Source organism: Lissotriton vulgaris, chromosome 5 (assembly GCF_964263255.1).
Source record: "Lissotriton vulgaris chromosome 5, aLisVul1.2, whole genome shotgun sequence".
Classification (NCBI taxonomy): domain Eukaryota; kingdom Metazoa; phylum Chordata; class Amphibia; order Caudata; family Salamandridae; genus Lissotriton; species Lissotriton vulgaris.
In genome coordinates, this window is record NC_141693.1 from 426031404 (window position 1) to 426103492 (window position 72089).

General features: G+C 45.9%; 1 protein-coding gene across 1 annotated transcript; it reads left to right on the forward strand.

Moving 5' to 3' along the window:
* The first annotated feature begins 17722 nt into the window (after window positions 1-17722).
* On the forward strand, window positions 17723-34575 carry LOC147711011 (dual specificity protein phosphatase 13B-like). The gene is made up of 3 exons (XM_086920098.1): window positions 17723-18144; window positions 29877-30097; window positions 34358-34575. Exons 1-3 carry the CDS (start codon window positions 17723-17725, stop codon window positions 34573-34575), a joined length of 861 nt encoding a protein of 286 aa, XP_086776224.1.
* Window positions 34576-72089: the final 37514 nt, after the last annotated feature.

Sequence of the window (72089 nt, forward strand, 5' to 3'; positions counted from 1 at the left end):
CTGGCACTCCAGCTGTCTTCGGCCAGGCTTGCCTGAATCCAGTGGCCAAATGAGCAAGGGACTCATGTCTGAGCATTCCCTGCCAACTTATTGTGAACAAAGTGGTACAAAATGGGGTGGTGATGGACAGAGCATCTGAACCAATTAAACACTCACACCCAGTCAACAGATCTGGGTTTAATCCATGACCGTTCTTTAGCCCACTCTGCCACCCCAGTTCAGACATGGCCATATGCAAATCAGTCTGACCCTGTGCCTCATGGGAACAGTCCGGCCCGAACTGCCAAGCCATGCCTTCCCTGGACCGGAATCAAGCTTCCTAGGACCGGTTTCTGGCATTCCAGGAGTCTTCAGCCAGGCTTGCTTGAATCCAGTGGCAAAGTGAGCAAGGGAGTCACGTCTGAGCATACCCTGCCAACTTATAGCGAGAAAAGTGGTACAAATGGGGGTGGTGATGGACGGAGCATCTGAACCAATCAAACACTAACACCCAATCAACAGATCTGGGTTTAATCCATCACCGTTCTTTAGCCCACTCTGCCACCCAAGTTCAGACATGGTCAAATGCAAATCAGTCTGACCCTGTGCCGCATGGGAACAGTCCGGTACAAAAGGGGGTGGTGATGGACGGAGCATCTGAACCAATCAAACAGTCACACCCAGTCAACAGATCTGGGTTTAATCCATCACCGTTCTTTAGACCACTCTGCCACCCCAGTTCAGACATGGCCATATGCAAATCAGTCTGACCCTGTGCCTCATGAGAACAGTCCAGCCCGAACTGCCAAGCCATGCCTTCCCTGGAGCGGAATCAAGCTTCCTAGGGCCGGTTTCTGGCATTCCTGCAGTCTTCAGCCAGGCTTGCTTGAATCCAGTGGCAAAATGTGCAAGGGACTCACGTCTGAGCATACCCTGCCAACTTATGGTGAACAAAGCGGTACAAAAGGGGGTGGTGATGGACGGAGCATCTGAACCAATCAAACACTCAATCCAGTCAACAGATCTGGGTTTAATCCATCACCGTTCTTCAGTCCATTCTGCCACCCCAGTTTAGACATGGTCATATGCAAATCAGTCTGACCCTGTGCCTCATAGGAACGGATGTATGTCACTACAATGCATACTTTTACAACGCATGCCATTACAACAAAACTTTTACAACGCAACATCCATTACAACGCCTTCTAACGCATGCCATTACAACACATTTTACAAAACTAACATTACAACGCATTCCATTACAACGCATACTACCTTTACAACGCATACCATTACAACACATACCATTACATAACATATATGGTAAGTATTGGAGGGTGTAGTGGTAACATTTACTATTCTAACTCCAGGGCGTGCAGCAGTAGGGTAAGTTTTGGATAGTGTAGGGGTAAAAATTACTATTCTAACTCCAGGGGGTGCAGCAGTAGGGTAAGTGTTGGATAGTGTAGGAGTATAAATTACTATTCAAACTCCAGGGGGTGCAGCAGTAGGGTAAGTGTTGGATAGTGTAAGGGTACTCTGAGTTGTAATGATATGCGTTGTAATGGTTAGCGTTGTAATGGTATGCATTGTAATTGTATGCGTTGTAGTGGTATGCTTTGTAGGGTCATGCTTTGTAATGGTTGCGCTGTAATGACATGCGTTGTAATAGATGTTGAGTTGTAAAAGTTTCGTTGTAATGGTAATGCGTTGCAAAAGTTACGTTGCAAAGTTTGTTTCCCCATGGGAACAGTCCAGCCCAAACTGCCAAGCCATTCCTTCCCTGGACCGGAATCAAGCTTCCTAGGACCGGTTTCTGGCATTCCAGCCGTCTTCAGCCAGGCTTGCTTGAATCCAGTGGCAAAGTGAGGAAGGGACTTATGGCTGAGCATACCCTGCCAACTTATGGCAAACAAAGCGGTAGAAAAGGGGGTGGTGATGGACGGAGCATCTGAACCAATCAAACACTCACACCCAGTCAACAGATCTGGGTTTAATCCATCAGCGTTCTTTAGCCCACTCTGCCACCCCAGTTCAGACATGGCCATATGCAAGTCAGTCTGACCCTGTGCCTCATGGGAACGGTCCAGCCCGAACTGCCAAGCCATGCCTTCCCTTGACTGGAATCAAGCTTCCTAGGACCGGTATCTGGCACTCCAGCTATCTTCGGCCAGGCTTGCCTGAATCCAGTGGCCAAGTGAGCAAGGGACTCATGTCTGAGCATTCCCTGCCAACTTATGGTGAACAAAGTGGTACAAAAGGGGGTGGTGATGGACAGAGCATCTAAACCAATCAAACATTCACACCCAGTCAACAGATCTGGGTTTAATCCATGACCGTTCTTTAGCCCACTCTGCCACCCCAGGTCAGACATGGCCATATGCAAATCAGTCTGACCCTGTGCCTCATGGGAACAGTCCGGCCCGAACTGCCAAGCCATGCCTTCCCTGGACCGGAATCAAGCTTCCTAGGACCGGTTTCTGGCATTCCAGGAGTCTTCATCCAGGCTTGCTTGAATCCAGTGGCAAAGTGAGTAAGGGAGTCACGTCTGAGCATACCCTGCCAGCTTATGGCAAGAAAAGCGGTACAAAAGGGGGTGGTGATGGACGGAGCATCTGAACCAATCAAACACTAACACCCAATCAACAGATCTGGGTTTAATCCATCAGCGTTCTTTAGCCCACTCTGCCACCCAAGTTCAGACATGGCCAAATGCAAATCAGTCTGACCCTGTGCCTCATGGGAACAGTCCGGTACAAAAGGGGGTGGTGATGGACGGAGCATCTGAACCAATCAAACACTCACACCCAGTCAACAGATCTGGGTTTAATCCATCACCGTTCTTTAGACCACTCTGCCACCCCAGTTCAGACATGGCCATATGCAAATCAGTCTGACCCTGTGCCTCATGAGAACAGTTCAGCCCGAACTGCCAAGCCATGCCTTCCCTGGACCGGAATCAAGCTTCCTAGGGCCGGTTTCTGGCATTCCTGCAGTCTTCAGCCAGGCTTGCTTGAATCCAGTGGCAAAATGTGCAAGGGACTCACGTCTGAGCATACCCTGCCAACTTATGGTGAACAAAGCGGTACAAAAGGGGGTGGTGATGGACGGAGCATCTGAACCAATCAAACACTCAACCCAGTCAACAGATCTGGGTTTAATCCATCACCGTTCTTCAGTCCATTCTGCCACCCCAGTTCAGACATGGTCATATGCAAATCAGTCTGACCCTGTGCCTCATGGGAACGGATGTATGTCACTACGATGCATACTTTTACAACGCATGCCATTACAACAAAACTTTTACAACGCAACATCAATTACAACGCCTTCTATTACAACGCAGGCCATTACAACACATTTTACAAAACTAACATTACAACGCATTCCATTACAACGCATACTACCTTTACAACGCATACCATTACAACACATACCATTACATAACATATATGGTAAGTATTGGAGGGTGTAGGGGTAACATTTACTATTCTAACTCCAGGGGTGCAGCAGTAGGGTAAGTTTTGGATAGTGTAGGGGTAAAAATTACTATTCTAACTCCAGGGGGTGCAGCAGCAGTAGGGTAAGTGTTGGATAGTTTAGGGGTATAAATTACTATTCTAACTCCAGGCGGTGCAACAGTAGGGTAAGTGTTGGATAGTGTAGGGGTAAAAATTACTATTCTAACTCCAGGGGGTGCAACGGTAGGGTAAGTGTTGGATAGTGTATAGGTGAAAATTACTATTCTAACTCCAGGGGGTGCAACAGTAGGGTAAGTGTTGGATAGTGTAGGAGTAAAAATTACTATTCAAACTCCAGGGGGTGCAGCAGTAGGGTAAGTGTTTGATAGTGTAAGGGTACTCTGAGTTGTAATGATATGCGTTGTAATGGTTTGCATTGTAATGGTATGCATTGTAATTGTATGAGTTGTAGTGGTATGCTTTGTAGTGTCATGCTTTGTAATGGTTGCGCTGTAATGACATGCGTTGTAATAGATGTTGAGTTGTAAAAGTTTCGTTGTAATGGTAGTGCGTTGCAAAAGTTACGTTGCAAAGGTTGTTTCCCCATGGGAACAGTCCAGCCCGAACTGCCAAGCCATTCCTTCCCTGGACCGGAATCAAGCTTCCTAGGACCGGTTTCTGGCATTCCAGCCGTCTTCAGCCAGGCTTGCTTGAATCCAGTGGCAAAGTGAGCAAGGGACTCACGTCTGAGCATAACCTACCAACTTATGGCGAACAAAGCGGTACAAAAGGGGGTGGTGATGGACGGAGCATCTGAACCAATCAAACACTCACACCCAGTCAACAGATCTGGGTTTAATCCATCAGCATTCTTTAGCCCACTCTGCCACCCCAGTTCAGACATTGCCATATGCAAATCAGTCTGACCCTGTGCCTCATGGGAACAGTCCAGCCCGAACTGCCAAGCCACGGCTTCCCTGGACCGGAATCAAGCTTCCTAGGACCGGTTTCTGGCATTCCAGCCGTCTTCAGCCAGGCTTGCTTGAATCCAGTGGCAAAGTGAGGACGGGACTTATGGCTGAGCATACCCTGCCAACTTATGGCAAACAAAGCAGTAGAAAAGGGGGTGGTGATGGACGGAGCATCTGAACCAATCAAACACTCACACCCAGTCAACAGATCTGGGTTTAATCCATCAGCGTTCTTTAGCCCACTCTGCCACCCCAGTTCAGACATGGCCATATGCAAATCAGTCTGACCCTGTGCCTCATGGGAAAGGTCCAGCCCGAACTGCCAAGCCATGCCTTCCCTGGACTGGAATCAAGCTTCCTAGGACCGGTATCTGGCACTCCAGCTGTCTTCAGCCAGGCTTGCCTGAATCCAGTGGCCAAGTGAGCAAGGGACTCATGTCTGAGCATTCCCTGCCAACTTATGGTGAACAAAGTGGTACAAAAGGAGGTGGTGATGGACAGAGCATCTGAACCAATCAAACACTCACACCCAGTCAACAGATCTGGGTTTAATCCATGACCGTTCTTTAGCCCACTCTGCCACCCCAGGTCAGACATGGCCATATGCAAATCAGTCTGACCCTGTGCCTCATGGGAACAGTACGGCTCGAACTGCCAAGCCATGCCTTCCCTGGACCGGAATCAAGCTTCCTAGGACCGGTTTCTGGCATTCCAGCCGTCTTCAGCCAGGCTTTCTTGAATCCAGTGGCAAAGTGAGCAAGGGACACACGTCTGAGCATACCCTGCCAACTTATGGCGAACAAAGCGGTACAAAAGGGGGTGCTGATGAACGGAGCATCTGAACCAATCAAACACTCACACCCAGTCAACAGATCTGGGTTTAATACATCACCGTTCTTTAGCCCACTCTGCCACCCCAGTTCAGACATGGCCATATGCAAATCAGTCTGACCCTGTGCCTCATGGGAACAGTCCAGGCCGAGCTGCCAAGCTGTGGTGTTGTCCGTCCTGATGAGCACTTGTGAACCCTGAAGTCGCGGAAGAAAGGCTTGAAGAGCTAGCCTGATCGCTCTCAGCTCCAACAGATTGATATGCAGTTTTTGCTCGCGAGAGACCAATGGCCGCTGACCTGAAGATCCTGCATCACTGCTCCCCATCCCTCCAATGACGCATCCGTCGTTAGTATTTGAGGCCATGGTACGCTTGCGAAGGATAGACCTTGGCACAAATTGTCTTGATGTGACCACCAAATCACTGCCTCTTTCATCTCCCGAGTGACAACCACCTTGTCCTCGAACGATCCGTGCATTTGTTTCCTTTGGAGGTCCAGTTGTTCCTGCAGGGGACGCATCCGCAGTCTGCAGTGCGGAATTAAGGGAATACATGATGACATCACCCCTAGCAGCGACTTGTAGCTGCGTACAGAAAGACACCTTTTTCCCCGAAGGTTTCGTGCCAACTGTTGTAGTTTCTCTATCCTCTCTTGAGTAGGAAATGCCCTCGAGAGCCTTGAATCTAACACTGCTCCTAGGAACCGTGCTCTTCTTGAGGGCATCAGCGTGGATTTTTCTCTGTTCAAAGTGAGCCCCAGATTCTGGAACAGATTGGTGCAAGCCTGCACAGCGTCCTGCACTAACCTTCTGGACGGGGCTTTCAGTAACCAATCGTCCAGATAAGGGAAGACCTGGAAGTGGTTCCTTCGCAGAAATGCTGCCACCGGTGCCAGCACCTTCGTGAAAATCCTTGGGGCAGAGCGAAGACCGAACGGCAAAACTCTGAACTGAAAATGGCTCTTGGCTACTGTGAAGAGTAGGAACCTTCTGTGTGCTGGGTGAATCGGGACATGGAAGTACGCGTCCTCCCGATCGAGCGTGGCCATGAAATTCCCTGGACTGATCATCTTCAATATGTCCTGTAGGGATACCATCCGGAAGGATAGGGAGACGAGATAGGTATTTAGCTCCCTGAGGTCCAAGATGGGGTGCCATTTTTCCAGCGTCTTTCTCACCAGGAAGAACCTCGAATAGAAACCTTGGCCCTGTTGTTTGGAGGGGACCGGCTCTATCGCCCCTTTGCGGAGCATTTGTTGTACCTCGAGCCGTAGGAGACGCAGATGTTTCGATGGAATGGCTGCCGGGGGCCTGGGTGGAGGGACTTCCATAAATTCCAAAGTATGTCCTCGCTTTATGATGTTGATCACCCAACGGTCCGATGTTATTTTGGACCAATTTTGAAGGAATTTTGACACCCTGCCTCCAACTGGTGATTTCTCGGAGGAGGGAACAGTAGGCAGAGCCAGGAGGCCGCTATTGGCGCTTGGACGTGTCCCGTCCACGGGCAGCCTGCTTGCCCTTGTTGTAAGGCCTCGAGTAACCCGAAGATTGGCCCTCTCTTTGCTGGTATGACTGGCGGTTTTGCTGGTATCCTGAGCTGTTCCAAGAATAGCGTTGCTGCTGTTGTTGGTATGAACCTCTATAACCACCTCCTCTGCCTCTCGAACCTCTGAAGGGAGATTTGCGATACTGGAGGTTACCTAGCGATCTGGCTGTTTCTGTGTCCTTTTTGATCTATTGAAGAGTATCATCTATTAATTTCCCAAATAGGGCCTCGCCATCGAAGGGCAGATCAAGGACCTTGTTCTGAATTTCCGGTCTAAACCAAGTCGCCTTCAGCCACCCTTGGCGTCTTAACACTGCCGCTCCTGCCAACGCCCGAAAGGACGTTGTGGCAATGTCCATGGCACAGTCTATAATTTCCATAGAGACCGCCTCACCCTCTTGTAAAGTCTTCTTTGCTTCCACCACTGACTCCGGTGGAAGCTGTTCCAGATATGGAGCTATATCACACCATAATTGGAGATCATATCGTCCTAATATCGCCAAAGCATTGGCGGCACGTATTAGCAGGCTAGCCACCGATGAAAACCGCTTGCCCGTGTTATCAAGTCATCATCCATCCTTGTCAGGAGGGGCCGTTAGGGGAGCAGAGGGGTTCTGCGACTTCCTCTGTGCTGCCTGTGAGATGACAGAGTCAGGTTTTGGATGGCCCGTTAGCGCTGCAGGTCCATCATCTGGTGCTTTATACTTTTTAACCAGGCGCAGTAGCACAGGGACCACCGTCGCTGGGTTTTTCATAGCTTTCAAACCTTCCTCCCACAAATGATCCACAATTGGAATCGACCTTGTTGTCTTGCGGTGTGTTTCTTTGAAATCATATAAGAAACAGTCAGTGGTTTGAGCGGGCATTACCAGTTTAAATCTTCCAGCTGCACGTTCCATCAGCTGGTGAAAACTGCCGATGTCAGCAGAAGGTGAATCTACCAAGTCTTGATGAGGCGAAGCTTGGTCTGGGATGATGTATTCATCATATTCATCCCCATCATGATCCGACTCTTGGTTACCATTGGATGACTCATCATCATCATCATCCCCATCCGGGTCATCGGCTGGCTCTGACGGAGCCTGAGGCACCGGCCGGTGAGGTTGAGGTGGCGTCTGAGGGACTACAGATGAGGGGTTCCTCACTGGTGTCGAAGGAGCAGACCTATGTGGTGCTGGTCTTTCTGCTTTTGACTTATAGTCCTGCAGCATCTTGTGGAGGTCATGCAGGAATGTTGTAGGAACCGAAATCATGTCTTGTGGCTCATAGCCCTTAGAGTGGGCCATTTGATGATATTCTCCTTCCCCTTGGTCATATGCCCCTTCTGAATCTGTCTCTTGACTCTTGATTAGTAGCTGAGACGGGCTATTGGCATAGTCATAAGCATCCTGTCCGTATTCCTCAGATTCTCCCTGGTCCAACAACAAAGTTGGCAGTAAAGGGGTCACCCTTCTCGGGGATGTCATCTCAAGAGTGATTCTTGTTAAAGAAACAGTAACTCGTCTCTCCGTAGCTACTATCGTCGATGGTTCCGTCGACGCCGGAGATATCCTCGTCAACGATATTGGAATTACAGATGTCGTCGTCGACACCACCGTCGACGAGCCCGCCGACGTTGTAGATATTGACGTCGTCGTCGATGCACTCGTCGACGACACCACCGTCGTCGATACCGTCGTCGACGCTGTCGTCGTCACTGCCGTCGACGATGATGGTTTCCTCATCGACGATGTTACAGATGCTGTCGACGACGTCTTCGTCGACGATGTCGTCGGCACACTCCCCGTCGACGATACCTTCTTCAACGACGACGATGAAGCTTTCGTCGACGATTCTCCCGCCGACGAGCCCGTCGACGGGACCAATTGGATTTTGGGTTTCATTTTCTTCATCGACGGAACCACCGTCGACGATGTCTTTGTCGTAGAGGACTTAGAACTCCTCTCTGAAGAATGTGAGGAGGGTTTTTTGAAGGCTGGGTCTGTCTTCTCACCCTTAGGAGGCGAAACCAGTTCTGCCTTATCCTTCCCACTGCGGTGGGGGGAACTTCCTGAACCCCGGCTATCAGACTCTCTGGGGGTCTTTTTAGAAGCCTTTGAGGGGTGCTCTACAGAGGAAGATGGGGAACCTCTACCCTTTTTCACTGACCTTTTTGAGGAAGCAAATAAAGACGATTCCTCCTCATCACTGGAAACTCCATGTTTCCTTTCCTTCTGCCTCTGTAGCCATGTAAGCAGTCTTCCAGCACGATCTCTCAAGGTCTTGGTGGAGAGAGTGCGGCAAATTTTGCAGTCCTCTGGCTTGTGATCCGGATAAAGGCAGTACATGCAATCCTTGTGTTTGTCCTCCACAAACAGCCTTTTCTTTCCGCAGGTGGAACAGGGCTTGAAAAGGGCTTTCTTTTTCTCAACTTCAGACATCCTGATAAAAAGGAGAGATTTCTGAAGTAAACTGAAGAAATCCTGAAGAAAAAACTGTAGAAATCTACTTGAAAGAGTTGAAAATAGAGCAGAGCTCAATGGAGACTCCCTAGCACAACGTGCGGTAGAAAATCTGAGGCTCTGAGGTTCCTTCAGGAAGGTTCCAGGGGTGAGGCTCTTCTGATTGGCTGATGCCTAGAATTTGGTCTCTTTTACAAAAAGAGGCTGATATGCTACAAAAGGGAATGAGGCCAAGGCCTTTCCTTTCTCTTTTGTACCTATTACTATGGTATTTTTGTTACCGAGACTCCCATTCCGACGACGGGGAATGATACAAAAGCATGGGAATCTATGAAAGTTCCAATACTGGGGCAAACTCTCCTTTCGAACTTGCTCATGTGCCTTTCCTAATGGATCTTTGTTTAAGAGTATACTCCTACCTGATGACCTGACAGTTACGTATTCAGCACCGCCTATATTCCTACAAATAAATGTCGTCTTTATGCCTCATGCCAGTTACTCTATATGAACCGACCAATGGACTGAGTGGTCTGACCAAAATAAGATGGCCAAGGAGATGTCACCTGAAAACTTTTGGAATATATTATACATTAATGTGACGGAAAATGGGGGAGAGCATACTGAGAGAACTGCACTTTTTGTGGACTTCCTTGCTTATATTTTCTTGGATCGATTATTGTTCTGTGGACTCCTGACTGATGTATACGCTGTGTACACCTTGTAGGTCTCTTTCTCGTGGGAGACTGCTTTGAACTGGCTTCACTAATATCCCTTTCGGAGCTTTGGCCATTTTATGGCAAACCTGATTTTACCTGATTATTCTTGCTTGTGAGTTAAGCTTCAGTACTGTACTTACTACTAAATCTGATAAAGAATCTAACTGAATGAACCTGCCTCTGTCTCACTATAATGTATTTCCATTTGATTGTGCATTTCAGTTGATTTATTGATGACTGGAACGCATCGTACAAGAGAGATCTCTGGATATCGAATATGGATGTTGTTGTTCTGTACAGCTTTCACTGAGCTACTGATTTGTATGATATTAGCCCGGCTAAATTTCTTTAGGAGATTTGGTCTAACTGTCCTAATATTAAATGTGTATAATGTAGTTTTGAGAGTCAAATATATGAATTTGATTACCAGTTTTTAGAACAGCTGTCCAATTTCTGGTCCTTGTTGGATCGCTGTATTAACCCCTCTTATCCGACCCCTCTCGGCATGAAGCAAGTCCATCGGAGGACCAAGAGAGTGTTTGATAACGAAATTACAGAAGAGTGTCAAAACGCTGCTACATTAATTATGCTAAAAAAAGAGCAAGGCACTAGTTGAATTTTTCTTCATCCAAGCAGAAGTCCAAACAGCATTTGCCACATTTCTGGGGCACAGATTCCCGATGTGGTGCCCCAGCAAGGCACCGGACGTTTACTGGATTTTTCCTTAGGCTAAAAGAAATCCAAAAGCTTATCTGTAATGCTTTTATTCAATCAGACTGCAATGACCATTGGGTTTGACTACCCGAGGAGCTGTTGGCATTCATCTGTGGACAGATTTTATATTGATTCCCAGGCACCTAGCTTGCACTTCTTCAGCAGTGAAGCAATCTGAGTTTAGTAGATTTAATACAATGATTAGTGCCAGGTTACATCCAGCTGCTATGTAGAAGAGCTTTAAGAGTCTGGTTCACATCTGGCAAATGACTGCAAAGAAGTTATAAACCTTTCTGAACATGGCTCTGAAATCAACTTCTCAGTAAATTCTATGGTGTGGAGTGGCTTCTCGTAGGCTTAGTAGTTGCCATACACAATTCATTTGAAGTTTATCTACCCTAATATTTAGGCATCCAGCAAATATGACATCCCATGTGGCATTATTGGATCAATTTTGATTGAGAAAGCTATAAGTGTCTCTGCAAATGTATGTGAGAAAATACCTAATTTCAGCCCACTATTTACACACTGACATGTAGGTGATAAAGCATTTAAGTGAGCTGTACCCACAACTCTATGCTCAGTCACCAGGCCTAGCTGGTTATATTATTTAATTAGAACGACTACGAGTTTATTGAGTTTCCATTTCAAGGTGACTTTTGATTTCAAGAACACCATCATTTGATTCTTTTAAAGATTTATCCTGCAATTATTCAAAGGATTCTGGTCAGTAAGTAATCTCTGAATGCAAATATTATTTCTTTATTTTATAGTTTTATAGAGCGCGAACCAGACCCGTGAGGGTATCAGAGCGCTTTACAGGATTAAGGGTGGTGTACAGTTAAGAAGGGAGGGACCCATTGGATAAAATAGGTAGATACATTATACAAGAAAAAAAAGCACGCAGTCTAAAGTCCCGGTTACATATGAGATAACAAAAATATGGCTAGTTGATAAGAGAACTAGTCATCTGCATAGGTCAGAGTTTTGAATGAAGTGTGGGCCGAATATGACAAGTGACTTGTTACCTGACAAGACAAAGTGTAACATTGCTGAGAGTGAGGGTCGGCCTTACTAGTTACATCCAAATATTGCCCAGAGATCAACAAGTGTGGCTTGGGCCTGAAGGTGGCGGTAAAGTATTGTTTTTGATCAGGAATCCTGCGGGGTGATAGATGTATATGCCAAACACCAGGGATGCAACATCTGGAGGTGTGAGAGTTCCAAGAACTCAATGAATACCTCGCGAATTCCCAACAGAAGATCTATCTCCTTATCCCTTGTTGACATATATTCTGAATAGCAGTCCCACTGGCTTGCCCAAAATGGAATTGCAGTAGAGGTAATGAAATATTGTGTCTATAGTTTGTAAACAAGGCCGTCATCTTATCCAGTCAGGATTTCTGGTATGCATAATGCTTACTCCAAGCATCCATAGTAGGCCCAGTCTCTTCAAACTTCTTTGCCTACCCCATAAAATGTTTCATTTATGGCACTAGAGGGCATATGTACAAGCCCCTATCCCCACCACAACGTCACTTTTATTGACGCTGTGGTGGAGATAGGGGCTGCGCCTTATTTACAAGGCAGCGTTAAGTCACTTAACGTGGGGTAAAGCTGCCTTGTAAATAAGGCCTCCTGTCAAGCTATTGTATTGAAAAGGGTGGGCAATGGGTGTTGCGTTGGGTGTTCCACCACAACACCCATTGTTTTTGACGTTGCTCCCTATGTACAAGGGTGCCATACATAGGGGGCAGTGCCAAAATTAAGACCACGTAAAACCTGGTCTTAAGTTGGCGAAACGAGAAGAAATCAGGGGTGTGACACAGGCCTCCGCATCCCACACAGTGCGGGGGGGGGGGCACAAGCTCCAGGAGGCCCCCTCAGCACTGCACTTCGGCTGGGGAGCTCCTGATAGAGTCTGGAGGTAGCCCCTCCACTTACCTTGCAGGGGGGCCCCCTGAAATATCGTTACGCCACTGGAAGAAATGTATTTTTTCTCCTCGTTTTTGCTTTTTCCATGTGTGCTGCCTTGTGCAGTACACATGGAAAAAGCAAAATGCCATGGAAATGTTTATATACTGGAAGGTCCCCCTTCCCGTACATAAACAATCCTTTAAAAAAATGCAATTTGGTGACTTTCAGGGGTGCTTCATGAAGCAGCACACATGACAGTGACAGAATGGTATTTCATGATTGTTTATGTGCAGGAAGGGACACCTTCCTACAAATAAACAGTCCTCCCCTGCACGCAGACACCCTTGCACTATGTGCAAGGGTGCCTGCGTTGGTGCTAAGTTGCTAAACTTAGCGCCATCGCAGGGGGAAATGCAAGGCTGCACCACATTCTTGTAAATATGGTGCAGCCTTGCATTTCAGAAGTGGCGGAGAGAGGCGTTAAGCCATGACGGCTAACGCCTCTCTCTGCCACTTCCTTGCCATATCCTCCTTGGGCCTTTCTGCAGAGGTGCCTGTACAAAATGAATTAAGAATCAGGCCACAAGACTTGTCAGGCCTATTCGTGAGTTCGATACATTTTAGGCTTCCACAAACTAAAACAATCAGAAAACAAAGCTATGAGGGACACATCCTAGTACTGCATGTTCCATGACCTGGTTATCCTTTTTAGAGGGCTACTTTTTTTACTCAGCCAGACCTCTCAGCGTAAGCAGCCTTTAAGCCACATGTGTCAATAAATAAGTCAAATAATTGGAGTTCTTATCTCATGCCACTAATTTGGAATGTTTGGTCTGAACAGTTGTTCCCATCTACAGATAGAGTTACAGTCAATCACAGACAAACACCCAATTCTACAAATAGAATCTGCAATGGTATGGCTTATTTTCCTCTCACCCTCAACTAGAGGTAGACTGGCCTGCAGAAATATTAAGAGGCCTCCTGACATCCTGGTGCCTTAATATGGCAAGTAGGTCTGAGGCAGTCAGTCACATGTTGAGGGCCCCAGCCTTCCAACAGTTACCCAATATTCCCTGTAGCTCAGTGACCTCTACCCACAAACCAGAGAGCTCTCAAACAGTTTAAGTAGTCCATAGATATCTATCCTCTTGACATGTCTTCCTGATTGTGCCATCATTCAGGTGCCAGGCCAGCAGTGATGTCTGCTGACCTCACAAAGAAGCTGTGACCTCACCGACATCCCAAGGACTGAATCTTCAGGATATTGTGGGAGTGGAGCCAATAGTGGGTAAAGAGAGCAGATTCTTTTCCCCAACCATGGGATTCTGTGGGCCCAGTTAACAGAGTCTGGCAGCTCAACATGCTTCCAGAGGTCCATCACATCAATGAGAACCAGATGTAATGACAAGGCATCGTGAGTAGTGCTTTTCCCCATTTCACGATCAGCCTACTAGATTGATTGTTTGAAGATATATTGTGAGTAGCTGTGGCTCCTCTAGTGATACCGTTGATTTTGTAGTGTTTTAATTACTTTTATGAAAAACAGTGTTTACTGAGTGGGAGCCTGCACATGATATAGGTATTTACACTATGACTGGATGTGGTTGAGATCTGGCATCCAAATATCGTTCCTGCACATGTGGTATTGAAGTGTAATTGTAAATAGGGGTGGCACATTGAGCGTGATTAGCCTCTCTTTTGGTTTTCAAGTGGAATCCCTCTTGCAGGTTGATGGGTACTCATAGTATCATTCAAGAAAGCTGGCATTTAGAATCTTGTTCTCTTTTAGAGAGAACACATTTTGTTGTTATCATAAGAGTTCTGTTTCTTGAGAATTTATGCTTTCCTTCTTCTGATCTAATTCTCAATTAGAGTTTCTTCCGAAGCTTTTGTTTTAGAAGGACGGTTGTGTTAATTTCTTTTGTTGTGTGATCCATTACCGAACAGACATTTAATTTCTTGCTCACATTTTATGTTTTTCTATAAAGCCTAAGACTCTTCCTTTTTTTTAATGTTTTATTGTTATTCATGAGCTCCACTCTAGTATTTCAAGAGCTGTGCATTTTTCAAGAGACTATCATGCAAAATATTCTTAAGGGTTTCTCTGGGTAAGAATTTCTGGGTCAATGGTGTATATGAGCGGGTGATTGTAAAAGATGTGTGGACACACAAGTGGAAAAGGAAAGATTCAGATAGCTGTTTAGACAAATTAGTCTGATAAAGCACATAAGTTTTATATGAGTTGTCAAAACCCCTTTTTATAACGGGTATTAAACAGGAAGTTTAAAAAGATGTTTCAGGCCTACCAAATCTAAAACAATAATTGCCACTTTTGAGAACACTGATTTTGCTGTGACAGTTTCTTTGTCAGCCTTATTAATTTAAGGGTCACAATCCTATGAAGGTGCCCTGTGTTTACAGCTAATTTATCTGTCAAGCTAATGCCTTGCTTGTATGCCTAAACCAAATTAGTTATATTGTGTATGATCAACAACAAAAGCTATTCTAAATTGATTTGATAAGAGCTAGCTTAAATAAACCATCATGTATTCTCTTATTTTACAATATAAACATGCATGTATTGCATTCTGCAGCAGAAAAGGGAGGTCTTTTAAAAAAACTACCTGTTAACTACCACATTATCAACTACTTTTAGATCTCAGCCACAGGCCAATGCACTAGACACATTGTCATCTGTATCATGATTGTATCCTCCATTCTAAAATGTATGAATAATAAGATGTGCTTTGATCAGCATGACAAACGTGCAAAGGATGGTGTTGTCTTCACCATCACCATATAACCTTTGGTTATCAGAATCTCATAGCAGGCGGAATCACTAGTGCATTTCAAATGTCAGATGAAAGACTGGAGAAGCGTAGATCTTGTATCACTCAAGTCCTTCTGGCTCTTGTTGTACTTCTAGCCTGGTAGCGGGATACTTCAGAAGAGCACCAGGGTTACATTTTTTGTTGTGCGTTTCAGGGCAGCCTTTGAGTGGAATGGTAGAAAGAGGCCATTGTGACCATGAGAGGGATTAACAAGTTGAGCTTTGAGAAATGGGTTTCTGGTTGGCAATTTTGAAGAACTTGTTTAAAAGAGAAGCTTTTCAATGTATCCAAATGAAAAGAGCACAAGTTAATGGTATGCCTCCAGGTCATAGTTTGGTGATTATTGTTATTGTAGCCAGTGCTGAGTATTTCTAGACGTATATTTCAGGATATGTGTTTTTCTTCAGTAGAGAGCAACAACAACTGGGGCGAATTGTGTGCTGGTATGTCGGCAGCGTGCTCCCTCCCTCCTTTTGTTATTGACTCCTTGTTGAGTTGTTGAGCCTATGAGCTCAGGGATGCGCCTACGCTCTGGGAGTGATACAGAAACCTGAGAAGACTGTGAGCAGCATTTCCAGCACCTCCTAATTTTAAGTTGGCAATTCTGGGAAAGGTGAAGCTTCAATGTGATGTTGTGAGACATAAGGTAGAGAAGCAGCCTTAGGTAGACGGAGGTAGAGGGAAAGAGGGATAGCTCTGGTTTACGGGGGGGAGACTGGTTGTCTTAGCAGTGGCTCCTTTGAGTCCCAGGATAGACATTATGCACCTCCATGTGGTGCATAAGTGCTGTGGTTTTGCCCATGCCAGCTGACCGGTCAAATCTATGTTTTAAAATGGAATGAAAGCTCTGGTGGAAATTACCAAATACATTTTCTCACCCTCCTATTGACTTATATTGGAGTTTGGAAATTTTGAGAAAGGAGGATGATAGAAAGTCTTAAATATTATTAAAAACAGAGTTCAGCTGTATTAAGATGAGTGGGCTGTTCTGGGCCAAACATGACTCGTTGTTCCTCTTGTTAACTCTGAGCCACTATAGATGTACACTGTGGTGATATTCTGATATATTTCGTGGTTTCACAGTAGGAAATAATTCCACACCTGGTACTGCACATTCAGATCCAAATGCAAATGAGGAAGTGAGGGACATATTGTATTTCTTGAAGATCCGACAAGCCTCGATTCACTGTACCCATATCTCAGATACCTTCTCCTGACTAGTTAGGAGGTCCTTAGTCTTCCTCAAATCTTATTTACATTTGCCCTCCTCTTCAACCCCACCTACACCCACACCACAAAGCTCTTTATCTGTACCTCCCCAGTACTCGATCCTGTACACAGAATCATAGAGCGTGATGTCTGACGAGGTTCGCCAGGCCCACCTATCCCGATGATTCCCTACTTTTCTTGACACTGATAACCTAGATTGGTTTCCAGGCTCCAGGTTTACCCACACAAAGAGAAGGATCTGACAGAACCTTGAAAGAACTGACCATCCTTCTGCTATAAAGAAATGTATGATTCAAGGACACTTCCTCACCCACCACAAGTTCCCAAATAGAGTCTATAAGTGTATGCAATTGTTAAGACAAGTACCACTAAACAGGGATGGGTAAGATTGTTTGTATTCTTCCCATGTGGGTCCCTGTAGCAAAACCTCAATATTTCTCCAAGATGATGGGAAATTCTTTATTAAGAGAAGCCACAAATTAGTTACCATTTCCCTATCTCATGGTTAAGGGTACCAGATCACTCCATATTTTCAGTGAAATGCTATTCTATTCCTCTTTTTGATTGTACCATGTCATTGTGCTCTAGCGGCTTAGACAAACTGGTTCACTGCTAAACTAGGGCTGCAATTTTCACAGAATGTGTTAGGTTGTTAAAGAACAGAGTTTCCCTGATGTATCTAATGTTTTAAGTAGAAAGGAATGATGAGAGATGATGCATTTTAGGTGGGCGAACACAGATGAAAGCTATCACAACCACAGAGGGAGGAAGAAGATATTGTAGTACAGCAAATGTGTACGAAAAAGGTCAAGTGGCCAATAGAGAACCTTAGAGATACAGTGTTCTTAGGGGCACAGAGGAGAAGTAGATGGAGCAAACAGGAACAAAATGCAGGCATTGGAGAGGTAGAATAGTTACAAAGGTAACAATCTGTGCCTTGAACGGAGGACAGTGACGTTAGAGATGGGTCTCAGTAGTAGCTTTGGGCTCGGTCTAGAAAAAGTCATCTTAAAAATCCTGCTATAATTGCTGAGACAAGGTCTGAGTTCACAATAACAATCTGCAATTATTACTCTTCAGGCAATGAGCTTCCCCCACACTAGAAGCCCCAGTGTGGAAGAACGGACGTTCATGAAGGAGAGCAGACGCCAGATAGGCTCCAGGAATGGTTCAGATACGAGCCCACAACAGAGCGCAAGAAAGTACCCGTCACAATCACCGTCCGGCAACTGGAAGCACCACAAACCCCACAGTAGTTTCTACCAAACAGCTCCACGTACCCACCAGAAATCTCTCTCCTACGAGCCTTCTCCTGACTCCCTGAAACATCAGATTCTCAAAAGAAACTCTTTGAACTCCTATGTGACCCGCCCAGCATTCCACATGAGGCGCTCGGACTCTTACGTGACTCCCCCGATCTACGAACTCCTGAGGATCCTCCAGTCAAAAGGAGGCTACCCCAACCAGGAGGACCAGATCTGGCAAAACCTCTACCTGGGAGATGAGTAAGATAAGCGCCATGCTTTGGCAGACAATCTCTGAAGTGATTGGTGTTGGTGGATCAGTGGGTGATGCAAAATGATGGGTTTGGGCTTTGCGACTAGTCTTTGCGACCAGTAAAAAGTACATCGGTTTCAAAATTCCTACTTTTATTTCTTACAAAACAAAACTGCTATTCTCCAGACATCACAGGTAAGAAATCCATACTTTTTAAAATAGGAACTAAGTCTGAATCAATATTTTCTAACTCTCCTGACATGTAAAAAGTGGCGATACAGTCCTTGCTTTAATCAAGTAAATACCACAGTACATTAAATATTTTTCACTTTCAATGCCTAATAGTTTTTGGTTCTGACATATGTTGTTGAGAGAAACATTAGTATATTGCACATTTAATATCAGCAGTGTGCTTTCAGCAAAGCAAATTTCACTACACCCTAATTCTCTAAATGTTATCCAGAAATGTATTATGTATTTACTTTTTTACAAAATGATCAACAACATTGTTATCCTTACCTGATTTTCAATGTTAATCATTTCATTATCACTTATTCAATTATCGAGGTAATGTTCAGTTATTATCAACATTAGTTTAAATAGGATTTCAGTCTACTCATAGTATTCTGAAAATAAAAAGCAATATAATCTTTAATGTCCAAGGTGTTAAAAATTGGAGGTGCTATTTGACCCAATAGATCAATGGTTCACTTTCAAGTCACGTTGCTCACCTTTTCCGTGCAAAATAAGTTACATAAGTAAACAGATCGTTCCACAATTATTTTCTGTGTTTTTACTACATGATTTAAATTTACTAAAAAATAAACTGAAGAAAAACCCAAACAAATTTTAAACTGTTTGCACCAAGTATTTCCAACCATAACCTTTAAACAGTCTTGTCTCTGATAGGGCCCCTGAAAACACAGATTTAAAAGCGTTTAATCATTTGTAACTATTTTTTTCGTATTCAGGGTATTTGAATAGAATACTAAAGTGTTCAAAAGTTGCCCGTGTCTTAACTAAAATCAACAAAGCCAAGACCATGAACCAACAAATATTCAACATTTAATAATAATAGTACCCCAGGATACTAAGGGCCTGATTACAATGACAGTGGGACCGCCACTGTCAGGCCTTTCATCGGTGGCGGTTCCACCGGCACCTGCCCCTGCAGGTCTGCCTGCCACATTACGATGGCACAGGCTGAGGGTGGGCTAGCGGCGGGGAGACCATCCGCCACGCATCAGACGGGCTCAAGCAGCCCGTCGGATTATCAAAGGGTCTGTAATCCCTACAATATGGGCGGGGCCTGCTCAGGCACCGCCGTAGGGATTACAATGTCACTTTCCAACTGCCATTTCATGGCGGTCCACCCGCCATGAATAGGAAGGCGGAAAGTGACTTTAGGGGCCCTTAGCTGGCCTCCCTTCCCCCCTGGTCCTCCACTATAGGTTCAGGGGGCACTTTTGGTGTCCCTCCAAAACATCGCTGCACCATGTGGCAGGCAACCCATGGTGCCTGCCCCAGAGTGCAGGGATGTTTAAAAAGTGTAGATTTTGGACTGCTGCGTGTGCTGCATCCCCCAGCACATGCCGCAATACAAAATATAAAGATTGTGACCGCCTTGAAGGTGATTGCATTCTAATACGGGTAGAGGGACTGCCGAAAGGTAGTCAGACGGTCCTGTTACCGCCACGGTGCCTGTCGGACGAAAGTCTGACCGGCATCGTAATCAGACCCTAAGCGTAGGTAGGGAGTTTTTTCTGGGAGCAGCAAATTACATAATTTTCATTATTGACCAACAATTTTGCAAATATTTGATATAAAAATCTATTTCAATCTAATTCAACAATAATAAAAATGTTTACTAAAATTCCTCAAAAAGTCATTAACATTCTCCATTAAGTAGGAAGAGCTGATCGGTTCCCTCTCTCTTAATAATTGTTCAAACTGAAACAACCAATGTGTGTTTTGCTGCACTAAAACTGTGCTTCATTGAGGCTGTAAAAACAATACAAAAAGTGCATATGCATCACAATTTAGATTGTATATGTAACACTCCAGCATACAAACGTGACATTTACATGTTTTGCATATGCAAGGTGAGTAACATGCACCTGGAGTTAAACCAACGGATCTATGAAATCAAATGACAACTCTAAAAAGTAACTTTTTTTAACATAATTGGTCTTAGGATTCTTTATTATCCAGTAGCCTGCAAACCACCTAAAGCAAACGGTGATAACAATATGCAATCAATTGAATTATTGAATGTGACATAAAAGAATGATTAGCATTAAAAATGAGGTATGAATAATCATGTTCATTATTTTGTAAATAATACAATAGAACTTTCTGCGTTATAATACTTGGACAATTAGAGTGTAATGACATTTTCCTAGATGATCAAATACTGCCAATACTAAATGAACAAACATTACTCTTAGGAATGTAACTCTTAGCCAGAAATTATTATGAATAGTGGGCTAGAGGTACTAACCTTTCATATGCGAAAACTGTTTGAAAACTATACACCACCTTTTCTGGAAATTAAATCAGAATTCACGAACTTATCTATGTATCAATAGGTCGGTTTGCAAAATGCCCTTTTGGAATGCTTGATGAGGTAGGCCACATATTGCTCCATTTAGGTGCCATCACAGGGATGGTGGCCTGCAGGGGTCAGCGTACAACCATATCTGGGATGTAAATAAAATAGTTTTTAACACAGCCCGTTTTCCTCAAAGGAAGCATGACTACATTTAAGAAAAAAAGGTTTGAGAGTTTGCAATGGTGCCCGTAACCTTTGTCCACTCACATACAAACGTTTTATGTCATTCAGAAAGGGGAAGGGTCCAACGGGGACTCCTCCCTATTTGTGAAAGGGTCACTACCACCCTTGAGAAGTAGGTAATCCATCAAGGGTTTGCGGCTAAATTGCGATTGGGTTCCACTTGTGCATAGCATTAGAAATCGGAACTTGGAAGGGACGGACTAAACGTCCCCCTTTCAAATTGGGATTCGTAATACATTTGTAAACCCATTTTGTCATTCGGTGCCAGTTACCGAATCGTAAAATGGGTTTAGTACATTTGGAAAAACCATTTAGTGATCACAAACCTTGTGATTTAACAAAACGCAGGCTTTGCAACTGGTAAATGACTTCTTACATCATGTCTCAAGTGTAAATTCACCATTTCACCATGATTAAAATGATAAATATTTCAAGGCTTATTACACGTCAATGGAGTTAATAATTATTGATTATGATCATTGAGATCTTTTTTCAAAAGGATGAATTCCAACTAAAGTCTGGAGAATCACAGTCTTGTTTTAGTTTGCAGAAATTAAAACAGTGAATGTCATTGTTTATCTCAACTAATCTAATGCACATTAGCTATTGTGTAAAATATTGTGTCTATAGCATAGTGGCTATTGTTTTTGTACTAACTCAATTATTAGCCTTAAAAAAGGGTCACCAATGCAACAAAACATGCTGAGCCCGATTCACAGAACTAACTTAAAACAAAATCCTAAACTTACTACTTTTGGTATTCACAGAAGTTAGGATTTTGTCTTAAGTTTATCTTAAGATAGACTTAAGACAGACTTAAGTTAGGATTTTGTCTTGTCTGTCTTAAGTCTGTCTTAAGACAAACTTAAGACAAAATTCTAACTTCTGTGAATACCAAAAGTAGTAAGTTTAGGATTTTGTCTTAAGTTAGTTCTGTGAATTGGCCCCACTGACTGTTGCCACAGAAATCATGATTAACATGTTCTGTGAGTAGTTGTGTCCTGTTTCTGGCGAAGATGTGACATATTCCAGATATTTAGACATTCTTACGAGTTTTGTAATTTACAAATAGTTTTAGAGCGAGCAAGCATGATGCTCTTCTGTAAATACATGAGTAACTCACACATAAGCAAGGAACTAACACAGATATTAATGACAGATGCTTTGTGAATCCTACCTGGATTTTCAAGTGTTATTTACATCTAAGGTATCAGTAGGACACACCTACTCTCAGAAAAAAGAAAATGTGTGCATTGGGCCTTTGCCCTGTTCTCCAGTTCTAGCAGCTGTAAATGTGTGGTCCTGCCTTAGACATATTGTGTTTTTCTCTCCACATAGAAGGTTTCAGACAGGCTCACCCAGAAACCAGGAAATTGCCGGGCCCTCGGGGATGACCAACCAAATACCTCTTACTCCTGACATTTAACTGGCTCCGGCCCAGCACTACCTGCATTTCATAGGTCTTAGTTCTGCCAATATATTTCCCAGCAGATGGGCCACTTTTGATCCAAGGGGCTAAATACATGAGTTTTTGTGGTACACAAAAAATGGGAAAACACCTTTTATTTAGGACTCAAAAAAGTAGGGTATCAAAAATCATTGCCACATAACTTCTTCTGTCATTGTACGTGTACTCTAACATGGATGGTTTGTAACGCAAAGGTTTGATTGGCATTACACGTGGGCTGTGCTTTACCAGTTTGTCTCAAGCTAAAGACTTCTTGTTAAATGACCTTCACCCCTTGAGACGAGTATTCTGCTTCCATGCAGGGCCGGACTGTCCATAGCGCACTGGGCATTTCGCCGGTGGGGGCTAGCTTTGGACTAATGGGGGCCGGTTTTGTTACAGGTAGCTGGTTTTGCAGCAGTGCTGCAATATCAGTAGCATGAAATGAAATGAAAGGAAATACCAGCATTTGTAAAGCACACAGCTACCTTCTGAGAGGTGTCCCGGCGCTTGGGGCCGTTGGGAAGATTAAGCGAGCTATTGCCCAGAGTCACATGGTGCTGGGCTAACCTGCCGCTGGTACCAGGGATCGAACATGGGGCTGTAACTAAAGAGGCATATTTACAACAAGGGGTGGTGAGGGACAGAGTCTCTGAATTAAACAGAATACTCTCACCCAGTCAAGAGATCAGGGCTAGATCCAACACCGTTTTTTAGCTCACTGCACCATCCCAGTTTCAGAACCTGACTGTATGCAAATTAGTCTGTTCCTGTCCCAGTGCATGATGGGAACAGGGCAAACCAAACTACAAAAGCCAATTCTTACACTGGGAAGGAAACAAGCTACCGGGGACCGGTTTCTGGCATTTCAGCCTCTTCGGCCCAGCTTGCTTGAATCCTGATGGTGCAATGAGCAAGGGACTCACATCTGAGTATACCCTTCCACGCTTAGGGTGGACAAAAATATTTACAACAAGGGGTGGTGAGGGACAGAGTCTCTGAATTAAACAGAATACTCTCACCCAGTCAAGAGATCAGGGCTAGATCCAACACCGTTTTTTAGCTCACTGCACCATCCCAGTTTCAGAACCTGACTGTATGCAAATTAGTATGTTCCTGTCCCAGTGCATGATGGGAACAGGGCAAACCAAACTACAAAAGCCAATTCTTACACTGGGAAGGAAACAAGCTACCGGGGACCGGTTTCTGGCATTTCAGCCTCTTCGGCCCGGCTTGCTTGAATCCTGATGGTGCAATGAGCAAGGGACTCACATCTGAGTATACCCTTCCACGCTTAGGGTGGACAAAAATATTTACAACAAGGGGTGGTGAGGGACAGAGTCTCTGAATTAAACAGAATACTCTCACCCAGTCAAGAGATCAGGGCTAGATCCAACACCGTTTTTTAGCTCACTGCACCATCCCAGTTTCAGAACCTGACTGTATGCAAATTAGTCTGTTCCTGTCCCAGTGCATGATGGGAACAGGGCAAACCAAACTACAAAAGCCAATTCTTACACTGGGAAGGAAACAAGCTACCGGGGACCGGTTTCTGGCATTTCAGCCTCTTCGGCCCGGCTTGCTTGAATCCTGATGGTGCAATGAGCAAGGGACTCACATCTGAGTATACCCTTCCACGCTTAGGGTGGACAAAAATATTTACAACAAGGGGTGGTGAGGGACAGAGTCTCTGAATTAAACAGAATACTCTCACCCAGTCAAGAGATCAGGGCTAGATCCAACACCGTTTTTTAGCTCACTGCACCATCCCAGTTTCAGAACCTGACTGTATGCAAATTAGTCTGTTCCTGTCCCAGTGCATGATGGGAACAGGGCAAACCAAACTACAAAAGCCAATTCTTACACTGGGAAGGAAACAAGCTACCGGGGACCGGTTTCTGGCATTTCAGCCTCTTCGGCCCGGCTTGCTTGAATCCTGATGGTGCAATGAGCAAGGGACTCACATCTGAGTATACCCTTCCACGCTTAGGGTGGACAAAAATATTTACAACAAGGGGTGGTGAGGGACAGAGTCTCTGAATTAAACAGAATACTCTCACCCAGTCAAGAGATCAGGGCTAGATCCAACACCGTTTTTTAGCTCACTGCACCATCCCAGTTTCAGAACCTGACTGTATGCAAATTAGTCTGTTCCTGTCCCAGTGCATGATGGGAACAGGGCAAACCAAACTACAAAAGCCAATTCTTACACTGGGAAGGAAACAAGCTACCGGGGACCGGTTTCTGGCATTTCAGCCTCTTCGGCCCGGCTTGCTTGAATCCTGATGGTGCAATGAGCAAGGGACTCACATCTGAGTATACCCTTCCACGCTTAGGGTGGACAAAAATATTTACAACAAGGGGTGGTGAGGGACAGAGTCTCTGAATTAAACAGAATACTCTCACCCAGTCAAGAGATCAGGGCTAGATCCAACACCGTTTTTTAGCTCACTGCACCATCCCAGTTTCAGAACCTGACTGTATGCAAATTAGTCTGTTCCTGTCCCAGTGCATGATGGGAACAGGGCAAACCAAACTACAAAAGCCAATTCTTACACTGGGAAGGAAACAAGCTACCGGGGACCGGTTTCTGGCATTTCAGCCTCTTCGGCCTGGCTTGCTTGAATCCTGATGGTGCAATGAGCAAGGGACTCACATCTGAGTATACCCTTCCACGCTTAGGGTGGACAAAAATATTTACAACAAGGGGTGGTGAGGGACAGAGTCTCTGAATTAAACAGAATACTCTCACCCAGTCAAGAGATCAGGGCTAGATCCAACACCGTTTTTTAGCTCACTGCACCATCCCAGTTTCAGAACCTGACTGTATGCAAATTAGTCTGTTCCTGTCCCAGTGCATGATGGGAACAGGGCAAACCAAACTACAAAAGCCAATTCTTACACTGGGAAGGAAACAAGCTACCGGGGACCGGTTTCTGGCATTTCAGCCTCTTCGGCCCGGCTTGCTTGAATCCTGATGGTGCAATGAGCAAGGGACTCACATCTGAGTATACCCTTCCACGCTTAGGGTGGACAAAAATATTTACAACAAGGGGTGGTGAGGGACAGAGTCTCTGAATTAAACAGAATACTCTCACCCAGTCAAGAGATCAGGGCTAGATCCAACACCGTTTTTTAGCTCACTGCACCATCCCAGTTTCAGAACCTGACTGTATGCAAATTAGTCTGTTCCTGTCCCAGTGCATGATGGGAACAGGGCAAACCAAACTACAAAAGCCAATTCTTACACTGGGAAGGAAACAAGCTACCGGGGACCGGTTTCTGGCATTTCAGCCTCTTCGGCCCGGCTTGCTTGAATCCTGATGGTGCAATGAGCAAGGGACTCACATCTGAGTATACCCTTCCACGCTTAGGGTGGACAAAAATATTTACAACAAGGGGTGGTGAGGGACAGAGTCTCTGAATTAAACAGAATACTCTCACCCAGTCAAGAGATCAGGGCTAGATCCAACACCGTTTTTTAGCTCACTGCACCATCCCAGTTTCAGAACCTGACTGTATGCAAATTAGTCTGTTCCTGTCCCAGTGCATGATGGGAACAGGGCAAACCAAACTACAAAAGCCAATTCTTACACTGGGAAGGAAACAAGCTACCGGGGACCGGTTTCTGGCATTTCAGCCTCTTCGGCCCGGCTTGCTTGAATCCTGATGGTGCAATGAGCAAGGGACTCACATCTGAGTATACCCTTCCACGCTTAGGGTGGACAAAAATATTTACAACAAGGGGTGGTGAGGGACAGAGTCTCTGAATTAAACAGAATACTCTCACCCAGTCAAGAGATCAGGGCTAGATCCAACACCGTTTTTTAGCTCACTGCACCATCCCAGTTTCAGAACCTGACTGTATGCAAATTAGTCTGTTCCTGTCCCAGTGCATGATGGGAACAGGGCAAACCAAACTACAAAAGCCAATTCTTACACTGGGAAGGAAACAAGCTACCGGGGACCGGTTTCTGGCATTTCAGCCTCTTCGGCCCGGCTTGCTTGAATCCTGATGGTGCAATGAGCAAGGGACTCACATCTGAGTATACCCTTCCACGCTTAGGGTGGACAAAAATATTTACAACAAGGGGTGGTGAGGGACAGAGTCTCTGAATTAAACAGAATACTCTCACCCAGTCAAGAGATCAGGGCTAGATCCAACACCGTTTTTTAGCTCACTGCACCATCCCAGTTTCAGAACCTGACTGTATGCAAATTAGTCTGTTCCTGTCCCAGTGCATGATGGGAACAGGGCAAACCAAACTACAAAAGCCAATTCTTACACTGGGAAGGAAACAAGCTACCGGGGACCGGTTTCTGGCATTTCAGCCTCTTCGGCCCGGCTTGCTTGAATCCTGATGGTGCAATGAGCAAGGGACTCACATCTGAGTATACCCTTCCACGCTTAGGGTGGACAAAAATATTTACAACAAGGGGTGGTGAGGGACAGAGTCTCTGAATTAAACAGAATACTCTCACCCAGTCAAGAGATCAGGGCTAGATCCAACACCGTTTTTTAGCTCACTGCACCATCCCAGTTTCAGAACCTGACTGTATGCAAATTAGTCTGTTCCTGTCCCAGTGCATGATGGGAACAGGGCAAACCAAACTACAAAAGCCAATTCTTACACTGGGAAGGAAACAAGCTACCGGGGACCGGTTTCTGGCATTTCAGCCTCTTCGGCCTGGCTTGCTTGAATCCTGATGGTGCAATGAGCAAGGGACTCACATCTGAGTATACCCTTCCACGCTTAGGGTGGACAAAAATATTTACAACAAGGGGTGGTGAGGGACAGAGTCTCTGAATTAAACAGAATACTCTCACCCAGTCAAGAGATCAGGGCTAGATCCAACACCGTTTTTTAGCTCACTGCACCATCCCAGTTTCAGAACCTGACTGTATGCAAATTAGTCTGTTCCTGTCCCAGTGCATGATGGGAACAGGGCAAACCAAACTACAAAAGCCAATTCTTACACTGGGAAGGAAACAAGCTACCGGGGACCGGTTTCTGGCATTTCAGCCTCTTCGGCCGGGCTTGCTTGAATCCTGATGGTGCAATGAGCAAGGGACTCACATCTGAGTATACCCTTCCACGCTTAGGGTGGACAAAAATATTTACAACAAGGGGTGGTGAGGGACAGAGTCTCTGAATTAAACAGAATACTCTCACCCAGTCAAGAGATCAGGGCTAGATCCAACACCGTTTTTTAGCTCACTGCACCATCCCAGTTTCAGAACCTGACTGTATGCAAATTAGTCTGTTCCTGTCCCAGTGCATGATGGGAACAGGGCAAACCAAACTACAAAAGCCAATTCTTACACTGGGAAGGAAACAAGCTACCGGGGACCGGTTTCTGGCATTTCAGCCTCTTCGGCCCGGCCATGGCCATGATGCACTGGGCCAGGGACAGACTGATTTGCATATAGCCAGGTTCTGAGCTGGGATGGGGCAGTGAGATAAATAACGGTGATGGATCAAGCCCTGATCTTTGGACTGGGTAAGAGTGGTCTGTTTAACTCAGACACTCTGTTCATCACCACCCCCTTTTCTAAATCGTTTTTGGCCACTATAGGTGTGGCAGGGTATACTCAGACATGAGTCCCTTTCTCACTGCTCCATCAGGATTCAAGCAAGCCGGGCCGAAGAAGGCTGAAATGCCAGAAACCGGTCCCCGGTAGCTTGTCTCCTTTCTGGTGAAGAATTGGCTTGGTAGTTTAGTCTGCCCTGTTCCCATGATGCACTGGGCCAGGGACAGACTGATTTGCATATAGCCAGGTTCTGAGCTGGGATGGGGCAGTGAGATAAATAACGGTGATGGATCAAGCCCTGATCTTTGGACTGGGTAAGAGTGGTCTGTTTAACTCAGACACTCTGTTCATCACCACCCCCTTTTCTAAATCGTTTTTGGCCACTATAGGTGTGGCAGGGTATACTCAGACATGAGTCCCTTTCTCACTGCTCCATCAGGATTCAAGCAAGCCGGGCCGAAGAAGGCTGAAATGCCAGAAACCGGTCCCCGGTAGCTTGTCTCCTTTCTGGTGAAGAATTGGCTTGGTAGTTTAGTCTGCCCTGTTCCCATGATGCACTGGGCCAGGGACAGACTGATTTGCATATAGCCAGGTTCTGAGCTGGGATGGGGCAGTGAGATAAATAACGGTGATGGATCAAGCCCTGATCTTTGGACTGGGTAAGAGTGGTCTGTTTAACTCAGACACTCTGTTCATCACCACCCCCTTTTCTAAATCGTTTTTGGCCACTATAGGTGTGGCAGGGTATACTCAGACATGAGTCCCTTTCTCACTGCTCCATCAGGATTCAAGCAAGCCGGGCCGAAGAAGGCTGAAATGCCAGAAACCGGTCCCCGGTAGCTTGTCTCCTTTCTGGTGAAGAATTGGCTTGGTAGTTTAGTCTGCCCTGTTCCCATGATGCACTGGGCCAGGGACAGACTGATTTGCATATAGCCAGGTTCTGAGCTGGGATGGGGCAGTGAGATAAATAACGGTGATGGATCAAGCCCTGATCTTTGGACTGGGTAAGAGTGGTCTGTTTAACTCAGACACTCTGTTCATCACCACCCCCACCCCCTTTTCTAAATCGTAACTAAAGAGGCAGCAGGAGTGGTGCTTCCCACTCACACCCCCCTCTGCCCCTTGGGGTCTCGTCGAGCCAGTTGACAGGGCTGGTTTCAGTTCCCAGTTCGACCATGCTTCCATGGCTATGGTATTGAGAGACTTTACCAATTCTTAAAAAACAATATTGAGCTTAATGCTCGTACTTGACCAGTTCATTGCATCAAAAAAATGGCAAGCTTAGAATTTTGAAATGTTTCACACTATATTTGAAATCCTTCAAATAAGCTTCTACATTTAGAGTGTGGTGCTCCATTAATCTTATGAGGATGGGCTTAGGAAACCCTTCGGCCCCTGATGGTTTGGATATGTGTCCTTCAGGTGCATCGCTAATAAAAAATGGGCTCCTCATTCCTGATGCCCTGGTAAAATAGCGGTAGGGTCTCTCACGACTGAGGAGGTTTACTTTGAGAGTTATTTTACACTCATTAATGGAAGGTATTCCATTATAATTGCCTATGCAACTAGTTGAACTGTAACCTGAGGTCTATGGCTGGTGAGAAATAAAAATTGGTTGATTGTTGGGAATGAGCAAGTGTGTGACACGTCCCTAATAGGGTGAGGTAGTCTGGGACTATCTGCTCTCTGACTATATGCTGGCAAGTAATGGGGAGGATGGTTATGAAGTTTTGTGGTGATAGTAAAATGCATGCAAGGATTGTCTTTGTGCCCCCACACTTACTAATTGGAATTTTGGAATGCAAGGCATCATAGCATGCAATAATTCTCTTAGAGGATCGTGTCTCTTGGCGGACCTGAACGTTTTCCAGAGCTCGTTACCCTTGATAACGTCAGATGAATCAATAAAGGTGGGACGTTGATGCTGGCAGTTGACTTGATCTTGTGTGGTGTGTTATTTTGACAGACATGCAGCAACAGACAAGGAAAACCTGGAGCGCCTAGGCATCACTCACATCCTGAATGCAGCCGATGGTCTCAACGGTGTCAACACCGGAGCCTACTTCTACAAGGACATGCACATAGCCTACTATGGGGTGCAAGCTCTCGATGAAAGCAGATTTAACATGTATGCCTACTTCTACCCAGCGGCTAAGTTTATTAAGCACGGTCTAAGCACTCCTGGCGGTAAGTGAAGTGGGGTCCTTGGTAACATTTGGTTGACACGTTGGGGAGATCCGAGTGTATGGAAAAAAGTGGCCCCAGACCCACTGCATGGCAGCAAAAGAAAATACCTAAAGTAAAACCCTTGGATACACTGTATGCCTAGAAGATTGATTAACATAGGCAAAAGGGACTGAGACTAAATGTATACAAGGCAAGAACCCTAGGGCACTCTTCACGGCAGGAAGACTAAATTTACAGAATGACAGTTCTGTGATATCTTGGGAGTCTAAAGGTATCAGAAATAGGGATCCCCAGGGCATATTTCAGGAACACTGAAATATAGAGATGGAAGTTTTTCAGAGATCACTACACATAGGGGTAAATAGTATGTACTTGGATTATTGTTCCAATAGCCAGGAATAGCTGTGAGTACATTCCAAAGCCCTGTGCCAGTTATGGTACTATTTCAACTTCTCAGCACTATTCTGGCAGCATGTTTGTTGTAGACAGTTGCAGGGGATCTGAACACAATTGTCGGGCACTTTGCATCAGTAAATGAACTGCTTTAGTTCCCAGGAAGAATGAGAGTGGCAGTCCCTGGATGGCTAATGATTATGAGGACTAAGGTGATATCAAACATAGACTCAATGACTGTGACGTCAGTATCACAGATAAAGAGCTTCTTAGGCATAGGTGCTTCAAGGGGCCAAAGTCCCAGGGCACCTGAGATGGAGAATAAGGCTCTGATCGACAGATTTATGCCTGGGAGTCCAACAAAGGTTCTTAGCAAAGAGTGCCAAGAAATCAGATTTGACCTCACCTTTGGAACAATATATTGTCAAGTGGCATGAGATAATTGGTGGATATTCAATCCACACCATAGTAGCAATAGGAGATTTTCGGGATACCACCTGTTCTAAGGAGTGTACCACTTTCCAATTTCCTGAACTATCATCCCACTGAGACATTGACATGTGTCAATTTACTTAGGCAGTTGTTTAAGTCAGTGGTTACACTCCGTGGAAGCTGACATGATGCTCTCTGCTCCCTCCATTAAAAGGGTCTCTCTCTCTCTCTCTCTTTGTATACATTGTGATAAAAAGTCATTAATGTAGGCCGAATATTCCTAGCTGCAGACAAGAGGAAGGGAGATCTGTTGGAAGCCCTTTTTATTTCTTCTCCAAGTGAAGTCACTCAAAACCCGAACTTTTGTCATGAACTTTTTGATTGTTACAGTACACTTCGCCCATTTATTCACGGGTCCGTGTAGCATCAGTGTTTCCTCCTCAATCAAACAGGTGAATTCACAAAGTCTTGCTGAGGACCACTAGATTTGGCATGTTCCTTTATTACACAAGATTGTTTAGAAAAAGCCACAACCAGTTGGTACCCTCGGTTAACAATGTGTTTCACAACTGAACAAGTCATTCAAGTAATGAATGAAATAAGATTATTGATAGAATTCCTAGGAATCAGTCCTTTCTACCAGTGTTCAGAAAAAACCATGAGCAAATCCCCCTCATTAGATAATCTACCACAGGACCAATCAGAACAACCAATAAGGTCCCCTAGAATAATCAGAGATTTCCATGTGTTCTCTATGTAATCCCATAGCTGCCAACTTCAGGCCATATTCAAGACTTTCTACCAAGCCTCCCCTTTAAACCGCCAGCATTTTGCATTCTGGTATATGCAGTTTTGCTTTCCCTATTACATATATTGGCCTATGCTTTACAGCATGAAATGTGCAGTTGATTAAAAAGGTAGACATGGCTCAAGATGTCAAATCAAAGTTTGGGTCATTTGGGAGTCAGGAAACCTGCTTCTACAGGCGAGGCCTCTGACTCTGGTGCAGATGATGCAGTGTCAAGGGACAGTAGGGTGTTTCCATCATTGAGGACCTGTCCTAAGGAGAGCATGTGTCATTACCTCTATACCAGGCTTGCTGCCAAGGGTTGGTTTGAACTTCTGACAGCCTTTTTCTTCTCTTTTAAAATAAGTTTTGAGAATTTTAGTTCAAACTATTGAGCTCAGGAGGATGGGATGTTCAAGATGGACACAGAAAACATGATTCAGTTCTAGAGATCTCACGTCTCAGTCTATAGGAAAGTAAGCTGCCCATAGCTGACGAAGCAGCCATTTGACTCAGAAGGATTCTTCGTTGTTTGGGCATCCTTTTAAGACTAGACCACTGACTTGAACCAAAGTGAAGCGCCCACAGCTGGCAACGATAAGTAAAGGAGACAGGCCACACCAATATCATTAAAACTGCCCATTTGTGCTGACTGTCTGAACATTCCAACTAGCAAACAACAATCTCTCCCCTGGCAGAAACCTTTGATTGACAGCTCCACCTAGGACATACTTGCTCTGACATACTTTGTTCTGTTCCTGAACAGAAGATAATACAAAATAATGTCCCCCCTTCTCTTTGCGGAAAACCCCCAGGTTGTCATGGCTATTAGCTTTCTGTGTTTCAAAGACACACTCTGGCTTTGGGAGTTTGTTCTAAAAATCAAATATTTTTGCTGATGCTACAATGCTTTGAGAGGATTCAGAGGGGTAGACAATGCAGCGGCATCTCTGAAGGCACTGAGATTTGCGGTGTGAGGGCTGGACCTTCGGTAGGGGTGATGAACAATTCTCCAAATCGGTGCACACTGAGCAGGAGAGCTGAATATTTTGCTGATTAACTGAACTTTCAGCTGGATAGTTGATTGTTTGGTTTGACGGATGAATGTGCATTAGAGGAATCGGCTGTTAGGCGAGAGGGCTAATTGAATCTCAGCAGGCCTGGTTTTCTAAGTGGAGTTTGATATCATGCAGTAGGGGTAACCAGTTAACAGGTGGATATGACATTTGGTGGGAACATTGAGCATACCTGATCATCCTGGCATCTTACCAAGTTTATGTTTAAGATGTCTACTGTTTTTGACATTTTGCTGTTCTCTCTCCAAAAACACTGAGAATATCAAACCTGTGATCTTTTCTAATAAAAAGAGAGATGTCAGGAACTCTTTAATCTTAGTATCACGTATGTGCAGTGAGTGATCTCTGCCACAAGAGGTGATGTACCAGCCACCTCCTGGTCTGAGTAATCTTCCTCCCAAAGAGAAGGACTGGATGAATGTTGATTCATAAAGTGTGACTTCTGAGAAACTCCATCTCTCTTACTTGTTTCCTTTGATTAAGCATTTTTGAGTCTCTTCGTTGACACCTTTTCTATTATTCTTGCTCCCCACCACCCATTAAGCCTTACTGTCCCGAGCAAGCTCTCTTTTACTTACCCCCACCCAAGTGTCCTTATTCTTACTCTCTCCTGTGATTCCACTTATTCCTGTTCTTCCACAATTCCATCTGCTTCTGGTTTTCCTACAATGGCTTGCCTTTTTCCCAGACCATTAGGGGATATTCCTCCTTACCCCACTCTTTTCCCTTCTGTTCTTGCTCTCCCCTCTGTTTCTCACTAGTCTGTGTTCTGTCCTTGACCATTATCCCCATCTTCACTCTGTTCCCACCGTTTTCCCTTATTTTCAATCTCCTCCTGCCCATATTCACCCATCCTATCCCCTTTTCTCTTTGAGCCTCTCATGACGACCTTACCATTTCCTTTACTTTTTACTTGCACATCGGCCTTCTCTTCTTATTTATGCATAGCAAATCCATTATTTTTGCTTTTCTATGCTTTTTTCATATTCTGTCTGCTCCTCCAAATCTCCATGCTCCATTTCCCCCATTCATGCTTTCGCTTCCATTTATCTCTACCCTCATTCTCCATTTTCAGCTTTCCCCATGCTTCTCCGCTCGTTCAGTTTATCTCCTTCCTCCCTTTTGCACCCTTCTTGTCTCTCTCTGTCTAGCACTCCTGATTGAGGTCAAGATTGTCTCTCTACTCCTTGGCTCCTATTCCTTCTCTCCAATTGACCTTAACTTATCTTTAGTATGGTGTCAGTTCTCTCCCTGCTCATGTTGCTGCATTATTACTCTCCCTCGCCATCTCACTGTGGTTTTCATGCTTTCCCTGCCTTGTTGCCCTCTCCATCTCTCCTAAGTCTAGTCTTTGTTGTCTACCAGCCTCTAGTACACATGTTCATGCCCTGCCCTCGTCTCTCCCTTCTCCTGCCTTCTTTATATCAATTCATCCTACTCTTGGCTGTCACAATGTTACAGTTTATATATTCCTTGCCCCACTCTGTCTTTTACTGTGCCTAGTTGCTCATTGCTCCATTCCCCTTCTTGCACCTCTCTCTGATCTGATCAGTCTTTCTGGTATTTCTGCAGGTAAGGTGTTAGTGCACTGTGCCATGGGAATCAGCCGTGCACCTTCCCTGGTTCTCGCCTTCCTGATGATCTATGCAGACATGAACCTTGTCGAGGCCCTGGAGACTGTGTTGGCCAAGCGTCCCATCTACCCTAACAAGGGTTTCCTGAGCCAGTTGCGGGAACTGGACATGAAGCTGGCCCAGGAACGGGCAGGAGACTCCAGCCCAGAACCATAACTACAACTAAGCTACCATCCCACGGAATAAACAGAGCACACAGAGCATGCACTGTCTCATTTATAAGAAGCGCACCACTTAGGACATAGATAAAGAGGAGATTTGAGTAGATAGTTTATAATAACTGTTGCCTAAAAGAGGTTAGTGTGAGTCAATGCCATGACACTGGCTTGAAATCTTCATTAAGCTGAGTCTAACTCTTTCTCGTCAGGACATAACCTCATCCGCTATCTTCTGGGTTGCAGTGCTTAATTCATAAAAATAAACAGAAGCATTTATGGGTATTAACACCATACAAACCAATGGCTATAGTGGGAGTTATGGATTACGGTCCGAACCATAACTTTTGAATTGTAGTGGTTTTTCCATTTTAATTTGTAAACGTAATTGCATGTTAACTGTGTTTTTAAAGTGAATTCATGAGTTAAAAAAATATATATATTTTAAAGTGTTATAACCAAAACTAAATATAACTTCACTTCACCAACCAAGATGGCAGAACACTGAGTGAGCACCACAGCTGCCAGTGATTAATCCCCCGAAGTCCGACTCCCATCTGACCTGTGCCTAGAAACAAACTGCCTGCCTACTGCTGTGGTGACTCTGGCTCGCAGCTACAGGCTACCTGACTGTCGGGGAAGCTGTTGGAGCCAAGAACACGATTGTGGTCCGGAAGCCGCGTGGCTTGTCTACCACAGCAGAGGCCTGCTGCGGGCCCACTGTGGAACAGAGCTTGATTGATCCCCCTCTCCGTTGTTAGACCTACACCCTAGCGTGCCAGGAAAGAGCAGCAGGGAGGCCGCGGACATAAGAGCCTGTGGACCCTGTGAAGCGGGCCGAGACTGACTGACGCTGGCTGCCGGGCTTGCTGCGCCCTACCAGTAGGCCATTGGTGCTGGACTCGGAGGCGGCCCTTAGATTCTATCAGCACCATCAAAGTAAGCGGGCCCTGTGAGGGGCATGACTGAGGGTGCAGCAGCCTCTGCCCCCTCCACCAGATGAGTTCTGTTAGACCTGGCATCATTGGCGTGAGTCTCCCTTCCATTTTGACGGATTGCCTCCTCTGTTGTGATATCTTTTTGCTTGTTATATGCTTTGGGCACTGTGCCACTGATATTCAGTGCCACAGTGCAAGTGCTCCCTATGTTAAATTGATGTACTAATCGGTGAATCCATGATTGGGTTATTTGATTTACCTGCCAGCACCTAGTATGGTGCACCATGTGGGCCCAAGGCTTGTAAATCAAATGCTGCTAGTGGGCTTGCAGCACTGGTTGTGCCACCCACAGAAGCAGCTTGTAAAGTGTGTCTCCGGCCTGCCATTGCAAGGCCTGTGTGCAGTCTAGTAATGCAATGTCGACTTGGCCAAGTGCACCCACTGGTCAGTCCCTAAACCTTCCCTTTGCTTCCTATTAGACGCCCCTATGGTAGGCCCAAGGGCAGGGTGCATTGTAAGTATAAGGTAGGACATACTCTGGTGTGTGTAGCATGTCCTAATAGTGAACTACAGCCATTTTCGTTTTTCACTATTGCAAGGCTACCTGTTCTCCATGGGCTAGAATGGACAGTTAGATTATTACATTCTTATGATCCTAACTGACACAGGGAACATGGTAGAAATTCGAATTTAATATGCCTGAACTCAGAATAATAAAATACATCTTTTAGTAAAGTTGGTTTTAATATTCTGTGTTTGAAAATACCACTTTTAGAAAGTAGGTATTTTCTTGCCTAACTGTCCAGGCCTGCCTCTGGTAGGTTGTGTATGCCTTGTCTGGGTTTGTTAGTGAAAGGGCTGGGGGATTCCAGGAGACAGGCTGGGGTAGCTCAGTGGTGAATAGAGAGATATGTATCTAGATGGGAGGGAGGAGTTGCACCTGGTACCTGAATAGGGCTGGGCCTTCCCTCTACAATGCTGGCTCCACCTCCTGTGGCTTGTCTGATGTCTCTGCCCTGCACTGTGAATGGAGAGAAGGAATCTTGTCAACAAAGCGCTCCAGAGCTGCGCCTTCCCTCGCCTGTGCTGGCTCCACCTCCTTTGGGGTGTCTGATGTCTCTGCCCTGCCCAGTGAAAGGAAGGAAGGAGTCATGTAAACAAAGTGCTCAGGAACTGGTTTGGACTAGGCAGAAGCTTCTCTGCCTTCAGAGAACAAAGGATTTTGAGGGATAAATATTGGGACCCTGATCCCAAGAAATTAGATCACTTCTGGAACACGAAATCTTTTGCCAAGGAGAAGAACCAAGGAAGCTGCAGGGGTTTTACTGCCCCTCTGCCAGTGTGCTGTTTGATGGGTTGGCCTGCAGTGGTTACTTCATTGGCAAGGAAAGGAGAAGGAACTTTTTAAGGACTTTCATCATTTACAGAATATTCTCCAAAGGCTTGAACTGTGCTTGCCTCCTGCTGAAGTCTTGGGGACAAAAGACTTCATCTCCAGCTCCCCTCTGAATTTCCTTGCTGGAAATTCTGACTCCAGGCATTTGTGTGTCGCTGGGAGCTAGAAGAGCGACGCATCGAGAAGAAGCTTGTCACCGCCGCAGCCGAGATCGTCGCATCACCGGAGAAGCAAGCCTTCGCCGCATCTCCCTGGAAGCGTGTGTTCAGCGAAGCGGCCTGCTGTCGCATCACTGGAGAAGAGTGTCATAAGCCTGTTGCGGCTCCAAAGTACAGAGTCGTCGTAAGGCTGCCAGGGCGTCTACGCATCGTCATCGCGTCGTCGCATCAAGGGCGCCATCTTTTCACATTGCAACCGGATCATCGCATCGCCTCAAGGCGCCATCTTGCGCACCGCAACGGGCCCGTAGGCCGAGAAACTACGCATCACCTCCGCACCGGTAAGGTTCACGACGCATCCCCTACTCTGCGCAAGCATTGAGGCACGACACATCATCTCCCCCGGATCACGGAACCAACGCATCTCCCCTTTTGCGAGCCTTTTGTTTACTTTGCGTTACGCATCCAGGTACTTTGTTGAGAACTTTGTCGCATTGATCATCAACTTGAACTAAGCAACGTTTTATCATCTTTAAGCAATCTAAAGTGTAGTATTGTGGATTTTTGTCATTTGTGGTCTTGTGTTAAGTTTATATAAAGAATACTTATTTTTATAAAACCTGTGTTGTGTCCATCTGTAGTGTTTTCAATGTATTACTGTGTATATTCACAAATGCTTAACACACTGCCTCTGAGATAAGCCTGTCTGCTCGTGCCAAGCTACCAAGGGGGTGAGCAGGAGTTATTTAGGAGTGTAATCCCCTTATTCTGACTTAGAAGTAAGGGTCCCTATTTGGACAAAAGTGAATACCATTGCCAACTAGAGACCCCCAGATCTAACAAGTTCCAACTGGAACAACTGGCCTGAACACAGAGACTGCACAGTAACAGGCTACCAGGCCTCCTGTGCCCTGCCGAAGAACCACTGAGATGGGGACACAGCAGCGGCCTGGAGCTCTTACACAAACCCGAGTCCTTGGCCCACTGAAGTGAGCTGGTCCTTGAGGGGGGAAGGCTGCGACTGGTGGCTTGGTTGCTAGGGCTCCTATTCCTAGCTTTGATCTACCCAGACTTACTTGTCAGACTGCAACTATCCTAAGGGCTTTGCAAAAACAGGGGCGGCCCCAGGTAGCCACTGCCCAGAGCTGTGACATCCACTAGCTGTGACTGGGAGGGACCCCAGGGACGGGCTTAGTGTCCTCCCTCCACTGCTTGTCAGCCCACCCAGGAGGCGATTGATTGGGGCGCCTGCCCCATTCAGAGGAGCCCACAACGGGGAGTAGCAGGCATTTCCCTGCATCTCACCCACTCTCCTGTCTGCAAGTCCTGGTGAGACCGGGAAAAGGGGTCCCAACGACAAAGACTAGGGTGGAAGAGCAGGGACGAGGCACAGCTGAAGACCCTCCGTTGCGTGAGCCACTGAGCCCTTGCACCTTTGACTGGTGAGAGGACTCCACATACGACCGCAGCAAAGGAGGAACTGTGGGAATGTTGGTCCCTGCTTGGCGCCGTGCCCCCGGAACTTCTGCAGACATGGTTAGAAATTGGGGGGCATATTACCAAGCAATAGCGATAATTATCGCTACTGCTTGGTTAGCGGGAAACAAATATCGCCAAGCACCGAGGATTTTTACCACTGAGATACCTTGATATTATCAAGGTTTATCTCAAAAGAGGTAAAAATCCTGCGAAATGCATGAATATCACTGAAAAATCAGCGATATTCATGCATTATTGTGACAATGCTCTTAGCCATGTTATCCACCTTCCATTGGATAACATGGCTAAGAACTGCTTTTAGCAGGCGTTAGCTTTTGGAGATATTCGCGCTTAGCGCGAATATTTCCAAAAGTTGTTAATAGGAGTTAGAGATGTTAGCGACTGTTTTCAGTCGCTAACATCTTGGCACGCCCACTTTGCAGGTCATTAGCGATAATTATCGCTGACATGCAAAGTGGGCCCCTAAATGCCCGCTATCACCTACAAGCTGTCGCTAACTGATGTTATCGACAGCTTGGTAATAGAACGATAAAATTATCGCCGCATTAGCGGGGAAAAGTCCCGCGAATGCGGCGATAATGCCCTTGGTAATATGCCCCTGGGTTCTTAGGCTCACACAGATCAACAACGTCAACAAATATACAGCCGTCATGGCGATGGCTGGTGGCCCAGAGGGGGGCCAGCTGAGGGGGGCCAGCTGGTCCAGGAGTCCCACCCTTTATCCGAACCTTCATTGCATGAAATCATGTCCGCCATAAAGGAACTTCAAGGCACGCTGGACCCTAAGCTAGATACCGTCAAAGTGGACGCTAATCCACTGCGAGCAAGTGTCTGAAATATTACAGAAAAAGGTGGCCTAAATGCACATTAATGGTCTGCTTCCCAGAATGAAATGCTCTTGAAACAGAATGCCATTGCCATGACCTGCCTGGTAGGCCAAGAGGGGCAAGCCTGGCGCAATGCCATCCATGTTATGGGAGTCCCTGAGGACACGAAGGGGCCATGTGCGGATCTCTTCTTGGACGACTTCATCTTAAAGACACTCTGCCCCAAGCAACTGTCTAAATACTTTTTGATTGAGAGGGAACATAGGGCGCTGGGACCCCCACCACGCGTGGGTTCCCCTCAGCCCCCCCTCCCTCCCCCGGCACACAATCATAGACAAAGCGTTCAACTATAGGGATCGGGACACAATCCTCTGGGCAGCTTGCAACAATGGTGACCTCCATTTTGAGAACTCGATAATGCGATTCTTTCCTGGCTTCACCCTCCAGCTGCAGAGTCAGAGGCAAAGCTTTGAATCTGTCAAGAAATTGCTTTGAGATAAGGAGATCAAGTACATTATGTTGTATCCATCCAAGCGCCAAGTAGTGGCAGAGGGCAAAGCACCGCACTTCACCGGATGAAGTGTGGAACAGGATAAAAGGTTGGAGAGTGACTGGTCGGAGAGGAGGCAGGGAGTGCTAGATTCCTCCCTTGGACAGTAATCTCAAAGTGCCACGATTGGACCACTTTGGGGGTCCAGGACCTCGAGGCCCCCGCATGGACCCATGAGTGAATATCTGCATGGTCATCTGATACTGAAAAAATGGTGGCAGGACATGGGAGGAGGGGTACAAATACCCGACACTGAACATTGACAGAGACATATATGCCCGGGCTCGGATGACCACCCTCTGTGAGTACGATAGAGGGCACAGGACACAGATATTGTTAGCTGTTTTATGTACAGGATGCAGGGGGATGCAATGCTGGGTACACCAATCCTGATCCTGTTCACGTTGGTGAAAGCAGTGCACCCTCGCTGTTAGATGCACTTATTAGTAGGACAGACACTCTGCAAGTTGGGGCTGTGGATGCTTCGAAACGGATGATGCAGGGACGCAGGGAGGGGGAAGTTCAGGGTCTTGAAATGTTTTGTTTTGTTATTTGGTTTATTGGCTTATCTACACTGGCCTACATCTGATAGAGCGCTAAGAAGAGTGGTGCTACAATGTAGGCTGGATTGGACAAGGGTACCACTGCCTTTAGAAAATACAACCTCACTCACACAATATAGACATACCAATGGCAGGGAACCCAAAGCGGGAATTGAATGCCTGGACATGGAAAGTCAACGACTTAGGCAACAAAGTTAAATGTACACTAGTTTTTCAATATTTGCGGTGGCACGCTCCTGACCTAATACTTTTGCAGGAAACACACCTCCGAGGTAACCACTATAAAGCTCTGGACCTCTTTAGTTATAAATTACTGTGACACTTCAGACTCAAGAGGAGCAGGTATACTGGTCAGAAAGACTCTGCCGTTCACCCCTCTACACACCTGGCACGGTCCTCAAGGGTACTATGTAGTCTTGTCTGGAACATGGGAGGGTATCGCACTAAATGTTTGCTCTATGTTCCGCCCAGGCTGGCCTCTGCAACTCTACAGAGAGTAAGTGTCCTACTCCAAGAAATGCTCAAAGGTAACCCAATACTGGGGGAGATATGAATGCCGTCATGGAGCCTCGGATAGACAGAAGTAACAATGCTTCCAAGCAGGTGATGCGGGACCCCTACCGGTCTTCATGTCGGCATTGGGCCTGGCAGACTTGTGGAGAGTGCACAACCCACAACAACTACAATGCAAACAGTTCTCCGCCACATACAGAAGCTTCTCTCGACTCAATCACATTTTTACCCACCGTGCCCAAACGGGCGCTCTCCGGGCATCCACACATTATGCATGCGGAATCTTGAAGCACTCCCGGTTGGGTTCCTGCTGAGTGGACCTGCACATGACCCCCAACTCAATCCCAAGGCCTGACCCATGGCTTCTTCGAGATAGGGATAACAAGGAGAAATTCAGAATCACTATGGATTTCTACTTTCTAGAGAATCAGGGGACTGTATCATCCGCCTGTGTGCTATGGAAAACGTTCAAGACGGTTATCCAGGGGCAAGCCCAGGCTTTGATAGTGGGATGTGGGGGTGGGGGGGGGGGGAGAAAGAAACCCAGATTGAATATGATACAATAGAGAAAGATATAGCAGCCATAGAGAGAAGGGCCTAGGTGGAAGGAGGGGCCGGCCTGAACAAGCAGCTACACCTGCGCCAGCAGGACTTAGGTCCTTGGCCAAAAACGCAGCTTGCAGCCATACACTAGCGTCACAGCTGCAGTCATATGACGTGGAAGACAAGGCCAACAAACTCCTGGCCTGGCTAGAGAAAAGAGACAGAGACCAGTCCTAGGTGTTGGGTATCCAAGACTGGATGGGGCAAAAGACCAATGCAGCCATAGCTGACATCTTTGCAACATACTACGAGAAACTATACACCCCCACGAGCGTCAGGACTGAAGCTGACTGTGAAGAGTTCCTAAAAGACCTTACACTTTATGTTTAAATGTTTTTATTGGCATTTTTGGGAACAGAAAACATTTCAAAGGCATAGGCAGTGAAGTGCAAAAGAGCATACCATACGTACATGTTTGCATGGCAAGAAAGGCATATTGCTTTCAAATAAAATTGTACAATTGAAACACTGTCGAAGCATGTAAAGCATTGCATTGTGAAAGATGCCACCTTTTGAACTCAAAAACTTAAACATCCCCCCACCCCGTCCAATATCCCAGAGTCCCTGGCTGTCCAGACCTTGTCTCGCCACATAGACGTCGCCCTTTACGCAGTTGAGGAAGGTTGTAGTTCTGTCCCCAGACCTGAAAGTCTAAACACCCTCAGATATTTGGGCTGGGTAACTTAGTTGAATTCGGCTAAGCAGTTTTAAGAATGGGCTCAATATTTTCTGGAATGTGGCAGCCGAGCCGCTCAGTGTGGCAGTAATGCGTTCCATCCCAATGATATGCCATAGTCTATGGCGCCACCCCACATATGTAGGAGGAGTGCTTATCCCCCAATGCATCAAGATGTTCTGAAAAGCTGTGCTCAATGCTAGCCCCATCTGGCGCCCTCTCATGCCCTTCAGGGGAAATGTAATGGGATTAGGGAAGCCCAGAATTATGTATATCAGAAGCCTCGGAGTTTCAGTATCAAAGAGTTCATCTATCTCGTCTAAAATTGTACACCAATAGGAAGACAGTATTGGGCAGTCCCACAGTATATGGAGCAGGATTCCCTCATTATCACAACCCCTCCAGCAGGTGGGGCTCCTGTGTGGGTTGCCTCTGTGGAGGCGCGCGGGTGTTAGATACCAATAGGTCGCTATTTTCATATCGGTTTCGATACTGGCTATATTTCAGGCAGTGTGCTTTGCTCTATAGTAAATTTCGTCCTAGACCTGTGAGAGGTCACCTCCCATTTATTTCCCCCATCGCTTCTCACTTGGAGTTGCTTGCGAGTGTGGGCCATTTCTAATAATTTTTTTTTGTAAACAATTTTTATTGCAGATCCAAACATATGATACGTCAATCACATAGACACCATCAGTGTGAAATCCCCCCCTCTCGGTGCAAGTTCTCCAACCGGTATACACAGCCGTTTAGCCCACACCCCGGAGGTCGGGCGGCGTAGTCACAGAGCATTGCAATCCTCACAATCGACCGGTTCTGTACATCGCATGCGGGGGTTCCACTGTCGCATGCGGGGGGTTCCACTGTCTGCTTTTCAGTTTTTTTTTGGCCTAATCCCCTCCCTCCCTGTAGTGCCTATAACTGAAACTTCCCAACTCCGCTACTGGCAAGGAAAAAATCACCCCCCTTCCCCCGTATTTCGCCCTCCCCCCCAAGTGTCATCAATCGTTCCGGGTCAGGGAGTGGGTCAGTGTGACTGCGATCAGAGGGTTCTAGTTATCTACTGTATGTGTGTGCCTGGAGAAGGAACTGGTATCCCCGGGTCATTAGTGGCCTCAAGCGTCGCCTCCCGCTCATCCTCCTCTTCATCCAGTGTACTATCACGCAGTGCCTGCACCAAGAGTTCCCATTCCATGGCCGCCTCCAGGGCCCGCTCGTCATCTCCTCTACGCGCCAACTGATACCTAAGTGTGCTCTTGCTCGACGCCCATTTCAGAAATTCAGCAAGCCACCTTCGATGTGTCGGGCACGTCCTCGATTTCCATCCCCTTGTCAATTCGCGTTTGGCCAATAAGAGGCCCATATCAATGAACCTGCTCGACATTTTGTTTTTGGGTGTGTGCGGGAACCAATGGAGGATGCTGACAGCTGAGGTGTACTGAAGGTCCTTGTCTGCGACATCGTTCAAGGTGTCGCCGATGTCCCTCCAGTAGTCTTGCAGGTGGGGGCATTCTCTGAGCATGTGAGTCAGATCCGCCCCTAGTGCGTTGCAGCGTGGGCAAGCGGCGTCCTCCGCCCCAAAATATTTCCGAATGTTGCCCGGGGTAAGATAGGCTCTGTGGAGAATATAAAAATGGATGAGCTGGAATTGTGCGTTCCATGTGCTCTTCCTAGCCCGACCTACTAGTTGCCCCCATGTGGTGTCCGGGATCTCCACCTGGAAGTCCGATTCCCACTTGACCTTCAGAGAGGTCAGTGGTTGCAGCGTTTCCCTCAGCATTCTCGAGTATAAGCACGTAACCGCCTTATAAACGCCTGCCGACATCATAATGTACTGGCAGGCCTGGGCTGTCGGTGGCTCCGCGAGCCCCATACCCCAGTGACCCTGTATGGCTCGCACCACTGCTGCATGCAATAAGTAGTCACCTCGTGGGAGGTCGAAGCGTTCCTGCAGCGTCTGGTATGGGACCAATGCTCCATCCTCGTACAAATCCCCCACCACCTGTAGTCCCGCCTCTTCCCAGCCCTGCAGACGTGACCAGTCCCCCCCATGTGGGAGTGCCGGCACCATGCCGAGAGGGATCTCGGGTGCATATGGGCATTTAATCCCCGCGCGTTTCGCCGAGCGATTCCAGCACAGGCGGAGAGTTCTCTCCTCCCAGGATAAGTCTCTCAGTGGCAATCTCTGCCGCAGGGCAATGATGGCAAGCACATGTCGGGGGTGCCGCTATCTCTGTCCTGTTCTGGGCCGCGGTAAGCTCTCGCAATTTCTTGCGTTAGCGTTTGAAGCTGAGCAGCTAAGTAATAAAGCTCGAAATCCGGGACGGCCAGGCCTCCCTCGTCTTTCGGGCGGATCAGCGTGGTCAGTGCCACTCTTCGGCTGCCTGTGCCCCACAAAAAGGAGATAATCATTGAGTGCAGCTGCCAAAACAACACGGCCGGGACCCAGACAGGCAAGGTCCGGAAATAATACAGCAATCGGGGCAATGCTATCATCTTAAGCAGTGATATGCGGCCCGTCAGTGACAGCGGGAGAGTGGCCCAGAAAGTCATATTGCCCTTTAGGGCCCGGATACAGCGTCCAATGTTCCCTCCTAACAGGTCCGCCTCTTCGTGGTAGATGTGTACTCCCAGGTATTCCAGGCAACTGGGCTCCCATCGAAGTGAAGGCCGGAGGGAGGGTTGGATCTCATGTTTACGTAGGGGAAACAGGCAGGTCTTGGCCCAGTTAACCCTCAGGCCAGAGATTTCACCAAAGCGCGCGAGGAGTCTTTCCGCCCCCGACAGCGCCTCATCAGCGTCTTCCAAGAAGAGGAGGAGGTCGTCCGCGTATAGCGAGATAAAATGGCGGGCTCCGTTGAGGGCCAGGCCCTCATAGTAGGTGCCTCTCCTAGCCATCTCCGCCAAAGGTTCCACCGCCAGGGCGAACAGCAGCGGGGACAGCGCGCAGCCCTGCCTGGTGCCACAAAGCACTTCGAATTCGTCCGAAACCAGGGTGCCCACTCTCACTCTCGCCGTCGCCCCGGCGTATAATATCCTTGTCCATTGTATGTAGTCCTCCCCGAGCCCAAAACACTGCATCACCTTATAGAGATACTCCCATTCCAGGCTGTCAAAAGCCTTCTCTATATCCACTGCCAGTACCAAGGGAGCTCTTGCCTCTGGTGGTGGGCTGCTCAGTAGGCGGGTCAATCGTCTAATATTGTGGCTGGTATTCCGCTTGGGAATGAACCCGGATTGGTCATCATGGACCAGCGTCTGCATGTGTTGCAGTAGCCTGGTCGCTAGCACCGTGCTCAGGATCTTATAGTCGGTGGTCAGCATTGATAGGGGTCGGTAGGACGCAGTATCAGTGCTCTCCCTCCGCGGTTTTAATAGTGGGATCATTAGAGCTTCACGCATTGAGGCTGGCAGTCGTCCCCGAAGCTTAGCCTCAGCATAAATAATCTGGAGCCGCGGGCCTAGCTGATCAAGCTATCGCCCTTTAGAACTCAATCGGTAAGCCATCCAGGCCCGGGGTCTTATTCCGGGCCATTCGCTTTACCGCTCCTCTGATTTCGGTTAAGTCTATCGGGCCTCCCAAGGCCTTCACCTGATCCCGGTCTAATTGCGGCAGCTGCAGGTCTTCGAGGAAAGCAGCGGTATCTCTCTCCCTGTCCCCGAGGTCACTCCTGTACAGCTGTTCGTAATAGGCCCTGAAACTATTCAGGATCGCCGATTGCGTGGTACACATGTTGCCTTCCCCCCCTGAGACTGCCAGGATCGGGTGGCTACACCTGGTGGGGTTGGCAAGCCAGGCCAGCAGGGTCCCCGCCTTGTTCCCCTCGGCATGCGATTTCACCAAATACATCTTATAGTCATAGCTGCGGAGGAGTTCTAGTTCTACTGCCAACGCTTCCCGTGCCGCACCGAGAGCTCCCTGTAGGTCAGAGCGCTCCGGGCGTGCCCGCTCAACCTCGCGCAGTTTACGTTCCGCTCTGTCCAAATCATCTAGCAAAGTTTTGCGGGCCCCCGCGAACTTTCCGATACAATGCCCGCGGATTACCACCTTAAGGGCATCCCATTCCATGGCCCTGGAGTTGGTAGATCCTTCATTCTCCACAAAATATTGCTCAATTCTGTCCCTCAGCGCCTCTCGGAACGGAGGGTCGTCTAATGTATCCGGTCGAAGCTGCCAGGTCGGGACCTTAGAGATTTCAGTCATCCAGTTAAGCGACAACAGTAATGGGTTGTGATCCGAAACCGTGCGCGCCAGATATTCAGTGTGGGTTACTGCGGGGAGCACAAGCGGCGAGCACAAGAAGGCGTCTATACGTACGTGGAGGTCATGGAGGCCAGAGTGGAACGAGTAGTCTCGCTCAAACGGGTGCTGCATGCGCCAAGCGTCAAGTAATCCCCACTGCTCCTGCCAGTCAGCCCTACATTTCGCTAGCCTGCGTACGGGTGAAGAGCGTAAAGGAGGGTGCGATCTATCTAGGTCAACATTTACTACTGAGTTAAGGTCCCCCCCCAACAGAACGGGGCCTGCAAGGTAACTAGCCAATTCCCCAGAGAGCCGCGCATAATATGCAGCCTGGTCTACATTGGGTGCATAAGCACTGCAAAGTACTAGATGTCGCCCTCTAAGGGTGCCTTCCACTGCTACGAACCTCCCTTCCGGGTCCACCACCTGCCGAGTGACTTGGAACGGTGTGCCCGCCCTTATCCAGATCAAAGCCCCCCTAGCGAAGGCCGAATATGTGGTGTTAAATAAGTGTCCCCTCCATCTACGCTGCAGTGCCACCCCCTCCTGTTTCGTCAAGTGTGTCTCCTGCAGTAGCGCAATGTGAACTCCCCTGCGAACTAGATAGGCATGAACCTTGTGGCGTCTGGTCATGGTGTGCAGTCCCCTCACATTCCAGGTCACACATTTTATCACTCCCGCATTAGCCATTATCCCGTGTAGTATGGTGTAGTGTTTTACATCCTTGTTCCCGATCACTCATGATGACACTGACCCTCCCCCCCGCAACAACAACAACTCTCCCCCTCCCTCCCATAACAGTTCCCCTGGCTACCCCAACTGCCACAGGCTCCCCTCCCTCCCCCAGAACAGGACCTAACCATGCTATAGTCGCTCCCATCCAAACCTTATGTGGGCAAACGTGCCCCCCTTCCCATCTAATCCGCAGTCTGCACTATGGAGGCCTTATGGGCCATAAGAGGCGCGGGTTGGCTACGGGTGTCTGACTCCTGGTCCCCCCCCCCCGCCCTCCAAAACCATATTACTCACAACATTATCGTCCAAGTTCAGCCCGCTCCAGCCATTAGGACAGCCAAGTTCCAACAAGTAAGGGAAGCCCCGGGCGGACAGCGCGCCCCTAGCCTTCGACAATCTCCCCCGAAGTCTGCGGTGTGACCTCTGGGCCTTTCACGCCGCCAAATTCCGATAGTTCCGTTTCAGAGTCCGTTGCCCGAGCCTCTGAGCCCGAGGCCCGCTCCGATTGAGTCAGTACAGCACCTGACACCCCAATTACCGCCTGCAGTGCGGCCTTCCGTTCACTCTCCGTCTGCGAGACCGTCGGTCTTCCAGTCTTACGTTTGCGACCTCGCACCCTTCAAGATCTTCGCAGCGGTTGCCGAAGCCGTTCCTCCTCTTCTCTCATGCGTGCTCCGTCCGTTCCAGCTTTGTACGTGTCCCACCAGGCCCATGTATCCGCTGAGGTGGGAAAAAACAGGGATTTCTCGTCCACTACCACTCTCAGCCTGGCCGGAAAGAGCAGCGAGTATTGCAGCCCTCCGTTCTCAGTTCCTTTTTAATGGATAAGAAGGAGGCCCGTAACTTCTGGGTCTCGAAGGTGTAATCCGGGAACAGCGTCACTCTGCAATTGTCTACCTGGAAGGGGCCCGCTGTTCTCGCTCTTTGCAGCAGCCAGTCTCTGTCCTTGTAATGCAGTAGTTTGATTGCTATTGGCCGGAGTGATTGTCCCGGGTTGGGCGGTGTAGCTGGTACTCGGTGCGCTCTTTCAATGGTGAAGAAAGGAGAGAGGCCCTCAGGCGCCAACTCTGTCTGTAACCAGGTGGTCAGATAGTCCACAATGTCGGGCCCCTCTTTTTTTTCCGGAAGGCCCACAAGGCGTACATTGTTGCGCCTATTGCCATTTTCTGCGTCCTCCGCCCGCCGCTCAAGGGCCCGTATCCGGTCTAAAGCCTCTGTTAGTCGACCTTCCACAGATTTTTGCGCCGGTACTAATTCTTTCGGGGTTATTTCTGCAGTCTTGACCCTGTCCGACAGTTTCCCATGATCCGCGCACAGTAGTCCAAGTCTCGAGGCCACCTGCGCTATGTCCTGGTGCAGGGCGTCTTTCGTGGCGTTGATGGCTTCTAGTATCCGGTCCTGCATCTGCTGGAGGTCCGGTGGGGTCGGTAATGTGTCGTCGGGAGCTTCCGTGCCAGCGCCTCCCTCTCCCTTCGGGCCTCTGGGCTTTCCCATTGCGTCTTGGAGCTCCCGGGCCAGGGCAACCCAGTGCCGGTGGTGACCGTCGAGATTCGCCCCAGTGAGGAAAACAATTCACAGTCAGCAGGGGTCGGTAGGCCGGCGGACGCTGGATGAATGGTCGGTACTCAGTCAGGGCCGCAGATCCACCGCAGCTCCCAGTTGTCCCGCCCCCTTCTTCCTGCCGCGTACCACCAGGCAGTGTTCAGCGCCCTACTCCGACGTTATCCGCAGGGCCGCGAAGGAACGATAACCCCGCCGTTCCCCCCCTGGTGGCAAGCACTCAAGCCGGTGTCCGCGGAGTGAAAGTCAGCGTATCGTCCAAGGCGTGTGCGCCTATATCCACTGCCCAACAGCCTCTGCGGATTAGACCAGGGGGCTAGGTCCAGGAGGCCCCCAGCGCCGCACTCACCAGTGCCGGGTCTCTCCCAGCGGCAGCCAAGGAACAGTTGCGTGCCGCGGGGCCCTCGGCGCCCCGCAGATGTGGTACTCCCGGCAGGGCCGGCCCAAGGACAGCAACTGGATGCCCCCTCTCCGCTCAGCAGGATTCCGCCTTTCCGTGTCCGGACTCTGCGGGAGAGCTCGCAGTCGCCAGGGGTTCTGGCGTCTCCAGCCCGCCAGGTATCAGCAGAGTGCCAGCGGTCCCTTGATCATTCACCCCCGCAGTTTTTGGCCCTAGAGTGCAGTGCCGGTGGGCCTCCCCCTCAGTCCAATCCAAGGTGCACTCGAGGCCCCAGCCTCTCCCGGCCGCCTCGGGCCGCCGAAGATCTGGGCCTCAGTGCCGCAGGCAGTTAAGCGGGGAGGAGCAGCAGTGTCCGCAGTTCCAGCAGCCGGGAGCGCAGGCCGCCCGGTGACGCCGCAAGAGGGGCTGCCACTCACAGCCGGCGGTCCCCGCAGCTCGGTGAGTCCAGGCGAACGGGGGGGAGGCGGGGAGAGCAGAGCAGCTCCGCTCTGTGTGCCCTCGGGCGCTGCGGGCCTCCGGAGCCGGGATGCCGAGTCGGCCTTTCTCGTGCGGGGGGAGGGGTCTCGTCGGTGTCGCAGAGTGGCGGCAAGCACTGCTCCCGGCCAAGGATCCCAGCAGCAGCCGCCCGCCCTCCCGGTCAGCCTTAGGCGTCAGAGGAGTCCTCGTAGGTGGGCCACAGGAACGAGTGGGCCGGCAGGGTCCCTATGGTTGCGTCCCAGGTCTCGGGGCCGCCGCAATTTTGCGAGTCAGCCGGCCGGAGCTCCACCGCCAGCGCTTCCCCTCTCCAGTGGCTGTAGGGGTACTCTGCCTCGACCGGAGCAGGCACAGGAGCTTCCTCTGGAGTCCCCCCCGAATTTCGGCGGGGAACCCAGCGCCACAGCAGGATTATAGGACAGATTAGCGGGCAGGGGGTCGGGAGCCTCGTTAGGCTGCGACCATCTTTGCCGGCTGCAAGCCCCGCCTCCGTCTGGGCCATTTCTAATCATGTCATACATTTCACATATCAACCCTTTGTTGGTGAGCTAAGTGATCAACCATTTTTCATATTTGGTCAGTTTACGGCCCCTTTGTTCCCTCATCCCCGGTTGAAGGACCCAGTGTCTCAGCTGCAAATACCTCAATCTCTCGGGCTCGGGGATCCCATACTCTAGCTTCAGTTGGGGAAACAAGAGCACCCCTGAAAGATCAAATAGATGACCCACTGATTGACACGAGGTGTCTTGCCACTCCCCAAATGATTTGTCAGACATTCCTGGGGTGAATATGCTATTACCAAACAGGGGGGTCAGCGAAGATGGAAAAGTTGTAGGTTTCTTGGCTTTCGCCACCCCGTCCCAGACTAACAGTACTGATTTAGTGATCCCCGAGCCCATCAGGCCCTGCAGCCATTGTGACTTCCGTAAGAAGGGGACGTTCCATAACGGGATGCCCGCTAATGCTCTGTCCTGAAAAGCCACCACTTTTCGGACTCCGGCTTTGCCCATTCCACTAGATACCTCAGCTGGGCCGCTTTGTAGTAGCTAAGGAGGTACGGGATTCCAAGGCCTCCATTCTCGGGGCGCATGTAACCTAGAGCCTTACTCATCGTTGGTCTTGTCCCTGCCCACACGAACTGATTGATGCTCCATTGCAGTGAGGAAAGCACTCCAGCGGGGGGCAGAACCGGCAAGATCTGGACCAGGTGAAGCGCCCTAGGATGTAGGGACATTTTGACCGCTGCTACCCGCTCGAGTAGAGAAAGGAGGTGCTTGCTCCAAACTCACAAGTCCTTCATAACTTGTTGCGCCAGCCTAGCATAGTTCAACCGAGCCGTTCGTTGAACCGTTGCTGCTAAGTCTAGTCCTAGGTAGGGGGTAGTGTCTGCAACTTTTATGCCGGCCAGCCAATCGCCAGTGATTGCCGGGACCTTACACTTTAGACCCTTTTCCGGTGATGCAAAGAAGGCCCTAGAGGTAGATCTGACAGAAGAAGAATTGACAGTGGCCATTAGCTACCTTCAGTCTGGGAAGGTTGAAGGGCCCAATGACCTGCTTATACAATTGTTCAAGGGGTTAACGTACAAGGTAGCCCAAGCCTTGCTTGAGATCTTTCAGGTGGCACATGAAAACGGTTACCTGCCAGAAGACCAATGAACAGCCACAATTGTGGTTATACACATAAATGGAAATATCCGACAGACCGCGGGTCCTATAGGCCTATATCCCTGCTAAATATTGAAGGCAAGGTGCTGGCAAAGGCCCTGATGACTCAGCTATGCAAATTCGTCCCTAGCATTGTGCATCCAGATCAGTCTGGTTTCATGCCACATAGGAGCACCTGCGTTAACCTGAGACGTCTTTACGGAGTGCGCCACATGACTGGCCGGCCCCACGTGGAGAAGGCAGTGCTGATGGCCCTGGACACCAAAATGGCGTTTGATAGTAAAAAATGGCCCTACATCTTCACCACATTAGTCAGACTGGAATTCTGGGTGAAATTCCCCACGTGGTCAGACTCCTCTATCAAGCTCCCCTGGCCCGGGTGCATGTCAACGGGACAAAATACTCTGTCTTTGCCCTATAAAATGGAACTCAGCATGGTTCCCCCCTTTTGCCCATGATTTTTGCCCTGGCACTCAAACTGCATGCGGCCTGGATTCAGCAGGACCCACTGATATTGGGAATAAGAGCAAACGGAGGCTGGGAGGAGCATGTCTCCCTCTAAGCTGACAAAGTCCTCCAATACATTATACAACCATATTTCTTGGTGGCCAGAATGCTGACAATTTATGATCTCTTCGGTAGCTTGTCAGGCTACCAAATGAACTGGTCTAAGGTCATAATTTTTTCCTTGTTGGAACCAACACCGCGGCTCCCTGCCGAGTGCACAGTACCAGTGGTAATGAAAGAATTTAAATATCTGGAGATTTATGGCACTTGCGACCCCCAAGCGTGTATGAGCAGGAACATACTCCCCCAACTTGATAGTGTCCGCAACGACGTGGCACAGTGGCGTACCTCACCACTGTCGCTAATGGGAAGAGCTGCTCTCAACAAAATTATGGCCCTTCCATGTCTCCTATATGTGCTTCAAAACATGCCATTCCCAGTTCCTTCGGAGTACTTTAGTAAAATAGACAAGGAGCTCTGTTTATTCCTAAGGAACGGAGATACGCCATGCATAGCACTGGGTAAACTGCAAAAAGGAGTATATTACAGGGGGCGCGCAATCCCTGATAACAATAAATAATACTGGGCATCCCAACTGCTGGTAACCAACGAATTGATATACCCCGCAGGCAGGAGGCAGCGTTGAGTGTCAACAGAGATGCGATGTGTCGTGACGCGTATGAGGTGATCATGAATTGTATGAAATTGACCAAAGTACTGCCACTGCACACTGGGACGGTTGCCAAGATATGGAGGGAAGCCCGAGGTTACTTGGGATGGAGGGACAAGCCCACAGCTCTGACCCCTTTGTGGCATAGTGACTGGCTCTGTAAAGTCGGCACTCTGGCGAGTTTCTCCAAGTGGGCAATAATTGGCATAGAACATCTGTGATATGTATGGAGGGAACAATCCTTGATCAAGTTCAAGGTACTCACCAAGAATATGAGATGGAGGAGACCGAACACTACCGATATCTCCAACTAGGGCATGGCCTGCAAAAACATATCCTTGAGGGTGAGTAATTGACAGAGGCGTTGCCTCTGGTGCATCGCCTACTCACTGAGCCAGAACTTGACAAAGGGACCTCCCCGGCATATAGAAAACTGGTTAATAATTCCCCATACCTTTTGGAAGCCCTACCAAATGTTTGGACGGAGGACCTGGGCGACATGGACGATGACGACTGACCAGAGGCTCTCCAGAGTCACCGGAAAATAGCCATTCGAGACAGATTCAGGTAAGTACAACTCAAGATTTTGCACAGGACATATTACACAAGGAAACTCTTACATAAAATAGGAATGGCTGACACGCCACTGTGCCTCAGAGGCTGTAGCCAAGAGGGCACAATCTTTCACATACTCTGCGCTTGCCTAGGGATGTAAGTGTTCTGGCACAAGGTAACAGAGGTGATGTCCCGGGTTGTCTCCCTGAGGGTGCCCCCAGATGCAAAATGGTTGATAGTGATGGTGCAGGGGTAGGGGAGTATAACTGGCACAGATATCATAAAATATGGATGACGATTGCTGTTGTAGTGGAAGTAATGATTTTCCTATGTTGAACACTAGGCCGTATAAGTACCATTTGCGATCTAAACTCAGACCCAACTACTGGAATTGTGAGACCTCTCAGTGCAACCATTACTCTGTTGGGAGTTGTGTTGTTCTCCTGCACGTCTTGTTCACATAAAAATAGTTTTAAAAAAAATAGTGCAGACGGTTGACGCATTTACTGCAGAGATCCGCATCTTGTAGGCCACAGGTTTGAAGACTGATAGCTGATTCTGTTAAACTAGCATGAGTTATCATTTCATCCACATGACGTTTTTATAATGAGCACCAATTAGTTGTGTAATACAACTACCAATGTGATAATAATAACTAAGATATACAAATAAATGTTGTGTCCATTATATTGCAAAATATCTGCATAATGGGGCGTACAGGTGAATAACTAATAAATAATAGTGCCTAGAAATAAAGAATTTGGGTTTGTAAGATGTACCCAGTGAAAACATCCATCGTATAGTCGCACAACTTTTATGAAATTCAACGCCCTTCTTTTTGTTAAAGTCCCCTTTCCCTTCCTGGACAATTCTGTTCATCACAAGGGCTGGAGCATCACTGATACAGGGCGGAGGTATTTTTAAACACTCTTGTGTAAGAATATTCGGTGCAGGGTATTTCTAAAAGACGCGTGTTTATGATTGCATGTAATGTACACTATTTTAAATCATACACAAAATGTATTGTTATCACTAATATATAAATAAAATACGTTTGTAGGAGAACCAAATAGAAACAAGCACTTGCAATGCAATAGGTCTCGCATTAGGAAAGTTTGATGTTTTGGTATTGTAAATGATATTACTTTTTATTTATGTTTTTTAATAGTGAAAATATAGGAATTGATAGTTTTGTATTTTACAATGCCAATAGTTTAAATTTTTTAAATGTGACACCTTTTGCAATTGTAATACAATATGTGTTGTTTGTATGTGACTTATATGTACTGATATTACAAATAACAATGGCTTCTAATGAAATATATGAATTAATTTTGAAATAAAAGTTATTGTAATGTAATATGGTAATTGGTAAACATTTGCAAATAACTTGGTGGACTTGTATTTGGAGGGTGGAGTTTGATTGTGGTTTTCTTTTTTGAGTCTGTTGTTTAATGGTGGATTTGGAGGGTGGAGGGTGTAGTTGGTGTTGGAGGGTGGATTTGGGGGGTGGAGTGCTGAGTGTTGCTGTGGTTGTGCTGAGTAGTTTTGTGGTGGTTCTGAGTTGTGCTGTGGTGGTGCTGACTGATGCTGTGTGGTGCTTAGTGGTGCTGTGGTGGTGCTGAGTGATACGGTAGTGGTTCTGAGTGATAATGTGGTGGTGAGTGGTGCTGTGGTGGTGCTGGGTGGTGTTGATTGAATTTGTGGTGGTTGTGCGTGGTGCTGTGGTGGTCCTGAGAGATGTTGTGGTGGTGCTGAGTGGTGCTGTGGTGGTTTTGAGTGAAGCTGTGGTGATTTTGAGTGGTGCTGTGGTGGTCCTGAGTGATGCTGTGGTGGTGCTGAGTGGTGCTGTGGTAGTTTAGAGTGAAGCTGTGGTGGTTATGAGTGATGCAGTGGTGGTGTTGTGGTGGTTCTGGGTGGTGTTGAGTGGTGCTGGGCTTGTGCTGAGTGGTGCTGTGGTGTTTCAGAGTGATAATGTGGTGGTACAGAGTGGTGCTGTGGTGGTGCTGAGTGGTGCTGTGGTGGTGCTGATTGATAATGTGGTGGTGCTGATTGATGCTGGGTTTGCGCCAAATGATGCTGGGGTTGCGCTGAGTGATGCTGGGGTTGCGCTGAGTGATGCTGGGGTTGCGCTGAGTGATGCAGGGGTTGCGCTGAGTGATGCTGGAGTTGCGCTGAGTGATGCAGGGGTTGCGCTGAGTGATGCAGGGGTTGCGCTGAGTGATGCTGGGGTTGCGCTGAGTGATGCTGGTGTTGCACTGAGTGATGCTGGGGTTGCAAGGGGAAAAAACGAGTCTAACTGAGGGCAGAAGGGCACAAAAAGCGAGTCTAACAGAGGGCAGAAGGGCAGAAAAACAAGGGAAAAAACGAGTCTAATAGGGGCAGAAAGGCACAAAAAACGAGTCTAACAGGGGCAGAAGGGCACAAAAAACGGGTCTAACAGAGGGCAGAAGGGCAGAAAAACAAGGTAAAAAACGAGTCTAATATGGGCAGAAAGGCACAAAAACGAGTCTAACAGGGGCAGAAATGCACAGAAAACGAGTCTAACAGAGGGCTGAAGGGCACAAAAAACAGGTCTAACAGAGGGCAGAAGGGCCCAAAAACAAGGGAAAAAACGAGTCTAATAGGGGCAGAAAGGCACAAAAAACGAGTCTAACAGGGGCAGAAAGGCACAAAAAAGCGAGTGTAACAGAGGGCAGAAGGGCAGACAAGCAAACAAGGAGAACTGGAGAGTTTTTGTTTTAAAACAAATTGAGAGTTTAAGGGGAAATAGGGGTTTGAGGGAAGAGAAAAGGTGCAGGACACAGGAGGATGTTATAGAAAGTGATTTAAGTTGTGTGGAATGATAGGGCCAGATTGGAAGGAAACATATGAGGAACAAATCACTGACGGGAGAAACAAATGGTAGGAAAAGAGTAGTGGGGAAGATGTGTTGTGGCTGCCTGCTGTCCATATGGCGTCGCTGGTCTTTCCTGTGAAGCTTTGTGACAACGACTTGTTAATTTATGTTAGTAGTAGCGCCCGAGGCCGTGATTACATTTGTAGGAAAGTTTGGCGTCTGGTGGAAGTTTATTGCAAGTGGGGGAAGTGTGCTGCATATGCCTGCAGGAACTGTAAAGGAGCTGGATTGCAAAAGGAAATTTTAAAGGCAGGATGCTTTGTATATGTATAAGCCTTATTGGTTATGTGTAATTTTTAAAATAGAAAAGGAGGCCAAACAATGTTTCTAGAAAAAAGTGTAAATACAGTGTTAAGCGTCCCAGAAGACCCCGCCCTAATTTAAGCTTTTTGCACGTGATAACAATACAGCACTAATTTGACTAAACCGGAACAGTTTTGAGGAGTACATTGTCAAATAGGCACAAAACTGTTTATAAAAATTTGATTGCAGAGGAGTAGGCACTGTTTATTAACGGCTCTGGCAGCCTCTTGGCGCTTGAGTGAAATGCGTGCTACGAAAGTCACCGATTAATTAGCCCTGAAACAGAAGATCCTCTACGGGCAGGGACAAATTGGTGATAGGGAGAGAATTTTAATATTTTTATGGACTTTTATATAGCTCGAACTGGACCCGAAGCACCAACTGCACATTCATTTGTGTTGTTGTTGGGCACAGGGATTTGCTCAGAATCACAGGATGTTGAGCGTCCTCACCGAGACTCAACACCGGTCCTCCAGCTTCAAGTTCGACTGCTCTAGCCGCTCGGCCACATCCTCTTCCCGACTAGACTGCTTACCGGATTTTAGACTGTCTTGTGGAAAGTAAATAGTGAACCATTGAGGCACAAAAAGCGGGCAATCAATGAAAGAATGATTATACAGACGCCGACTGGGGAGAAAGGGCGAGCAGGAAGTAGCAGAGAGTGAACAGTGAGGTGTGGTTGCTTCTGGTTTGTCTTCACAGAGGCCTGCGCGTGCTCGAGTGCAGTGATTCCTAGGGGGTGGGGCAGATGTCACTCCTCCCAACTCTGCTATCCCGACAGGGAGAAAGAGGTAAAAAAAAACACATTCTGCAAGTGAATCAGGACGCATTGTCAGAGAACCTGAATAAAGTGGGCACCGGGCAGTGGTCCAGAGCGGAGAAGAACCCCATGTGTGCAACGTGGCGCAGCGTTACATGATAATAATAAAAGGGAGCAACAAATGAACGCAGGGAAGAAAAAGGACTGGCGTGCGCATTTTGAAACTGCAGGGGGGGGATGTAGGTGAGAAAGAAACTGAACAGGAGGCTTTGATGCTCCTGTATGTCCTAGTATGGTGTCACTTTAAATATCAAGGGACCCCTTGGAGCGCTGAAAGTGTGTGCTGGAGCACGGGCGAAAGCGATGTGTTGATGACCATTTACCCCATGTATGACAGTCCGTTGGGCAAAGATAGAAGCAGATCCTGTGTGAAACAGGAGCAGATAGATGCCTCGGGATAGTGAGGGTCCTGTAAGTAGGGACAGGAGGGTGGGGGAGTAAAAGTAAATAGCCTGCATGCTAGAGATGTGGCAGCACCAGCTCTTGCATTACCGGCAGGAACGTGTGTGGGGTCATTGTGCACAGGTTACCGTGGAGTCTTATGTGAATCTGTGTGATGCCGAGTACTGGTGGAATGAGGGCCGGTGGTGTCAGAAAATCTCTTGGCAGCTGCATACCTAGGTTGAAAGGTTGGATGATTGACAATGTACAGCATACCGTTGCTATAGTCGCCCTAAGTTGGCAGGGTATGTCCTGACGCGGGTCTAATGCTCACTGCGCCTATGGATTCAAGCTAGCCTGGTTGATACGGGGCGTTACCGCAAAACCGTCCCAGAATACTTGTTTACAATCCAGGGAGAACATGGCTTGGTAGTTAGGGCTGCACTGCTCCCATGACGAGGGTCACAACTGATTTCCGTATGACTGAGTCCATATTGGAGTGGCATGGTGGGCAAAAAAAAACGATGGATTTTACCCAGATCTGTGACTGGAGGTTTATGTTTGACAATGTTGAGCATTTCTGTTCATCTTTTTGTGAAAGGCTGGACAGCAAGCTTTGGCCAATGTAGAGCATGAAAAGAGGTAATTACTAGGAGTAAGTAGATGCGGGTTTGTCTGCCTTCATTAAGATAGGATTCAAAACACTTTAATGCAGACATGGTGGGCAAAAATAAACGATGGATTTTACCCAGATCCGTGACTGGAGGTTTATGTTTGACAATGTTGAGCATTTCTGTTCATCTTTTTGTGAAAGGCTTGACAGCAAGCATTGGCCAATGTAGAGCATGAAAAGAGGTAATTACTAGGAGTAAGTTAGGAGTAAGTAGATGCGGGTTTGTCTGCCTTCATTAAGATAGGATTTAAAACACTTTAATGCCGACATGGTGGGCAAAAATAAACAATGGATTTTACCCAGATCCGTGACTAGAGGTTTATGTTTGACAATGTTGAGCATTTCTATTCATATTTTTATGAAAGCCTGGACAGCAAGCATTGGCCAATGTAGAGCATGGGAAGAGGTAATTACTAGGAGTAAGTAGATGCAGATTTGTCTGCCTTCATTAAGATAGGATTTAAAACACTTTAATGCCGACCCCAACGAACTATGCTGCACTCGCCTGATCACTTCTATAAGTGATCCCTTTGGTTCACGGCTGTGAGGGATGTTAATTAGGGGGGAGGAGAAGTAAGTGAGGCCGAGTCCGCTGGGGGAAGCAACAGATTGCTTTGGTGTGGACGCGCTTCGCGCGCGGGATGGAAAGCGCGTGCAGCAGATTGCGGAGCGGATCCCTTTGAAGTGACGGTTAGAGTTGCATCAGGAAAGCTAAACCAGCAGGCGGATGCGCGTTCACGATCACATGCACTTGTGGAAATCCGCCGGCTGGTTAAGCTTTCCTGATGCAACCCTATAATTCTCGCTATTCATTCCTTGCGGAATGGAATAGCGAGACCTAAAAAAGTTCCTACTGTAGGTATATTGGAAGCCTGCACACGGTATAGGTTTGTAAACACAGAGGGTTCTCCTACTTTCTTTGGGTGTCCGGTGAGCTTTGACCCCGACTGCACACAGATAGGTACCCTGATGTCCTCCTGTTCAGCTTACTGAAGCCACCTCATGGGGTTTGGGCACTGCTGCCCTTGCTCGCGCTGCAGAGACTAGCTACAGCAGCACTCGGTGTGCACTGCCAGGAGCCAGGGCCAAAAAGAGGGAGATGGATAAAGAGAGAGGTAGAGACGCAGGGCAGGGGTTAGGGTGTGAAGGAATGATGGAGAGGAAAATGGGGTGGGGAGGGTCGAGGGAGAGAAAGAGAGAAGGGGAGGGGGAGAAAGATATAGAGAGAAGCAGAGGGGAGAGTGCGTCAGAGAAAGGGCGCTGGAGTGGCATGCTGTTTGTAGTCCTCAGCTGTGGCACGCTCCCAGCTGCCCCTACGGCATCTCTGGTTTTCCACATTTACACGCTCTTCACTGTCTACTGCTGCTGCCCTGCCGGCCTGCCCGGACTCTAACAAGATACACATGCTACTCTAGTGCCCCTCTTATTTATATGCATGTCCCAGGCACCTGGCCCACCCGGGAGCTGAAAGAGGAATAAGCACAGGAGACCGCACTTGAAACAAGCATTTGCAATGCAATAAGTCTCGCATTAAGACATTTTTTATTTATGTGCTGGTTCTGAAAATAGCGAAATTAATAGCTTTGTCATTTACAATGCCAATAGTTTTAACTTTCGCAAATGTGACACCTATAGCATTTGTAATGCAATATGTGCTGTATTTACGTGACTTAGATTACAAATAACAATAACTTTTATATTTTTTAAATAATTTACCGAAGATTATGTTCAGTGTATTTTATTATGACAAAAATCCAAGAACAGAAGTGAAATATTAACATCTTTTTGTGACATTTGTAATAAAGCTTGAAACATTGAGAGAACATATTTGAACCAGTTGTTGTTGAATGGTTGCACATATTGATGCTGTGGTGGCGCTGAGGAATGTTGTGGTGGCGACGAGTGATGCTGTAGCGTTCAGTGATGCTGTGGTAGTGCATAGTGATGTTGTGGTGCCCCTGAGTGATGCAGTGGCGGTGCTGAGTGATGCTGCAATGATGCAATAGATAGATAGAGTGTGATAGATAGATAGATAGATAGAGTGAATGCGATAGATAGACAGTGTGAGTGCGATAGATAGATAGAGTGAGGGCGATAGATAGATAGAGGGCGATTGATAGATAGAGTGTGGGTGATCGATAGATAGAGAGAGTGAGGGCGATCGATAGAATGATGGAGTGATGGCGATAGTTGAGTGAGTGAGATATATAGACAGATAGAGTGAGGGCGATAGATAGACAGATAGATAGAGTGAGGGCGATAGATAGATAGAGGGGGATAGATAGATAGAGTGAGGGCGATAGATAGAGGACGATAGATAGATAGAGTGAGGGCGATAGATAGAGTGAGGGCGATAGATAATTAGAGTGAGGGCGATAGATAAATAGATAGATAGATAGATAGATAGATAGATAGATAGATAGATAGATAGATAGATAGATAGATAGATAGATAGATAGATAGAGTGAGGGTCGATAGATAGAGTGAGGTCGATAGATAGAGTGAGGGTGATAGAGTGAGGGGGATAGATAGATATAGTGAGGACGATAGATAGATGATAGAGTGAGGGCGACAGATAGATAGAGTAATTATGTGGCGTGTAATTATGTGGCACTGAGTGGTATTTATAGTGTATGTGAGCGCAGTGTAAAGATGTAGCATATAATTATGTGGCACTGAGTGGTATTTGGAGTGTATGTTGCATTGAGTGCAATGTAATTATGTGATGTGTAATTATGTGGCACTGAGTGGTATTTGGAGTGTATGTTGCATTGAGTGCAGTGTAATTATGTGGTGTGTAATTATGTGGCACTGAGTGGTATTTGGAGTGTATGTTGCATTGAGCGCAGTGTATTTATGTAGCATATAATTATGTGGCACTGAGTGGTATTGTCTGGAGTGTATGTTGTATTCAGTAGAGTGTAATTATGTGGCGTGTAATTATGTGGCACTGAGTGGTATTGTGTGGCGTGTGTTGCATTCAGTAGAGTGTAATTATGTGGCGTGTAATTATGTGGCACTGATTGGTATTTGGAGTGTATGTTGCATTGAGCGCAGTGTAAATATGTAGCATATAATTATGTGGCACTGAGTTGTATTTGAAGTGTATGTTGTGCGCAGTGTAATTATGTAGCATATAATTATGTGGTGTGTAATTATGTGGCACTGAGTGGGATTTGGAGTGTATGTTGCATTGAGTGCAGTGTAATTATATGGCGTGTAATTATGTGGCACTGAGAGCTTGCGATCTACTAAATCACATACATAGTGGCGCAAAACAGTGCATTGCAACGTACCCAGATACTTTGAGAGTCATAAATGTCTTTATGACTTGAAAAATACACTTTGGATCCATACTGAATCACAATGGGGGCTGTTGTGCTTCCTTTGTGAGCCAATACACAATGTATCAATGTTTCAATTGAGATCACAAACCACTGATCTGTTACTGAGACCCAAAAGGGAGTGGTAACAGATTTTCAAAGTGGGAGCTCTCCCTTATGAACATCTATTACAATCTAAATCACAGCTGCAAGTATCGGGGCGCAAACAACGGTCTACGGCACACTGAACATAGGGTATATTTTGAAAGAAGCCCCTGTGCCTTTAAGCCACACAGGCTGCTTTAAAAAAAAAAGTCAATGTGCACTGAATTTGAATGCAGGGATGGAGGTCTGGTGTGGCTCACAGGCTTCATTGCCTGCATTCACAGATATTCAGAGGGACTCGGAAAAGAGCTCCAGCCTCATGAATATTAATAACAAGACTGGAGTTTTTTAGCTTCACTGAGAATGGACATTTTGTGATTCGACTCATTGGGTTTGCAAAATTGTCATGTACAAAAACACACTGCCTGGTGTGTGGCCCTACCTTTGTAGAAGAAGTCCCTGGTGTCTTGAATTTTGTTTGTTAGCAGGGCGGTGCAAAAGATAGTGACACACGATCTCTACTTCTACCAGGTCACTCTGTTGTGGTCTATTTAATCAGGGTCTGCTTTCTGCAGTTCCTCACTCTGCATGTGGTCACAGGAAACAATAAAATGTGACATCTGACATTAGACAGCAGTTCGGAGATTTTGGACTTCAGTGCACAACGAGTTAAATGACCACCGTGGACAGGGAGGGGGTGGCAAATGGTGAGCAATTTCGCGGCCGCTTTGATGTTCTCAGTGGCTGCGCGGCTCACTGAGAACATCAAAGCGGCCGCGAAATTGCTCCCAAATGCTGCAGGCGGATAAATGGCGCGGGCGCCTGGCGCAATGCACTGTACCTGATCCGCCTGCAGACTTTGGGAGCATTTTTAAAAGCCAATTTACTTAAGTCTCGCAGATAACGCATGCGCGGTAGCTCACGAGACCTAACAAAAACGTTGCTGTGAATCCACTGCAAACATTAAAAAAATGCTTTTTGGGTCAGGCAGAGTTTGTAGGGGACTCCAGTGCCAGGTCTTGGGGTCAGGGTATTTCTACCCTACACCTTTCTCTTTTTTTTAAAATGTTTTTTTGTTGGTAACCGCGGCGTAGCAAAGTGCTACGCCACTGTTATCCAAAAACGACCTGGGCAACATAAAGGAAATGTTGCACGTTTGCAGATTGTGCCTTGTTGAAAAATACTGGGGAGGGGGGTTTAGAAGAGGCATGTTTTATTAACTTGAGGGAGATGAGAAAAAAATGGAAATGTTGTGTGCAGACGTTGTGCTTGGACTTTTGTCACTGGTGGGGTATATTTGAATATAAATGAAAGCAACTGTCACACTCCCTGGCCATGCAGAACGTGCAGACGTTAGAAGGCCGGCAATCGAGAGACTAAGAATGACACGTCCCTTTCTACATGTATTTTTACACGTGTTATGCATCGGAAGATCTGATACCTATAAAACACTGGTATATATCTATTTGTATGTTTCTTTTAAGCATGTACTACTAGGAAAAGGCACAGCCAGATGTACGCATGCTTTCAGTAATATGGTGAGACTTATACCCTGTATCAGTTATGTAGTCATATACAGCAGAGAACTCCTTCGTACAAGTGTGGATACATAGAATAGACAATAACATATGCCCTGGATGCAAGTGTGGTTGTACATGTTCAAAGATATATGATACACTGTTTAAAAAACAGTAAAGTTTGGGTGCAAATAGTACTCTATGTTAAACAAGGTAGAGGCTGAGTATACCTGGTTTGGGTTGCACAGACATGTTTTAAAGTAGGCTGCAGCTTAAAGCCAAAGTCTGTTTCTTTTGAATTTGGGAGAGAAGCCAGACGTTCTGTTGATAATAGATTATCGAACAGTGGATACCTGGGCATGTGCCCAAAGTATGTAGTTGTAATAAAGTGCTATAGACACATTCTGTTCAACTAGGACTTTTATTGGGTGTGATGTTTATTTCCAAAACTTCGCTTAAGATTTTAAGGGCACTGCAGATGCTGAAAAATGTATATTGGAGTGACCCACTCAGAGGTGCTTAACTCACACTGGGGTTGTAAGCATTGCTCTAGTTGTATTTCATTGTGCCCATCTCAGGGATGTGTATTGTGTATGTTGCCAAAGTACAGAGGATTGTCCATAGGGCCCAGCAGAAGGTGTTTATTCAGTGTCAACCTTAAAACTGAGGGTCATGAAACGTCTTTAAGAGGTTGATTGAGTTACGGTGAATAGAATACCAACTCTTTTTTGTAGGTGTTTAAGGTTTATAAACTGTGACCCAATTAAAGTCTTTGGAGGCATTTTGTTTGTTAGGTGGGTGAATACCATTAAAAGGAGGATATGGTATGTGTCCAGCAATGATTGGTGTTAGAAAAGTAGGCACTGTTATAGCTTGTTGAATTACTTCAAGTCTACCAACCCTGTAGGAAGTTTTCACAATCATTTAATGATGTTATCAATGATGCCATCTGAGATTCTATCAGTGATGATATTAATGATCCCATTTAGCACGTGAAGAATTATGATATATGTGAAGTCACAATATGTGAAGTCATAACTAGTGCATGACGGAGGCCCAAATTATTATTAGTTCACTAAACCATAACTGTTTAATTTCAGTTCTTTTTCTTTTTTTTAAACATTAGCTCTAATCTCAATTCAACACGAAACCAGAACTGTGACTTTAATCGTATATATAGTTAGGATTTTTTCTCTATGGGATTTTTGAAAATTCTATGTCTAATAACTTTGGCGTTTGTGGACGGAATTGGCTGAAATTTTCAGGAAAATGGAACATTTTGTTTCTGAGCAGCCCCTGACAATTTGGGGGGCCGAGAAAAAAGGGGGGTCCCAAAACGCGTTTTTCCCATGTTAATTTCCCTAGGGCGGTTGGCCTCACTTTTAGCTCGAACGGCTGAATGGATTTGCACGAAACTTTACAAAATTGTAGGGACTGTTAGCCCGATGTGCCTTTGCTAGGTCTCAATATATGTGCTCCAGTGGATTTTGAGTAATTTAGGTTAAAAAAAGATATATATCTGGGCGGAGCCTAACCACACATCTGATCTGATTGGCTGTCAGCACTTCATCCAAGAAGTGTTGGCAGCCATCTTGGGACCAATATACATGATAGCACCTCATTAAAAAGCATTGTAGTTAATAGAGGGTTTTAGGACTTTAGTTACATTATAAATCATTTGTTGATGGTACCATACTCGTTTTAGGAATTGTGGTGGGTTCTAAGGTGATTTTACCATGTGAAAAAACCTTCTGCTGTGATATCATGAATATTGTTTGAAAGAAAACTAATATCTCATGATTTTCCCACAGTGGTTTGGAAGAGGATCTATAAGCTAAACTGAAAGCATATTTTCTTTAAATTCACATTATCTTTCTCAGTCATGTGAAAATGAAGTCTGACATTCTCAGTAAAACATGTACATCCAACAAGGACAGAGACTGTCAGTTGATTCCTTTGTGTTCTACTGCAGCCTCCTAGAGTGTTCTAAAGAACAACTAGAGCGCTAACAGTCCTACTTATTACAAAGGTATGGCACACCTGAAGCCATCTTGATTGGAATAAAGTGGTAACTCTTAAAACATTTAATTTAAAAAGAAACAACATGAGGGGGTATATTTTGCCATAGAAAGTATGATTAGTGCTGCAGAATGAAAAATTAGGGCACATTTTGAGTGACTTCTCAAATCCTTTTCTATTTCATTAAAACATTCTGACATGCAGTCTCCCAAAATGGCCACCAGAGACAAAAGAGCCCAAATGTAGCCCAAATATCACCCAGATGTAGCCCAAGTATAGCCCAATGACAGAATGTCCCAGAGTGTTCTAAAGAACAACTAGAGCGCTAACAGTCCTACTTATTACAAAGGTATAGCACACCTGGAGCCATCGTGATGGGAATAAAGTGGTAACTCTTAAAACATTTAATTTAAAAAGGAACAAAATGAGGGGGTATATTATGCAATAGAAGGTATTATTAGTGCTGCAGAAAGAAAAATTAGGGCACATTTTGAGTGACTTTTCAAATCCTCTTCTATTTCATTAAAAAATTCTGACATGCAGTCTCCCAAAATGGCCACCAGAGACAAAAGAGCCCAAATGTAGCCCAAATATCACCCAGATGTAGCCCAAGTATAGCCCAATGACAGAATGTCCCAGAGTGTTCTAAAGAACAACTAGAGCGCTAACAGTCCTACTTATTACAAAGGTATGGCACACCTGAAGCCATCTTGATTGGAATAAAGTGGTAACTCTTAAAACATTTAATTTAAAAAGGAACAAAATGAGGGGGTATATTTTGCCATATGAATTATGATTAGTGCTGCAGAAAGAAAAATTAGGGCACATTTTGAGTGACTTCTCAAACCCTCTTCAATTTCATTAAAAAAATTCTGACATACAGTCTCCCAAGATGGCCACCAGAGACAAAAGAGCCTAAATGTAGCCCAAATATCACCCAGATGTACCCCAAGTATAGCCCAATGACAGAATGTCCCAGAGTGTTCTAAAGAACAACTAGAGCGCTAACAGTCTTACTTATGACAAAAAGTATGGCACACCAGAAGCCATCTTGATTGGAATGAAGTGGTAAGTCTGAAAACACTCAATTTAAAAAGGAACAACATGAGGGGGTTAATTTTGCCATAGAAAGTATGATTAGTGCTTCAGAAAGAAAAAATAGGGATCATTTTGAGTGACTTCTCAAATCCTCTTCTATTTCATTAAAAGAATTGTGACATGCAGACTGAAACATGCACTTTGAATACCAGCAGCAGACGTCCCTGGTGAGCAGTAGCTTTACTACAGTGATCTAATGTGCAACTAGAGTGCTAACATTCAGAATTTATGGCAAATGTGTGACACATCTATATGCCTTCTTGATGGAATCAAAGTAAACAAGCATTGAAAATGCAATAGATCTCGCCCTCGTTTAAGTTAAAGCCATTCTGTTTGTAATGAGGTGGCTTTTTAGCTTTGCTTTTATTAGTGTTTTTTCAACTTTCATGTAAATAACATGCATCTGTATGCATATAAGTATATGTATGCATGCATTTATGTTTGTATTTATATAGATATACAGATGATATATGTTTATATATGTATGTATATATATATATATATATTCACTGAAAAAACCATAGGCTATAGACCATATATAGTTAGGAATTAGCATTTACAAAACCTTGAAAATTCACTGAAAAAACCATAGGTTATAGACCATATATAGTTAGGAATTAGCATTTACAAAACCTTGAAAATTCACTGAAAAAACCATAGGTTATAGACCATATATAGTTAGGAATTAGCATTTACAAAACCTTGAAAATTCACTGAAAAAACCATAGGTTATAGACCATATATAGTTAGGAATTCACATTTACAAAACCTTATTTTACTCACACAAAACCATTGAAATTCCATATATAGTTAGTTGCACTAACTATATATCGCGCAGCCGCAATCCACTGCTGATGATGTCACATATTACATCATTCATGACATGGTCAGTGACATCACTGATGACATCACTGATGACATCTCAAATGACATCACTGATGACATCACTGATGACAACATCCAGTGACTGTATGTTTCTGTAAAGTTAAAATATGTCTTACATATTGAAGAATGAGTGGATGTATAAGTGTCTGGATGAAGGATTTAGTAGGTGCATGACTGACTGTATGAGTGAGTGATTAAATGTGTCTCACTGAGTGCATGGGTTAGTGACTAAACTGTCTTAATTTGTGCATCATTATGTCTGTTGTTCTGTAAACTGTTGCATGTGTTGATAAGTAGCTATATGAGTAACTATATGGGTTATTGATTGGTTGCCCAAGTATTTGTATGGGAGACTGAGTGTGTGTTTGGGTGGCTGGGAGGTGTATGACTCTGTGCATAGATGTGTGAGCAGTTGATTCACTAGATGTATGGTTTCAAAAGTGCATGTGGAAACAGCTGTATGGGCGGTTGACTGTGTGCATGAGTGTATTGGTGAGTGAATGGATATCTCAGTGCTACATGTCAAAGTAAGTACATATGTAAAACACAGTACATGTGAGAGTTGACATATATAAATAACTGTGCATAAGAGCCAGTGAATGTGTGAGTGGCTGTATGGATCATTGTGAACTTGTATCAGGGATTGTATAAGAGAGTAAATATGTGTTAGTATATGTTTGAATAAGTAAAGTTTGTATAACTGTATAGTTGAGGAAATGGAGGTGTGATTGATTCTTTGCATGACTGACTAGGTGTGTGAGTAACTCCATGGATGAGTGACAGTCTGTGAGTGTCTGTTTACACTGATTGTATCTAAGGTTATATTAGAGTCTGAAGAGGTTCATCGTATTATCACATGAATGATATCATCAGTGATGTGATCAGTAATGTCAAATGAGATGTCATCAGTGATGTCATCTCATTTGATATATATGTTTTATTATTATGTATTATATATATGGATCCAATCCTGATTCATCGGGGCCAAAGCAAACAGGCACCGACTCACCAGCGTTTCAGCAGACACGTCCGCCTTGTTCACTACCTTACATACTTATATAAATATATATAAATCACCAAATGCCACTTCTACCATCAAACACTTTGCGGACGGGTGTTTCTTTGTGAGAGCTGCATCTTGCGCAACTATGTACCACCAAGCATCCATCAAGGAAACGGAGCACTCTTCTGATTTTTGACATAATTTATTTGTTCCAACAGATGCGTTTCTGCCATAGTGAATTTTTCAATGTTGATTAAATAAACAATTCTGTCCGTTACACATCATTTATACGCTTTATTTTCCTCCCGTTGGATGATGTGTCTGGGATCACAGACAAAGGATTACTATTTCACAATGAATCGAATGAGTTCTGCAGCATCCATTTCAGTGTGTTCTGATCAATCTTAATAGCCATAGTGAAGGCGCATCAAATCATATGCACGCTCATTATTCAATAGCTGTAGTACCAATCCTAAATCCCTCAGTGGGAACGAGCAGCATAGCATTTTCATTTAGTCAGTTGCGTTACGTAGTCATTTGCCGCCCCATCAATGATGACATTCCAAACAGTCTCTATTCCTCGTCCAGCCATACGTGTCTTATCTTCATGGTCCATATTAGCATCTTCTGGTTATGTAATCAGCATATTGTCCATTTTGTAATGTTCCATCTCTCCATCTGGGAGTTTTGTATTTCCCAGGACACCCAGTTTACACTGGGGCAGCGGGTGGAGCTTCAAGGTCCCTGCTGGTTCCCTGCCCCTGTCTAAACATGCAGCTCCCTGTGTCTGAAAGTAATTTGTCTGTTTATCTGCTTGCTTGACAGCGAGCAAGCAAACAGACAAATGCTCTGTTTCCAGCAAGCGAGAGCATTTTTATGCTGAAGCAGAGTGCACCGGGGAGAGTCTGCAAGACCCCTGCATTAATTATCATGAAGCCCAGAGATGTGGCAGTCCTCGGGGGAGTCTGCAAACCCCCATCTCTTTTTAAGTATTACGCCACAAGCCATCTCGACTGCCCGCACTTCTCTTTTGAACTTTTTTGGGCAAGAGCTCCAGCCAAAAAATTTTTTAAATACATTTTTTTTGCCCCAGCGAGTCCTCGGGGGTCATGGTATTACTATCCTCCCCCTTCTCTATATATTACTATATATGTGTGTTTAACTTTTAAAAAATACGTTTATTTGTTATATTTGTTGAAATATATATTAACATTTTTTATCTGTATTAAATTAATGTTACTATTTCATATTTTGAATATTGAATTTTAAATGAATACATATTTTAAAAAAGATATTTAATTAAAAATTATATTAATGACAATATCATTTTTTATATTTTTTTACTTATTAAAAGTATGAGATGACAATATTTTTCACAAGGATATTTTGGTCACAATATTTTGGAATGGCAATATTTTCATAGGCAATATTTTGTCAGTGTACTATTTGGTGTAAATCTGTTCGGTAGTTTTAGAGATATTAACCGAAATTCTACTTTGTATATATTGGGACGCGGAACTCCACAACCCCTCCTGATCTTGTGCTAAAATCTGATTGGCTTCCAACACTTCGAACCAGGAAGTGTTGGCAGCCATCTTGGGACGTATCTTGAGCCCACCGCCACTACGCGGACTATGCCCACCCTTAATTTAGGAACTCAAATTAACCCTGTACCTCACTTTCAAACCATATACTCTTTTAAACATGACAAACTACACTTCTTTCTCAAAGACACCTAAATATATATTGCATACTTGTTCAGCAATTACTCACACTCTATGCACATTTTGTAACAAATGTGAAACAGCACCCTTTGGTAATACTATGTTATTTACTGGTAAGAGCAGGTCAATCCAGAACTCTGAGAAGGTCCAACTCACTCCTTCTTATCCCTCCGAAACTGAAAAAGAAAACCACCCAGTATCGATCGTTTGCTGGCAACGCTCCCAGGAGTCCTCAGATGCAACCCCTCCTTCTCCTATTTCAAAAGGGACCTGAAACTCCATCTCCTTAACAAATACTTTCCTGACCAACGTCAACTAACCTAGACTTCAATATCCGAGTTGACTCCTCTCTCTCTTGACATTCAAGGATAGTTGGTGACCTAACTGTGTTAGCTACCTTCGTTTGTTTTCTCTCCCTCCCCTGCACTGTTTACCTATTTACCTATTTTTCGTGTTGTATTTTTTTTATCTCTGTGTTGCTCCCTTACTGCCTTCCTACTATATATTTCCTTCTGTTTTTACAGTGTGTATGTAAAGCGCTCTGATACCTACGGGTCAAGCTAGCGCTATTTAAAACTTTTAAAATAAATAAAATAACATAAAAATAAAATTATTCACATAAACAACAGAGACTCACTCTTCAGCATTTATTCTAAATTATTAAATTATAGATTTAGCACCATAATAAATTTCACACCAACATCTATATTGTGTGGTATCTTAACCTTTAAAGATATGTTGCAAGGGTCAATAATTTTTGTTATCAAAATGTATTAAAAAAATAGAAAAATATGTCTAGCAAAGGAATCATCACAATCAGGATCATCACAGAACACACTGTACCGTATACATTCCTTCTATTAGTTTTGCTGCTAAAGAGAATAAATATACAGAATCAGGTAAAAATAGATAAAGCCCACACAACATTTCAACCTACAAAATCTACAACAAAGTATAAGAGCACTCTCACTTTTCTATCACAATTTCTTTTCACTCTCATGATTAGTATCCATGAAAGGAACTATCCTCCATTTATGACTTTGTATCAATCAATTAAACATCACCACAACGTAATACATGCTCAAAATTGCACAAATATTTTTTTTTCATCTTCAACATACAAATTTAACTATTCGCTTTACATTTTCTCTCTCTGGTTATTCACAAATGTAAAAATCATTGTTTTTGGCTAATTTGCTTGCCGACCAATGTGTTAGCTCAAACACCAAACATAATCAAGCTCCCTTTCTTCAAAAAGGTAATCCCTATTCTCTTTGATGAACTTGCTCAATGGTCAGTATGTATACTCACAAACATGTACATTCAAATTCCCATGTATAGTTTCATATGTCATTATGTAGAACTTATCACATAGTTATATTTCCATTGTTTCATATATCAGTGCTCTTAAAATGTTATAATCAGTGCCGCACTCCGTAGATCGGGCAAGAACGCCGTAATCAGCGAAATCATTTACGAGACCGCCTATGCACTTGAATCTTCAAAGCGAGACCGTCTGAATTGACACAAAGACTCGCAGATTTTTTTAATTGTGGCTGCAAATAAGACCCACAGACTACCCACATTTAAAATACAGATTGGCTGTAAGCAACGGTATATTCTATTCGATATATATTTTTTTATGGAGTGACCCTACACTTGTGACCCCCGACGAAGGGGCTTCAACCCCGAAATGCATTGGTTTTTTTATAACATATTGTTTTGTGACACATGTATTCATGACATAATGATTTGATTGTTTTATTTGAGAATAATTGCATAAATTGCATGTATACTTCACTAAAAACTTTGATGAACTACTGATAAAGATTTTTTAAAAACTTTTAATTGGATAATTTGAGCTTTTTGTAGTGTGCGCTGGAGCCCTGGTTACCTAGCGGTACCAGGCCACACATACTTTCACACACAGTTAGCAGGCACTGATCTAGCACAGCACACCTACAGAGCAAACGACTAAGTGCGTTAAAACAGAGTGCAATACCCACATTTATTCATTTTTGAGATTAGGGGGCAACATTTCCTTGAGCAGAGTACCACAGGCACAGTCCTCTCTTTTCTAGCCCAAGGAGCAGCAGGTGCTGTCCAGTCTTGTTGCACTTTCTCTTTGCTGGGTCCGGGGAACAGCAGGGAAGTCTTCCGTCCACTCTTCAGTACCGACATGATCTGAGGTCTGGGTGCCAGGGGTGCCACTTTTGTGCCCAGTTACTGCCCT

Coding starts and splice junctions, on each gene's coding strand:
- LOC147711011 (XM_086920098.1), top strand. CDS start 17,723: ATGAGCTTCCCCCACACTAGAAGCCCCAGTGTGGAAGAACGGACGTTC. Junction 18,145..29,876: donor AACCTCTACCTGGGAGATGA/GTAAGATAAGCG, acceptor TTATTTTGACAG/ACATGCAGCAACAGACAAGG. Junction 30,098..34,357: donor CGGTCTAAGCACTCCTGGCG/GTAAGTGAAGTG, acceptor GTATTTCTGCAG/GTAAGGTGTTAGTGCACTGT.